The 72,089-nt window shown below is 42.7% G+C and overlaps 1 protein-coding gene across 1 annotated transcript; it reads left to right on the plus strand.

The window, feature by feature from the left end:
• Nucleotides 1–3,261: 3,261 nt before the first annotated feature.
• Nucleotides 3,262–28,174, plus strand: gad3 (glutamate decarboxylase 3; the record flags this gene model as incomplete). Its single annotated transcript, XM_080034910.1, has 15 exons — nucleotides 3,262–3,361; nucleotides 4,821–4,927; nucleotides 5,559–5,694; nucleotides 8,184–8,274; nucleotides 9,559–9,671; nucleotides 14,290–14,405; nucleotides 15,180–15,259; nucleotides 16,482–16,536; nucleotides 16,921–17,037; nucleotides 17,981–18,045; nucleotides 18,799–18,877; nucleotides 19,231–19,380; nucleotides 20,848–20,955; nucleotides 21,420–21,509; nucleotides 28,001–28,174. The coding sequence occupies 15 exons, from the start codon at nucleotides 3,262–3,264 to the stop codon at nucleotides 28,172–28,174; spliced, it is 1,581 nt and encodes a 526-aa protein (XP_079891036.1).
• Nucleotides 28,175–72,089: the final 43,915 nt, after the last annotated feature.

Below are 72,089 nucleotides of genomic sequence, written 5' to 3' on the forward strand. Positions count from 1 at the left end.
TGCCGAGTACTTCCGGTTCATCTCGATAGGAAAGGAAATTTCCTATGCAAAAAAGACTATTCGGATTGGTCCCAGTCTCAGTCTTCTCTACCCACCACCTGAGTGGTGCTGCTTAGTCTTCTCTTCAAGAGCCATTCGAGGTGTTGGCCTTCTCTCCAAACTTCCACACTGGAAGGGGAACTCTCCACTGCGAAGGCCCTGCTGCTCACGCTCTCTGCTCAGCCTTGCTAACCACCCCAGACCGGGGGTAGCTCTCCAGGCCAACCGCCTCTCTGCTTCTTCAAGCAACCAAAGGAACCAGGATTCAACCTGCTGCTCTAAGCAACCCAGGAGGAACCAGAAGAACCAGGGAACGAACCAAGCTCCCACCAAGGCCAGACCCTTAAGACGAAGAAGCTAAGAATCAACCGTAGCCCAGAGGCAACAACGCCAGGTAGCACGCCGCTACTGAAGAACCAAAGGACCAGTTCATCCGAACTGCAACAGGACTGGACAAAGCAAAAACCCTGTCCCAGGCCATAACGATCAGTCTCCAACACGGCAACGAACGCTGTGTACCAACATTGGGTATCGTATGAACTACTGGGCAGTTAGCTTAGCTTAGCAAGAACACATGGCTTAAAAGACTGTTAACTTGGAAATGTATATTTACATTGTTACTTTGTAATTGGGTTTACAATACTGTGATATTACATTGAACTTATTGGTTAGATACCCAAACATTTATGTTGATTTGAATTACCTTTAAAGGAACCTTTGGCCAAAGGCTCCTTTTGTTTCTCTTCCCTCTCTTCCCCCACCACAGGGAGGAAGGTGTGAAGGACCGGTTAATTTGCATCTACACAAACCATTGATAAAATGAGACAAACTTGCAATTATTTTTCCATTCTTAAGTGAATGGTGGCGTCCCTGCACAACTTTAGTAAATTATTAATGTATTGTTATTTTCAGATTAATTCCTAATAGCAGATTTAATCTGAATGAGCCCATAACCACTACATTAGCGTCACTGTCGCATAAGTGTTTAACTATACATTAACTCTATAACAGTGAAAATAGCGTAACTTGCGATCTTTAACACTAAAGTGGACAGGTTTGAGGAGTTGGTGATGTCTGTGGAAAGGTTTAAAGAGATCCTATTATACTACTTTTCTGGTCTTAATTTCTTGTTAAAAACTGCTATACAGCAACCTGACATAAATCACATCACAAAAAACTATGTAGATTTTCGGGACACTCTTCCTCTTACCCTAGGGAGCACAGCAGTCTCTCTCTACACACTGCTTTGAGCTTCTCCGCCCCTCCCCCCCCCTGCTGCAAACCCCACTCCGTTGTGATTGGTTACCTTCCTTCCAGCGGCGGGAAATTTTCCAGGAAGGTGGGGGCATGCAGCCGGAGCTTGCCTGAGCGGCAGCATTACCAAACATTGGAAACATGACAGAAACGACCCGAGCGTGACAGAGAAAACCCGGAAATTTGAACAAGTTCGGCTCGACCGGCTGCCATAGCTCTGCATAGCCACCCCAGACGGTCAGCAGGGAATACGTCGAAATGCATGTACGTAATTATTTGATACTCTAGTATGGTTAAACATGACTATAAATCATTATAACAACGTTTATAGGTCATAAAAGTCGAAAAGTATCATAGGTCCTCTTTAAGAACGTTATGTTTGGAAAGTTGGGTGCATTGAATGAGTCTGCTGTGTGTGTCCCGCTCGTAAATTCATGCTTTGGTCGCAGTGGCCAATCAAATCAGAGGGAGGCGGGGTTTAGCCGGAAACTACTTCATGCCCGTCGTTACTGTGGCCTTCAGTGCGCGCATGTATTCGCCGCCAGCATGATATTAATATGATAACTTCTACATATTTGGTCCAAAAAACTTTACAATCAATCAAGGATGCACACTTTCGTGCCGTATGCAAGCCATATCCGGAAGCTAAGGCCGATCTGACTAACAGTCCGAGAGATATTCGAGCCACAGAAACACAGAGACACAGACGTTTCTTGCTTTATAGATAGATAGATGTGCTGCTCCTGGCATCTCCCTCCTAGATAGAGAGGTGAAGTCTCTGTGTTATGCTGATGACCTTGTTCTACTGTCTCCTATTGAACAAGGACTACAGCAACAGCTGGACGTAGTAGAACAGTACTGTCAGAACTGGGCCCTGGCAGTAAACATGAAGAACACCAATGTCATCTTTCAAAAATGCCCCAGGTGTCATGAGAACAAACACCAATTTACCATTAATAACCATGTCATTGAACACAGCATGAGTTATACCTACTTTGGTATAACCATAACAGCATCAGGGAGTTTCAACATGGCAGTGAATGCACTGAAAGAACATTCAAAAGAGAAAGCTCAACTTTTTTAACCATGTGAAATCCAGCCCCAGAGACACCCTCCACTCCAAAGCCCTCCAAACCTAAGAGCTGAGCCCAGAAAAGAGTCCCCTATGTCAGAAAGTGAGCATGTCTTTAAAAACCTTGTTGAGCTGCTTACCCTTTCACACCGCCGCAAAATCGGAGCTAGTTCGGAGCTAGAGCCAAGTCAGAGCCAGTTTTTTGGTTTCACACCGCCAGAGAGCCGGCTCCGGGCTGTAAAAACCGGTTCGATCCCAGCTCCAGGATAGAGCTGGGCTAGAAAATGTAAACCGCCTACGTCAAGGGCCGGGGGAGGGATTATCCTGACCAACCAGAGCAACTCAAACCTCATGCCCGCCATATTTAAAAACACGAGATGTAAACACAACATAATAGAGCAGCACTGTCGGGCGATGTACACAGACGTTTACAGTGACGTCATGATGACATTGCTCTCTTGTCGGCTCTGGATGGTGTGAAACCAATCGGTTCATAAATGGTATAAGGCTGCAACCAGTTTTGAACGGGCCCCAGCACCAGCCTGGAGCTGGCTCTTGGTTCCTGTTGGTGTGAAAGGGGTATTTTAGGACTGTTTTTAAATGAATTCTGTTTAAGATCATTTAATTATTTATTGTAAAATGTTATCATACAAGTTTATCAATATTCAGAATATTCTTTATGTTGTTAAAAAAAAGATTGTCTTCAGGCGGGAAAATAATTGTTGTTTTTTTACCCAGACATTTCTAAATAACACAGTTTGGAGCTTTAATCTCAATACGGTGATACTTAAACCATGGTATTATGCTTAAGGTTATCATACCGTCAGAGTATCCTACTAGATGAAAGAGATAGATATTCAGCCTGTACTGAAGCATCAGATCACATGACATCATGTATGTTGGTCCTATCAGACAGAGTCCTGGGGAGAGACAAACAGCAGGAGGACACAGACAGGAGACACACACCTACTGACTTCACCAGCATCTACAGCAAAGGTGAGTTAAGATCATACACTCTGTGGCATGGTGGCAACAAAACCTGTACCCTGAAAAGGAAAAATTAATAAATACACAGGCCACATGTCATCCACATTCAGGGCTCCCTCTATTCATCTAATGCCAGCAATAGGGTTCCTGCCAACGTTCCAAGTAGCAATTCCTTCAAGGAAATAGTGGAATAAGTCCTGATATTGCAACAATAAACTAAAGCAGCTGGTATCAAATGTGAAAGTTAAGGTATTTAAAAGTGTTGTTTGAAATAGGTATTTAGAAAGACTGAGCAATGCACATGCAACTCCCCAAACTCATCCTCAAAACTCTGATTGAACACTTTCTCTTAACACTGTCACCTGTGAAAAACAGCCCATAATAACACTCACACAAGGTGTACTAAACACTCAGAGCTGACAAACTCAACATATAGTTTGGCATTTGATTCAGATAGTGAAGAAAACACTTGTTTATTTAGATTTGGACTGATGAGACAGAAGTTAGAGAGGAATAGAGAGTTAAAGGTGAAGTAAGCGATTTATTTATGTTAATATAAGTGTTAAATCGCTCTATATTCATACAGTGATCACTTATATAGTGTGTGCGTTTCATAAAGCCGATCTCTCAGTCAGCTGCTCTGCACGTAATCGGCAAATACATTTTTCAGGGATCCCACTACTGATAATCAGAAAAGATAACGCTACAAACCGGCACCCGTCTCACTGCCGGTGCACGTGCAGAGCGAAGGATGGGTGAATGTGTATGCGCCTACAATGGTGGAGCAGGTAAAAATCCTTCCCACTGTCTTTTTTGATGGTTTTTATCATGTTTTATCACACTTATGGATCTAAGATGATGCTAGATAACTCGCTGCTTAAAGACCGCAGTGCATTAATGTGGTGACGAGGGAGGGGACTGCTAACTGCAGTCACTTACAGGAAGTTAGCTTAACTGACCATTCCGCTTACTGAACCTTTAAAGGGTCAGCACCCTGGTTGGGACGGGCTGTACATCACTCTGTGTCTAGAAGAGAACGCTGAAACAACCATCACCCTGCCTCACCGGCCCCCTTTCCTCACCTCACACAAGTCTTTCATAAAGGCATCAACAGTTGCCCACTGTCCCCATATCAACTTTATGTTTTTCTTTTTTTTTTAAGATATTTTTTTTGGCAATTTCAATAATGTATTTATAGTGAAGATAGACAAAGATGAAATGGGGCACAGAGGGGAATGACATGCAAAGAAGGACCATGGGTTGGATTTTAACCTGGTCTGCTGCAATGAAGACTGTGCCTCATGGGGGTGGGTCGCTCTAACCACAACACTATAGCGCCCCCATGTTTGTTTGCTTTTTAAATATTTTTGAATTTCTTTTTAGTACGAATGTCAATTTAAAAGTTAGAGTTTTGGTGGTGTTTTATGAGGGGGGGAAGTAACACAAATGTGTGTGTGTGTGTGCACAGACCTACTGCCAGCTGCAGGAGGTGAGGAGATGACCAGACGGTTCCTGCAGGAGATGGTTGACATCTTGTTGGGTTATATCTGCAAGTCCAGTCAGAGGAGCTCCAAGGTACGCAGCTCCTTCTATCCACACTGAGAGACAGAAGTGCAAACACAGTGCAGATATAAAGTGTGCATAAAATATGAAGTCAATTTAAAATGCATTTAATGGAGACAAAATAGAACACTATGTGGAAATAACAATAATAATGCTAGTGAAATAGGACACATACACATGTAATAGAATAATGTTAAATATCATAAAAACATGTATAAACGATTTGTCGAGAACATAAACGTTAGACGTTAACAGACATGTCGGACAGAAAAGCTTTCAAACTGTCAAGGAAACAGAAATGATCTGTCAATATCTTAACCATCGGATTACTTCATCATTGCGGTGAGCAACATCACAGCCTTGCAGGTTTGAGTGGGTACATGTATGACTGTGTGAATGAATAGAACCTGGATCCCTGTAAAGTTGAACAGTTTAATATGTTGCTGAAGACTCACTTTTGTTGGCCTTTAACACAAGTTGAGACTTTGACACTCCTAACTTTTTTTTCATGTATCTTATATGTTATTTTGTATTGTATCTTGTACAGAACTTTGAACTCTGATGTTGTTTTTAAATGTGCTATAGAAATCATTTTGACTTTGTAAATGTGTTATGTACATGTTATTGTATCTGTGTGTTTTAGGTGCTGGACTTCCATCATCCTCACCAGCTGAGAGAGGGTCTGGAGGGCTTCAGTCTGGAGCTGCCAGACCAACCAGAGACCCTGGAGCAGATCCTAGTGGACTGCAGAGACACACTCAAGTATGGGGTCAACACAGGTGTGTATGGAACCAAACACACTTCATCATTCACAGTATTTTCTTTTATAATTCTAGATTGCTCTATCCAGATGGGGTGACTGGTCTGGGCCCTGTGGGAACTTGTACTGTATATGAGGCCCTTGTGTCTGATGCAAACATCACATAAAACATACATACCATAGTCACTCTAGTTCAAGGTTAATTGTGCGGCACAATAACATTAAAAAAATGCATTTCATCGGCACCCCACTATGCCACGCTCAGCCGGACTGTCAGAAGATTTCTGAGTTTAGTATCACATTTGGGAAATGCTTGTCCAAAGAAAACAATGGGTTTGGAGTGCTGTGGTTGTTTTTTAAAATGATATTTAGGAGTATCTTGAAACACTTGGAACATGTCCAGTCAATACTCAGTGCATCTCTCAGATTACTATCTTCTATTTCACACACTTCAGATAGAATCAAACCCTGCGTTCCAATTCACATACTTTTTCTTTTTACTACACTACATACTAAATTACAGAAGAGTTTTAGGGCCAAGGGAGAGAAAAAAAGATCAGATACGGAAGATTTATTTTCTATTATGTAGAGAAATGTCAAGAATAAAGACGAATACTCCAAAATGCTATTGGAGTTAGTGGGGCATTTACATGTGTTTTCAGCATACTACAATTGATGTGCATGTGCATGTATTGGGACATCCTAAATCTTTTTCTGGCATACTAAATAGTAGGGAAGTATGGGGATTGGAACGCAGGGAAAGTGTTCCACAGGAGGAGCTTGATCAGCTATGAGGTTAACACATAGATAGTATATAAAAGGTTTAAAGGCCAGGACACATCGGTCCGACTACCGACCCTCGCCCGAAAATGGAGTCTGCTGATTCAGGCAGCTCCAGTCTGCCCGTCGCTGCCAAAAAAGTGCTAAGAACACACAGAGCCGACTGCTGACTTTCCGTACGCTCTGCGCTTGCACGGGACGTAATGTTTCCATAACAGCAGGCGGCGCTAATCTGTATTGTGGCCCAAAAAAATACGGAAGCCGTAAATGATGGGACAGCTCTCTAGACCATAAACATAGATAGAAATACGTATTTATATTTATGGACCATAAAGAGCACCATTTTTAGTAGAGAGTGTTGAGCATGGTGTCAACAAGGGTTGATGCATGTGAGAACTCGCTAGGGCTGGGTGATATGACGGTATTATACCGTGGACGATATGAAAGTGTCTACCGGGAGAGATTTGGCCATACCGTTTATACCGCGGAGAAAAACAGTTCATGTTGCGGGAGGAAACTGTCCCTCCGAGTCCCTACAGTTACACTGCAGTTACACCGCCACGCCACACGAGGGCTCTGCAGCAGAGTTCTGGGCTGTAATACAGCTTCTCTACCCTCAACAGAAGAAGCCGCATCTGTTGCTGTAGCTGTTTAGCCGATTATGTCTATGGTTTAGCCGGTGTGCCGTCACTACAGTTAACAAACCAACTCCGTGTCACGGTGGCAGAGCAGCTGGTATTAATGGTCAAAAATGTCATCGGGCAAAGGAAACTTGCTGCTGTGTGCGGCGCTTCAGCGTGCTGTTGCCGTGACGCAGAGTTGGCTTGTTTTAAGCCGCAAACTACATGGGTTTGCTCTCGTGAGCTAGCTGGCTAATAATGACATCTTTAGCATGTACTCGGGGCTTCACCCCGTGCTGTTATTGTTGGAGACAGCCAGCAAGGCTGGTTTTATGTAACTTTAAAACATGTCAAACTTGAAAATATTATTTGTGTTGAAGTTGGAGTTAAAGTATTACCAGACATTTGCTCACTAGTTAATTTTGACAGCTTTTTTAAATGAAGATGAGCAAATACTGCAGTAAAATTCAAGTCTTTCATTATTTTGATATAGGCTACTATCAATTGGAAAATGTAGGCTATTTGGTTGATGCTGTCATTTTTATTTTGCACTGACTGACTATAGCCAGACTGGTGTGGTATTTTGCACCAGTTTCTCTTTTTTATGGAAATTTAAATTCCAAGCAAAAAATTAAAATAATCTAATGTGATTAAAGTTCAGTACGGTTATTGTAATCCATTGAATTTAAAGGAAAAATACTATACCGTGATATATATCTATATCGTGATATAAGATTACCTATATCGTGATATAAGATTTGGTCCATATCGCCCAGCCCTAGTACTCGCTGAACGAAACAAACAAACACATTAAAACAATGGCTAGCGATGCGATACTGTTGTCAGCTACCCGCCTCACTTCCGGGCTTCACTGATTCGCTAGCCCTCCACCAATCAAATTGCTCCAACTGAAAGACTGCCCGACGCCATCTACGACGGCCGACGTCACCGAACACACCAAACAGATTCGTGTCCCCACCCCCTCCAGACTCTCCAACCATGTCCGATGGCCGATTATCGGGCCGGTGTGTCCTGGCCTTAACATAGTCAGTTTGATGGGCTTCCTCTGGATTTGGGCCACAACATGATCTTACTCTTGCCTTTCCAGGTCACCCCCGTTTCTTCAACCAGCTGTCTTCAGGATTGGACGTGATTGGTGTAGCTGGCGAGTGGTTGACTTCTACAGCTAACACCAACATGTAAGCTCTAGCTCAGGACATTTACTGAAATGCTTCATGGAGGAACCTTTTCTTTTCTTGAGTATTTACATTGTTTTATACTTGCACTCCCACACATTTCAATAACAACTACAACTAGTTCCTTTTCTAACTAAGATGTCAGTTGAAGATTAAAGCTGGGGTATATGATTTGGGAGAATATAGCAGTTGGGATAGAGATTTTAATCCAAATACCTCAACTGCTCCACTTGTGTTCTCTCTGGTCCTTCCCTGACACGCTCTACACCAACAACATCGGTGCCAAAGTGAATGGACAGTCCCAACAGCCAATAAGAACGGAGAATCGGAGCCTCGCTCTGATTGGTCAAAGTGTACATGAGCGGTGGCAATTTTTGGGGGCAGCTCACACAGGCAGGGGAGAGCAAAGTGATGAGTAGATATTCTCAGACCACTTCACCTACATATAGCTGAAAGGCTAATATGACATTTTTGCCAAATATTAAGTGAAAAAGTTACCCACCCCAGCTTTAATAAGCAACATTAGAACATTTGCTTATGAGATACAATACATTGCTTAATATAATAATAATGTCTAGTTTGGGATGCTCAGGAGTTCCACAATACAATTATAATTACCATATACACACAGTATGCTTGTTGTCAAAATCTGAATATCTCCTCATGAGCTAGGCTTTTTAAACGGACAGGTAGCGGAAATGAAGAGATATTAACTAATGTTCTCCAGAATGGTACACTTCACCTTTAGGGCGCACTCGCACTAGGCCATCTGTACCGTGCAGTACATTTGCCCCCTAAAGTCTAGATCATTTGACCGGTGTGAGTGCGCCAACCGTACTGAAGTACTGAAGTACTGAAGCAGGGTACACTTCCTCGGCCACGGCACACCTGGGAGAGGTGTACTCAGACCAAAGGAGAGATGATAATAAGACGACACACACACAAGCACGCACATAGACGACAATCCTGACGTCAATTTATTAGGGATGGATGCACATAGTCGGTTAAACGTGTAAACGTCCGCTGCCTTACTAGTTGTCACCAGAATTGCCCATCACTTGGACTTGAACATAATATGTGTGAGAATGAACGTAGTATGTGAAGGCCTAGGTGTGGGCTAATAGAAGAGGGAGAGAGATAATAAGGTGAGAGCAGCATACGGGGGCAATCGAGCTTGAGTACGGTACAGGGAAACTTTGTGTGAGTGCGCCTTAAACTATGAATTATTGTATGATATATTGTATAATATTATATAATACAATAAAATACCATTTATTTCTTTACTAGGTTTACATATGAAGTGTCTCCTGTTTTCATCCTAATGGAGGATGTTCTGCTAAAGAAGATGCAAAGCATTGTGGGATGGTCTGACCATGAGGGAGACGGACTCTTCTGTCCAGGTAAAACATGCCAGGAGGGCACAGCACACATGGGCCGATTATGGAGGAACTTTTATTTTGCAATCTTTTCTTTAAGTCATTATTTAAGTAGAAAAACCTTAATTTTATTTTTTTTAATTACATTTTTAAAGTCTAACAAACATAGCAAACCCTAACAAGACAGATACACAAAAAATACACACACACACACACACACACACACACACACACACACACACACACACACACACACACACACACACACACACACACACACACATTGATGATCCGGAGCTTGAGTTGTCTGGGGTGGAGAAATAATGACACTGAGAAATAGGTTTGAATTGTTTTGGTTAAAAAATATTACTTTTTTTTTCTCAAAAAAACTTTGATATAGTCTAGGAAGAGCTGCTATATTTGATTAAACTTCTTTGCTTTCCCTGAAATCTCATGTCGATTTTTTTTTAAAGTAGGCTCCTGGAGAACTCTATGAGCCAGATGTCAGAGCATTTATTGGACATTATTATCTGTAAAAGCAAAGCAATGTTGTAAAAGCACAGAATACAATTGACAAATGTGTACCATGATTCACACTATCCACAAACATGTATTAATTGACTTGCAAATATGTTTAACTTAATCAGAATGTTCTTTTCTTTAGACTCCTCACCATCTTAAAGAGTTTTATGCGTTATTTGCCACCATCTAAAGGATTAAAAACTAGCCTTTTTTATTTAAATATAGCGAAGTTGGAGGAGCTGAGTAAAAACACAACCTACTCCATGGCCTGAGGCCTGTTTCAGGTAGCTGGTTTTGAGGCAACCCAGAGTTTGTTCGCTCTGAGTTAGTGGAAACTCTGGGTTTTCCGTTTCAGGTAGCAGGTTCAGCGCAACCGAGAGTCAGTTACTGCGGCAACATACGCCGTGGGTCTAACCTGCTGGATAGGTGGTTAGACCTACCCTGAGTTTGTTTTCACTTTACGCTGCAGCTCTGACTGAAGAAAGAGTGTCACTGTCACACGCGTCCCTGTACAGTTTGAAGCAAAATCACTCCATAGAAATCTCCATCGGGATGTTTTATCATTTCCTGATGATTTTACGTTTGACCGATCATTTATCTGATCAGTAGCCTTGTTCTCAGCCCTCGGTCCGTTCATATAGGCGGCCACCTTACACATCGAGACATGCTCTACATTCAGATTAGTAAACCTATTTGTATTGTATGCTTTTTAACGTCTGTGCCACTGAACAGATTTATGTCAGGTGGATTCATGTAACGCTGCGGCTGCACGAGATCGTTACTGTTCACTTGTGCGATCCTAAAGTCACAGACGAGCCTCGTTAAATAGCCTAATATGAATATAAAAATGATATAATAATTTAAACTGTGATCACTTGAGAAAAATGGATCTGGTAATAAATCAATCAGGCTCTTCAATGGAAACAGTCACCTAATGTGTCTGTTTACTGCACAATATTAGGCCATTGCTTTCCAACATATTATCCAGCGAATATAAAACACTGTCAGCGATGCTGTGCCGCGCCAGCTTTATTACTTTACAGCTGATATGCGTAACTTTTTAAAATAGACTATGGCTTCTCATAAGGAAGCAAAATTATTCTCTTGACAAAAAATGTTTGCTCTGTTTTTTTCTGAATTGCCGAGGTGATTAGATCAGAGTTATGAGACAATATCCCCGTTAATTCTTCTCCATAGGCTACCATAAGCTCATTCGTTAATATTTCTAACTCTAGTGGGAGGAGCGGAGATTTCTTTTTTCTTTTTTGAGAAGTGGAGAAGTGGGAGGATCAATCATTTGTTTCTTCTGTTTCCATGGTGAATCATGTTATCAGCGATCCATTGACGATGGCTTTTACGCACACGCTCCACCCAGAGTGAACACGCTCAGAGTTGATAAACCCAACGCTGATCCACTGTTCTGAAACCCAAAACCCAGAGTTGCTCGTCAACCCTGCGCTCTGAGTTGACCAACTCAGAGTATGTAAAACCAGCTACCTGAAACAGGCCTCTGCTCACTAGCACCCCAAGGAACTTTTATTTTGATGAAAGCAGCAGTTAACAGCAGTTGCAATAACTCCACTGACAATATATTAAGCATTATTCTCACTATGTTTGTCCAAAGCCCAAAGCACAGCTGTACATGTAGTCAAGTATATTGAAGTGTGTTGTTGTAAAACCAACTTGACAGCCATGTTAGAAGAAGAAATATACATATTTTATTAACATAGACACACAAACACAAAGGCCTGAAGTACACACATACACAAATATGACCTATACACATGCACATACACATACATAGTACATACATTATTACACATAGTTACATAATTACAGTCTTGATAACATTGCTAATAATACATGTTGACTTTGAAACCCAAAAACTCAAACTCAAAAATAAATGATGATACCATACTTTGAAACAATGTATTCCATCAAAATACACTTGGTATTTTCATATTTATTTACAGTCTCTGATGCTCACACGGTGTTACTGCTAGCTACTCTATAAACTACATCTGTTTTATAGGTTTTATTATTGTATTGTACATATTACGTATCTCTTATAATCTAGTCATTTTTCAGTACTTACATATTGTGTACATATTGTAGTAGGATGTTCACACCTTTTTACTTCTTATTCTTATTCAATATTTGTATTGTTGGTTAAACCCACAGATAGTGTATAAAAACACAAGGTTAAACCTTGTGGCATTACAGTTTTTTTCGATCGCTAAACCACAGTGGGCACAACTGGAGCGACATGTGCAAAACTCTAACAACGCTATGCACAGCAGCAGTTCATGTGGACCAAACTCTAGCTCGTTTTTCATTGCTTAAACACAGTTTTCAAAACTCTACACACCTACAGTAACTCATGTTACACCCAGTTGTTCTCAATTATTTTCTGTCATGTCCCCCCTTTTTCGCGCCCCCCCCCCCCCCCCCCCTAAATTGAAATACTATTGAGAACCTGTTTTTATTTATTTATTTATCTGTACTAAACCACTGTATGAGTTTCTGGCACGAGCATTCTGCATACAATCACCTTATTATCAAATTAGATAACAAAAATTAGCTGAGATAACTTCTGCAGCAAAAAAAATCAAAGTTCAGTTTATTAGCTCAATTTGTAACATTTAAACAAGACTGCTCAGTCTGTGTGAATCTCAGGACAGAGAAACGAGAGCAAATGATTCACTGAGGTTTGCATTTCATTCAAAACATTTTTAAACTGTAAACATAGTTGGTGTTTTTTTTATTATTATTATAGGCCAATAGGCCTTCTGTGATGCGATAACCAATAATTCATTAATGTTATTATTAGTCTACTTGCTTGATTTCTTTTTAAATAGCCTACAGAGACACATGTGGACATTTATTTACTGCAAATCGCGGCCTTTCGCGCGGTTATGACCATACACAAGAACACATCACGCTTGCTAGCACTTATAAAAAAAGTCAGTTGGAAATCAAGGCAGCCTGCGCAACCCCCCCCCCCCCCCCTGACAAATCACGGCGCCCCCCCCAGGGGGGCGCGCCACACCATTTGAGAAGCACTGGCTTAACCTCAGCCTGCACAACACTGTGGATTTCTAGCACTTTGTTCAAATCCTAACACACTGCTGTCACAACTGTAAACCACATCAGCCTAGTGCATTTCAAACACTGCAGATTACAATTTTAACTGAAACACTTAGATGGTGTCTTGTTTTAGACTTGTTAGTGAACATACAGTATATACAGTATAGGGAAAGCTCAACAAAAACATTTTTTGGGGAAATTGACCAAGGACAGGTTGTTGGAGGGAGAAGAGAAGCAGTGAGACGTGTGTGGAGGAAGACCTAGAAGACATTGAGCTGTAATTTCTGATGAAATACAGTGAGGGCAACACTGACCCTGTTGTGAATCATGGTCTCTCATTGAGAGAGGCAGAGTTGAGGGTGCAACCCAATCTGCAAAGATCTAAAGTTGTTTCTGTAATACGTATTTTCCAGCAAACAAAAACGTAAGAGTTGCATCCTTACAGTAAATGACAACATTACAGGAATTGATTTCTGTATTACAATTATAGAATATTTACACAGATAAATACTACATTTGGAAATGTTATCAATAAAATATAACATAAAAAGATGTATCTATTGAAGCAAACTTCTGATTTTCATTTATTTTTGTTTACCTAAACATAACTGGTATGTTACAAAATAAACTATTTCATGTGAACTAATTTCACTCTTTCCTCAAAGAAAATATTACTTTATTTGTGTGAAGTAACTCAAATTATTCAAAACTGTAAAAAAAAAATTGTAATGTGTGTATTGGGGTTTGATGCTAGTGTTTATACTCTGAGTGTGTTCTGAGTGACAGTGTGTTTTATCTCAATGAGGCTGGTTCATAGTGTTTTCTGCACTGAACCTGTTTTGCAGGTGAAGTGAACTGTTCAGCTCCAGTAACTGTTGGTAGTGCAGACTGTAGTTAGAGTTTTGCACATTGAGCTACAGTTGTGCCCACTGTGGGTTAGCGATCGAAAAAAACTGTATGCACATATTCTTTACACCTGTCTCTCTCTACGTGTGTGTTTCTATCAATAAAGTATTTCTGATTCTTCTTAAAGGAGGCAGCATTTCCAACCTGTACAGCATCCTGGTGGCCAGGTATCACTTCTACCCAGAGGTGAAGGCCAGAGGGATGTGTGCTCTGCCCAGGCTGGCCCTCTTCACCTCACAACATGTAATCACATCTCACACTCACTACCACACCAGGAGTATGTCAATTCAGCCTTAAATGTGTTGTATTAGGCTACTTCTGCATAGTTAGTGTGTTACCTTATGGAGATGGAGGTCAGCACAGTCAGAAGGAGTTTTGGGAGGGGGGGGGGGGGGGGGGGGGGGTTGTCGCTGTGGCAGAAGTCAAGACAGGGCCAGCAGGAAAAAGTATTTTTTTCGCCACGTACTGTACATAAATAATAATAAAAAAATAAAATGAATATGATAGCTTTGTTTTGTGAATAGCTGCGATCAAACTTCTACTGAGATTGAGCAAAGAAATGTAAACAAAGATTTAATTTAGGTTTGAAAATATATATTTTTTTCTGTTAGAGAATTTTCACACCACCAGACAGTAATCTGTTTTTTAAAAGATTATTTTTGGAGCATTTTTGCTTTTATTAGATATATATTTAATATTTTCACAGTTATAGGTTTGTGTTATGCAATCATTTCCTCTTTAAGACTTGTAATATGTACCTTCCTTATTAATCAAGCATGAAAGTTCACTCTTAGGAAATATAAATTTAACCTCACAATCCTGGTGTCCCAACCTGACCACTGTGTAATCTGCTCTGATGCTGTCTGCACACAGTTTAACTTGTATGTGCACCTGGGAACTTCTTTTTACAAGCAAACATTCAAACACTTGTTTCAGCAGAATGCAAAGTGTACCTGTTGGTCAGAGCATTGAAATGACACAAATGTAAAATGAACAGCTGTGGTCTCACCCATTCAGAGTCACTATTCAGTGAAGCAGTCTGCAGCTGTGCTGGGGCTTGGCTGTGAGAATGTGCTGGTGGTGAAATGTGATGAAAGGTGGGTAAGTCAAACACTCCCTGAGTCAATATGTTAGTCAATGTGATGCAGGACAAGAGATAGGATTGCTCACCTGTTGAAGCCTGTTATGTGTATGTAGGTTTTGGGGGGATTTTTCCATGCTTGTGTGCTAGTACCCATACATGTTAAGTGGATAGTCAATTCTTTGAATTCTTCCTATCTATTGTGCATCCAGAATGTTATGTATTTTAGCTTGTAGATAGCTGGGGTCAGGCGTATGTCAAATTGATTTCCTATAGGGTTGCAAAGGGGTGGAAAGTTTCCGGTAAATTACCGGAAACTTTCCGGAAACTTTCCACGGGAACTTTCGCTCGGGAATTTTGGGAATATTCAAAATTGGAAATTATAGGAATTAACTAAATGTCGGTAATTTAAATTATTTTTTTTTCATATGCAAACATAAATCTAAACATTTAAACACTATGTTTGGTCATAGGCAGACATCCATGCAAAATAATACAATTAAAAATCATTACATTTGAACAGATTTATTTGTAAGAACTTTATCATGTTTTGATTATTTTATGAACAATTTAATTTCACTGAACAACAAAAAGATGAATGTTGAGTTAAATATTACTCATCTGTCTGACCCAACCTATTCAATAAATAAAGTCAAATGCCCCCCATGTGATGGAGGAATGCACAGAGCATGTAGAGGGCATGGCCTCAGTACCCCTGCAGTAGGATGTGTGCTATGTGCAACTTGCCAAGGTTACTTGCATAAAATCTGGTTATTTTAGTCAAGATTTTGCTCAAATATATTTTCCCCAACTATATTTATAATCACTGTTTAAGCCTCTGTAAACCTGGTCTAGTAAAAATCAATATATGAAATCAAGTTGGGTGTCTCAATAAACTTAAAAAAAAATCTGATTTGAAATTAAATGTTCATAAATATATAAAAACTTAGTTGAAAAAACTGCTTTTTACTGTCTAGAACGTTTGCCAGGACTGAAATAACATAGTTAGAAGGATTTAGTGCATTTGGTTTGCTTTAAATTGAGTAAATTCCCGTTTATTCCCGTTAATTCCCAAAATTCCCGTTAATTCCCATAAATTCCCGTTAATTCCCATGGAAAGTTTCCAACTTTGAAAATTCCCGGAATTTTGCAACCCTAATTTCCTATAAATGTATGATGTATTGATTAGACAGTCTATTACTGTTTACTAAACATTTCTTTACTCTTGGTCTTTTAAGTGGGAAAATGATTCCTGCAGAACTTGATGCTTCCATTGTTTCAGCTAAACAGAAGGTATGAGCCATACGCAGGAAATAGAAAATGATATGAATGAAAATCACAACAAAGTATCCCAGTATGTAAACTTTTTAAAATGATACCAACATTTTTATCATATCTCCGAGTATAAAAACACAATGCAAATGCTTTGTTAATCGCCTAAGTCTCATTCCTCATTTCATTGAAATGTGTTAAAATACAGTGACGCTTGATCAAGTACAGACATCTGAAACATGTAGTACACTACAAATATATGATAAAGGTGGAGTCAGTGATTCTGGAGACTGGTGTTGTAAAAACACTTTTTAGTCAAAACCAGTGAATATCTCCTAACGATCTGCTACCTGTCTGTACTGTGTGTGCATTGAGAAAAGGCCAACGTCAGTTCTCTCTTTCCAGGGTTTGGTTCCATTCTATGTGAATGCGACAGCCGGCACCACTGTGTACGGAGCCTTCGATCCGCTCAATGCCATCGCAGACATCTGCCACAGACACACACTGTGGATGCATGTTGATGTAAGCCTTCCCATGCATTTCTCTCTATCTCTCAGGAATAAAAATAAAGGACAACTTTACGTTTAGAGATAAAAGTAAATAAAAGAAGATGAAACAAAATAGGGGAGAGTGGGGTGAGATGTGCCACTTTTTACTCAAAGTGATTTTAAAGTGAGGCCTTGACAGTTATGTCTCCAACTCAAATATGTACACTACATATATTGCAGGATGTTGTGCATCCCTGGCAATAAACACTTTGGATCTGGAATAAACTGTTTAAGAAATATAGCTTTCGGAAAAAAAGTCGTCTTGTGGTGTAAGTTGTGCCACAAGAGAGAATACCATTGGGGAAATTGTACCATTGATATATATCTCATAAACTGTAATGCAAGACAAATCTATAAGACAATTACTTATTTAAGGTTTATTTAAAGTAAATATTTTACAAAGATTGAAGGTCAATTTTCTTAAACAAGGCCTAGCAGATCTAGGTGTCTACATGTTACTGATGAACCAACTCATCATTTTATGAATATAAAAAATATACTGTATACGGCAACACTCCAGCCACGGTCCTGTGTTATTACAACCATAGATAGTATATAAAACTTAAAGTTTGAACAAAGACGGCCACTAAAGAGTCTCACTATTAGAGACTCACTAATTCAGTTTTGTGGAAACTACATGAATTTTTCGACCCAGCCAAAATGTGTAGGATTGAAATGATTGTGTATATTTTGTGTGTGTGTATTTCAAGTTATTGCATTTATTTTACTTTTTCTTTCTTGTTATTTTAACGGATGTATTTTAGGTTGCCCACTGACAACTGGCCGGCGGGGACTACAGCTTGAAATGAGCCAAATAGGCTAAAGCTGCTCCTTTTATTGTAAAGTTAATCAAAGGGGACTGTCCACCAAACTATAAACAAATAAACCAAAGTAATTGTGCCTGTATGTGTGTTCAGGCAGCATGGGGTGGAGGCCTGCTGATGTCACACAGACACAGGATCAAACTACAGGGCGTTGAACGGTAACTGCGTCCACACACAACCATACCGCTTCAAACAGCAGCTCTCTGTTTGCTCTCAGAATGTGTGTGGTACACCACTACAGAGACCCTGTGAATTTAACTTCAATAAAAGAGCAAAGCCCGCTGGCATCTGACACTGTTAGCTAACCACTGTTACAATGGGATGGTACAACTAAACAGACATTCCTCTGATAAAAAGCATTTACACCAACTGATATGATTTCCTTTTGTATAGTTCCTTGCCTGGTAATTTTCCACAGCACCAAGTGTGTTGCCGCTCATCACAGATAATGTGTGTATTTGACTGTGTGTAAATGTTTTGCTTAGGCTTCTTCTCATCTAAAAAAATTTAATATCAAGGAAAAGTTCATTTTATTCTGTAATTGAATTCAAAAAGTGGAACTTACATATATTCAAGATCATTAGACGTAATGTGAAATTAATCTTGAATAAACATACTTTTCGGTCGAAATTTCTGTATTGTAAATTATTTTTTTAAATTGGTTTTATGAAATATTTATGATATTTTGATACTGGACTTTTGATTTTGAAAATAAATATTGCAAAAAGCCCTGACATGTTTCACTTTGTGTAATGAGTCTAGAATATGTGAATGTTTCCTTTTTTGAATGGACTTTTCCATGAAATTTTTTGGATGCATCTGTATTATATGAGAGACAAACATGGCTCCTTTTTTCAGCCGGCTCCACTGTCAGGGACTTGTTGTTACATTACAAATGATTCTTTTCCCAGAGCCTGGTCTGTAACATGGAATCCTCACAAGATGATGGGAGTCCCTCTGCAGTGCTCGGTCATACTCGTCAAGAAGAGAGTAAGACATTTTCCTCTACTCTTCAGTTTAAATGTACATAGAAATTACATCACTACCTGTGTAAGCTATTCTTACACAGGTAGTAAGAATTATTTTTAGCCATGCTAGCATGCTTGCTAGCTTCAGGGATGGGAATGTCTGTGTCTATCAGTACACTACCTGAAATGTATTAAGAGGAGGTGATGGTCTGACTTCTCCTTTAGTGTTTTTCAAATACAAAAAGGGCTTTATTGGCATGAACGTTTTAAAAAACAATATTGCCAAAGCAAAGCATCAATATATATTTCAATATTCTCTCTCTGTGTTTGTCTGTCTGTCTGTCTGTCTGTCTGTCTGTCTGTCTCTCTCTCCAGGGTCTGTTACAGGAGTGTAATCAGTCAGGGGCTGAGTACCTCTTCCAGACAGACAAACCCTACGATGTGAGCTATGATACTGGGGATAAGAGCATCCAGTGTGGCCGACATGTGGATGTCTTTAAACTGTGGCTCATGTGGAAGGCAAAGGTATTCCTGTATTCATAGTATCATTGTAAGGAACGTGACAAGGTTCAAGATGTTTTCACATAATGTTCTGTGAATGTATTCCTGAAAGAAGGAACCTTTCTGTTAATGTTGGAGACTTCCCTTCCCAGGGTTCTTCACTAGATCAACTTATTTCTTTCTTCAGAATGACTCCTGTAGTGGCTTTACCTGTGGCACTACCAGGGGTAATGGCTAGATTGAAATTTGGCTCCAACAACTCCTTTACTGTCTGTACATTGGTGATTTAAGGATTGACAGGTCAAAGACGAACAGTTTATCAGCTCTGAACGGTTGAAAAAAGAAATCACTGCTGAAAGCAAAGCATTTACTGTATATTACCACTCATTCTATCAGTCTGTAGCCTAGCTAACGTTACACTGTAAAGAAATTCAACTACACATTTTATTTAAACAATTTACCCAGGAATGTCATTTAGGTCTGGCACTGTCCCTCAATAAAGGACACATGGGCATTATTTTACTTTTTGGCCACATCAAAGTGAAAGTGATTTGTATTGATTTATTATGATCTGTGATACATTCAATAGACTACAATATTCTAAAGTTTGTACTGTTTGTGCATATTTCTGACACATGTGAAGTCTACTGTGCAGCAGCTTCAGTGAACCTGCAGCGACATTATTATGTTACACCTGTCACCTGATCAAATGTGATTGTATGTCTGATCTACCGCATGTTAAAAAAGAATCTGAAGGATTGTATAACCTACCACATTTCATATCCAAGTAAATTTCATACTGATAAATTATAGCCAATAATTTTGCAACCTTTGATTTAATACAGAAGGCTCTACATTCAGATGAATTTGGCATCATTATTATTTTTTTATTAACAGGAATTTTCTAACATCTGTGACGCTGAGCAGATTTACTGTGTGTCATCATGCTGCAATGTGACGCTGTAGGCTACGCCATCATTATGTTCCCAATGTCTCAGACGAGCCTCGTTAAATAGCCTAATCTCAATATAGAAATGATATAATAATTTAAACTGTGATCACTAGCTGAGGAACATGGATTTGGTTATAAATCAATCATGCTCTTTAATTAAAACGTTGTCCTAATTGGTCTGCCGTTAAAGTCTTTCACTCCCCATTTAAAGAAGCAACAGTCTGTTTACTGAGCGCAAACTCTCAGAGGATTGTCGTGCACCATCAGTTACCATGGTGATCTAGACAGGTTCAAAAAGAGCCAATGTTTGTTACTCAGAAAACTCTGGCTTTAAGCTCAGGATTTCATTCTGGATTATTTATTATTGTTTATATTGTGCTAATACAGCCCCCCACTCATTTCCTGTCTGTCTGTCTGTCTGTCTGTCTGTCTGTCTGTCTGTCTGTCTGTCTGTCTGTCTGTCTGTCTGTCTGTCTGTCTGTCATTGACTATTAATGATCCTGCCTATTTAACTTTGTGTGTGTCCCTATCTCTCTGAGGGCTCTGAGGGCTTTGGGTCACAGGTCAACAGATGCTTAGAGAACGCAGAGTATCTGTATGAACAGCTGCAGAGGAGGACACACTTTGAATTGGTCTTCAAAAGCAAAGTAAGGGCGTACAGAAAGATTTATCATTTTAAGTTTATCACAAATGTATAACATCTTAAATGATTGAGGTTAATTACTCTGCCTAACAATGCAACTTGACTGTCACTCTTAACACCCGGTAACCATCTTAACCCTGGTCCCTCTGGGATTTTTGCTGTATTTTATCTGAACAGTAAATCCCCCATTTTGGCACATCAGTGTCTGACTTGTGTCAGGGCTCTTGTATGGGTCACCAAGGTGCGTGATCATTTGGTGACCTTTGACAACCCCTCATTTAAAACCTGGACCAATTGCTTGTGTATAGGTTGCATAATGTCAACAGCATTTGATTTTATTCATTGTAATTATTTTAACATATGTTATATGTTTGACCCAATTCTAGTCTGTTTTATGTTTTATGTACCTCTTTATGTTCTACTTATCTAAATCACCAATCAATTTATACGGGCCATTTCATCCCACAGCCGGAACACAGTAACGTGTGTTTCTGGTACATCCCTCCCAGTGTGAGACGCCTGCCACACGGACCGGACCAAGACCAAAGACTCCATCAGGTCAGCTCACAACATCAGTGGATCCTGTGGACTCAGGGCGCATTCACACCTGGTAGTGGGCTTATAGTCCTCTTAAATGATTCACACCAGATGCAGGAATGATAATTGTTTTGGTTCGCTTCTATTTCACAGCCGTTGTTTTGCTCTGGTTGCAAGCGAACCAAAATGCAGCGGCATAAACCACGTGAGAACGTTCATTTAACTCATTGGTCCGATGTGTCGGGGGCATGAGCAATAACGTAGTTCCTGAACTGCCTTTCAATTGGTCTAGTTACAGAAAAAAAACTACAGGAAGTAGATATTGTTATACTACAGCCCAGCATTCAAGCTCCAGTATACTGCAATACAATGAAAAGAAAATGCAGCAAGAGCTGAAGAGACAGAGGCCAAGTATGCTCACCTAGTCCGCTGGTGAGAAGAGCCCCGTCTCCAGCTCCCATGAGCCACCAGTCCAGTCGTATGATATTACGTTCAGCAGTGTGGTAGGGAAGAGACACTTCAGTGTAGTTGTGAAAGCTTAAACCAAATAACTGTTCACTGACGCCAGCTATTCTTGAGCCAAATGCCGATCCTTCTCGTGTCAAATCTCCTCCAGCTGCCCGGCTGCTGTCAATCATCTTACTGTCCGTGTGCACCTGTATGACATCATATCCTGGCGCTAAGGTGCTGGGAAGTGTAGTCACTAACGTAACACACATACAGTGGAGGAAATAAGTATTTGATCCCTCACCGATTTTTTAGTTTGCCCACTTACAAAGAAATGAGCGGTCTATCATTTTAAAGCTAGGTTTATTTTAACAGTGAGACACAGAATATCAAAAAGAAAATCCAGAAAATCACATTAAAAAATATATAAATTATTTTGCATTTCATTGAGTGAAATAAGTATTTGATCCCCTACCAACCATAAAGAATTCTGGCTCCCACAGATTAGTCCTCGTGCTTTAAAAAAGTATTCCTAATCTCAACTAGTTTCCTGTATAAAACACACCTGTCTCAACTTGTTACCTGTATAAAAGACACCTGTCCACAGAGTCAATAAATCAAACTCCAACATCTCCATCATGGGCAAGACCAAAGAGCTCTCTAAGGACATCAGGGACAAGATTGTAAACCTGCTCAAGGCCGGAATAGACAAGACCATTGGCGAGAAGCTGGGTGAGAAGGAAACAACTGTTGGTGCAATTATTTGAAAATGGAAGAAACACAAAATGACCCTCAATCTCCCTTGGTCTGGGGCTCCATGCAAGATCTCACCTTGTGGGGTATCAATGATCATGAGAAAGGTGAGGGATCAGCCCAGGTCTACACGGGAGGAGCTTGTTTATGATCCCAAGGCAGCTGGGACCACAGTCACCAAGAAAACCATTGGTAACACACTATGCCGAACTGAATTGAAATCCTGTAGTGCTCGTATGGTCCCCCTGCTCAAGAAGGGACATGTACAGAAACGTCTGAAGTTTGCCAATGAACACCTGAACAACTCAGGGAATGCTTGGGAGAAGGTGATGTGGTCAGATTAGAACAAAATCAAGTTATTTGGTATCATAGTGACTCGCCATGCTTAGAGGAAGAGGAGTTCTGACTATTACCCCAAGAACACCATCCCCACAGTCACACATGGAGGTTGAAGCATTATGCTTTGGGGGTGTTTCTCTTCTAAGGGGACAGGTGGACTTCACTGCATCAAAGGAAATATGGATGGGGCCATGTACCATGAAATACTAGGTGACAACCTCTTTCTCTCAGCCAGGTCCGTAAAAATGGGTCGTAGATGGGTCTTCCAGCACGTCAATGACCCTGAAAATACAGCAAAGGCAACAAAGGAGTGGCTCAAGAAGAAGCACATTAAGGTCATGGAGTGGCCTTGCCATTCTCCGGACCTTCATCCAATAGATCTGTGGAGGGAGCTGAAGCTCAAGCGACAGCCTCGAAACCTTAACGATTAGGAGAGGATCTGCAAAGAGGAGCGGTCCAAATATCCTCCTGAGATGTGCGCAATCAAGTACAACACACGTCTGACCTCTGTACTTGCCAACAAGGGTTTCTCCACCAAGTACTAAGCAATGTTTTGATAGGGGATCAAATACTTATTTCACTCAATGAAAATGCATTTTTATGTGATTTTCCGGATTTTCTGTTTGATATTCTGTCTATCACTGTTAAAATAAACCTAGCATTAAAATTATTGACCGCTCATTTCATTTTAAGTGGGCAAACTTACAAAATCAGTGAGGGATCAAATACTTATTTCCTCCACTGTAGCTACAGCATGTCAACAATCAGCTCTAGTGAACAAAAGAAATACAAACAGGAAAGGAGCCTAACTCCTTGTTCACACTATCGGCGTGGCGTGAGCCTGTTGGAGGTATGCCTCTTTTCAATCAGGTTCCCATGGTAACAAGTGAGAGCGTTCACACCTCTGTCCTGGCAGCGCAGACCTGAAGTCAGCCCTGCTCACGTCTGACAGGAAGAAGATCCTGAAAAACCTTTGACATCATACAAGACACAAAAGACACCCTTTGAAAACATGTGTGTTTTTTAACATATTTAGACATATGGATATTTAATATACATTTAAAAAAACTGAGAAATTTAAGTAATACACATAACTAAGTAAAACCTAAGAAAATACTGTTTAAAACTTTCTGTAAAATGTAATAAAATAAACATGCGCATTCTGTTGAGGAATAAATTAGGACACCCCAACATTTGTTCCACTTAAAATGGCTGAAATCACACACAAATGTTTCAGATCAGGTACACATGATAAGAACATTGTTACTCAGCATTTTGAAGGAGGTTTGGCTTATTTAAACCTCAGACATTCATTTTGGTGTGCTCCTGACTGTTGATGTGAGAGTGAACAACATGGTGAGAACAAAAGACCTGTGTGAGGCCTTCAGAAAGAAGATTCTTGGAGCTTATGAGTCTGGTAAGGATTTAAAATGATCTCAAAATATTTTGAAATCAGCCATTTCCATTGTCTGGAAAATAGTGTTCAAGTGGAGGACATTCAAAATAACTTGCCCAGGTCTGGTCGTCCAAGCAAGTTCACCCCGAGAGCAGAGCGCAAGATGCCAAAAGAAGTCTCCAAAACCCCTAAAATGTAATCACGGGACCTACAGCAGGCTCTGGCCACTGTTGATGTGAAGGTGCATGCCTCTACAATCAGAAAGAGACTGCACAGGTTGAACTTTCACAGGAGGTGTGCAAGGAGGAAACCTTTACTCTCCAAGAGAAACATTAAGGCCAGACTGAAGTTTGCCAGAGAGAACGTAGACAAAGAACAGGACTTCTGGAGTAATGTTCTTTGGACAGATGAGTCTAAAATTGAATTATTTGGACACCAGAACAGAGGACATGTTTGGCGCAAACCAAATACAGAGTTCCAGGAAAAGAACCTCATACCAACTGTGAAGCATGGAGGTGAGAGTTCATGGTTTGGGGATGATTCTCTGCAGCAGGACCTGGCCAGCTCACCATCATAGAATCCATCATGAATTCTACAGTGTATCAGAGGGATACATGTGAGACCATCTGTAAGAAAAGTAAATCTGAAGCAGAACTGGACCCTGCGTCATGACAATGACCCTAAACATACCAGTAAATCCACCAAGGACTGGCTGAAAACTAAGAAATGGTGAGTCCAGGGGCCTGTTGCATCAAACTAAGATAAGGGATTAACCTAGGATATTTCGGCTATCCTGGCTTGCGTTAGCCATGATCCGGTTGCATAAAAGCGGAGGGACATAAGTTACCATGTTAACCCTCAAACATCACACAGGTGGGGGCGGCCTTAGCTCAGTTGGTAGGGCGTCCCCCCCATGGGCCTCGGCCAGCAGCGGACCCGGGTTCGATTCCAGGCCACGGTCGTTCTCTGCATGTCACTCCCCTCTCTGCCCCATTTCAACTCTGTCTCTACACTATCAATAAAGCATAAAATGCCCAAAAAATATAAAAAAAAAAAAAAACATCACATAGGTTTAAGCATTCTGCATTGAGGAGTGGGGCAAACTTTCCTCAGACCGATGTCAGAGACTGGTAGAGGGTTACAAGAAACGTCTTACTGAAGTTATTTCAGCCAAAGGGGCTAGGTATTAGGGGGTAGGGTGTCCTAACTTTTTCCTCAGTGAGAATATGCATTTATGTTGATATCTTTTGTTTAATCAGTAAAACAATGTTATTTTTTTGCTGTTAAATGCAATTAGATCACTTTCTTTTCCAGAGATTAATGAAAACAAGATTGGACATCGATATGGGAACATTTCTTAATGAATAACTGAATATTTAATGGTGTCCTAATTTTTTCACATAACTGTATACAGTGGATTGAAAAAGTATTCATACTCCCTGAACTTTTCCACATTTTGTCACGTTATAACCACACACGTACATTTATTTTATTAGGATTTCATGTGATAAACCAGCACAAAGTGGAGCATAATTGTGAAGTGGAAGGAAAATGAAACAAGCTTTTACATTTGTTTTATAAATAAAAAACTGAAATATTACACTAATATATACATTCCATTGTATATCTAGCTGTATGTAGGGTAGTTGTCCTGCTGGTTGTTCTGCCCCATGCAGTGTTAGTTTTCTGCCACACATTGCATTTTGCATTATGGCCCAAAACGTAAATTCTGTTCTCATCTGACTAGAGCACCTTCCTGCAACCCTTCCCACAAGCCATTCGGGGGACACAGGATATTCAGATTTGACCAAACTTGAAGTGTTTGGCCTAAATGCAAAATGCAATGTGTGGCAGAAAACATACCTTGCACATCACCCTGAACACACCATCCCTACCATGAAACATGGTGGTGGCAGCATCATGCTATGGGGATGCTTTTCTTCAGCAGGTACAGGGAAGCTGGTTAGAGTTGATGGGAAGATAGATGGAGCCAAATACAGGGCAGAAAACCTGTTAGAGTCCGCAAAAGACTTGAGACTGCGTGGAGGTTCATCTTCAAGGAGGACAACTACCCTAAACATACAGCCATATCTACAATGGAATGGTTTAGATCAAAGCATAGTCATGTGTTAGAATGGCCCAGTCAAAGTCCAGACCTAAATACAATTGAGAATATCTGGAAAGACTTGAAAATTGGTGCTCACAGACACTTTCCATCCAATCTGACACTGAATCTGAATCTTGAGCTATTTTGCAAAGAAGAATGGGCAAAAAATGTCAGTCTGTAGATGTGCAAAGCTGGTGGAGACATACCCCAATAGACTTGGAGCTGTAATTGCAGCGATAGGTGGTTCTACAACGTATTGACTCAGGGGGGCTGAATACTTTTGCACGCCACACTTTTCAGCTTTTTATTGATACAAATAATTTAAATCATATTTAATTTTTCATTCCACTTCACAATTATGCACCACTTTGTGTTGGTTTATCACATGAAATCCCAATAAAATAAATGTAAGTGTGTGGTTGTAATGTGACTATGTGGAAAAGTTCAAGAGGTATGAATACTTTTTCAATCCACTGTAAATGTAACCCTAGGAATCCCCAATAATTGGATTCTCAGGAAGAACCACCTCACACAGGAACCGATTGTGCCCTTCTACCGCTGCTCCATAGAGAGCATACTAACACACTGCATCTTTGTGTGGTTTGTCAGCTGTACAGCAGCACCTCAGCATAGGTGGAAACACACCCTGAGTTTGTTTCAATTGAACCAAACGAGGCAGGTGTGAAAGCACTCTGTACTCATTGGGTTAACAATGTTCCGGCACCACTGCTTCAGATTCAGGCCCTGTTCTCACGGTGAAAACGTGACAGTTTTCCCGTTTTTTTTTTTTTTTTAAACCCTGTTCAGACACAATTTATCTGACATCTTCACCCGTACACATGTTTTCAGAGGAAACGGGACAAAATCGATGTAGTAAGCATGCCAGGCCAGCAGTTGGCGGTACAAGGTAGTAGTAAATAGCATTTCCGGTGCATCCGGTGTCGGCTGTAAGAATTGAATAAAAAGGCGCGCCTGCGCAAGAACGATTCTTTTTCTCAGCTCTGTGAAAAACAACAACAAACATGGCGTGTCCGCTGTTCACAGCATTGGTGCAGCAATTCCATATTTTGTTGTAGGAGCGATTGTCGGCACGATAACAAACTCATCAGCAACAGCACAGCGAATACAGCTCGGTGATCCGCCATTGTTGTTGTTGTTTTCCAACTGGCGCACATGGACCTACAAAGACGGCGCATGCCCATTTATCTCCAAACGCAATGCGCATGTGTGAGGGTGGAGCCGTGACGTCAGCGTTACCAGGGGAAATGGTTTCGGTGTTTACAAGAAACCAAAACCGTTTTCCAAAAAATCCTCCCTGGGAGGTGATCTCAAAAACTTGCGGTTTCATGCCTGCGTTTGCTGTTTTCATGTACATGATATAGTGCAACCGCATTTGCACCGTTTCGTGTTGCCGTGAGAACAGGGCCTCATTTCATATATTGGATAGTGATCTTTTGTCTGTCTCTGTAGGTGGCCCCTCTGATCAAAGGCAGGATGATGGAGAAAGGCTCTGTTCTGATTGGCTACCAGCCTCTAGGGGACAAAGTCAACTTCTTCAGGTGTGTCTTGTCCAACCCTGCCACACAGCCAGAGGACATCCACTTCCTTCTGGATGAGATCGTGCGGCTGGGTCATGACTTATGACTTCAAGACATTCTGAAGGAAAATCACTGAGACCACATTGTTTTACTGGGAAATTTACTCCACATCATATCCAGCTTGTGTAACATTTTTGCACATGCTTTTGACCATTACTTAGTTTTGCGTTAGTCCCTCTATTTCCCTCTATTATTATCCCTCTATACCATTTAAACTTGATCATTTTACAGCATTAAACATTACCCTTTTTTTAAAGACACAATGTGTAGTTTTAACTGTCATTTACATTCTGACCATTTGCTGTGTTACATTTGTACTTAAAGATGAAGTAAGCAATATATTTATGTTAATATACGTGTTAAATTGCTCTATATTCATACAGCAATCACTTACATAGCAGATTGCAAACAACTTAGTGCATACCGCCACTTACTGTACAAGAATGTGAAGCACAGAAAATAAACAGGGCTGTAGCTGAATCTTTTACTGTTGCTGTAGCTGAATCTTTTACTTGCTGAACACACATGCTTTGAAATTGCAAAGAAAATTCAGGGCAGTGACGCCACCTAAATAGTCATACACTTTGTGGACAGGTGTAGCTAAATTGTTTTGACGTGTAGTCGTTTGTTTTTACTACGTTTGTACAGTAAGCTATATTAAAGAAAAAACCTGTTATGTTTTGATAATTAATTAATCTGATGCAACACTGTCTTCTGAACAAAAGCATTCCCATGCGAGCAGGGCCGTTGCTAGGAATTCTGGGCCCCCTGAAAGAATATCGGTGTGGGCCCCTCTACCCCATTCATTGCCACCTTCAATTTTCAAGTTTTTTCAGTGTTCTTGACGGTGCCTGGTACACCCAATTTATTTCTTTTTTTACAATTAACGATTTAACAAGTCAGAGTGTTATTATGTAAATTATGTATTATTATTTGTCTTATTCTAGGAGTGATGGTAAGTGATTTGCAACTGTTTAAACAGCCACTATGCGGGCACTCCAACGGGTATCAGACATGTGGTGAAGGGAGCAGCAGTGTTTTCCGCTATAGTGCCTCCAATGTGCAGCTGAGTAAAAATAGTAGCCAGCAGAGATCGTGACCCCCCCGGGAGATTTTTTTTTACCTTTTTAAAGTGAAATGCATGAATCTGGTGCACTTTGAGAGGAAAATGATGAGGCAAAATCTGAGAAATTGTGTGAACAACTTTTTTCTGTGTACTAGGCCTACTTATTTTTGGAATAATTTGGAGACACTCGTTTCCATGGCACAACTAGATTAGATGATCACATATATCGAACAAGACACTCGAACGGACCGTGTCACTTGTCTGAGTATACATGGCCTTTAAGATATCGGATAAATGTCCAATGCATGGCTGTCTCCACTATGCTAGGTGGCGCTGTAGCCCTTTCAACCATGCTTTCAACAAGTGTTGAAAGAGCCACGTCCGGTTCTCTTCCGGCAACAACCCATGGTGTAGCCTATTACGGGCAGGCACACAAGCACAGAACGAGAAGTCCGATATGAGATGTCCGATCCCTGTTTACATGCAGAGAGAATGCCGACAACGAACGACTTATCTAGGTGTTCTTATCCGACATCTCTTGTCCGTTATCGTGCCGATTTGTGTGCGAAGTAGATCGGATAAAGGTGTTTACATGCAGTTTAAAAGTCCTGTTGAAGTCTTATTCGTTTAGTTACCCGATTATGAGTCTGCATGGAAACGCACTGACTGAGTCAGATGAATGAAATGAAGCTATTGAAGAAAGACATATGTATTTACCATAACAAATATTAATATAAAATAGAATATTATGCAAATAAACATCCACAAAGTTGTCATCTTTCTATATTATTTTCTTTTCTTTAAAGAAACCACTTAACTTTACATGAAGAACTCTGTTGTCCAGCTATCTTTTTTTCACAGATGAGGGTGAAATAGGCTATAGCATACACACAGTGCATGGGCAACTGAGGGCATGTTTTTTCCCAAAGGTTTTTAATTAAACTCAATAATGTCCAAATAGATTAAATCATAGTCTGCTTCTGACATCAGAATACTGAGGAAAGTTTAAAAAAAAATAAAAACATGGTTCAGTGACAGTAGGCCTATTTCTCCTCTCGGTCTGTATGTCACTGCTATAGGGAGGAGGGTCTGCTACACTAGTCTCAGTCAGCAGCGCTATTAGCAGGCTTTGCATTATTTTATGATTTGTGGCAAACTAAGCTGAACGATTAGAAGACAGACAGCTTAATTTGTTTAGCTATTTAACTGCTGAGCTAGCGTGCTGTGCTTCTCTGGACTGACAGAACAGATTCAAATATCGCGTGTTCACGTTGAATGCAGGTGGACAGGTGAAGCCTACTCATTGGACAACGTTGGGCTTTATAACTTATGTTTTATTTCACTTACTTAGTAACAACCAGCGTAATTCACGTCTATTCTGGTCCGAACGTTATTAGCGTATTTCAAAGAAACGCTCGTCCGCCGTGAGTGATGCACTGCGAGTGCATGCTTGTGTTTGTGCACTGGCGCTGAGACGCAGACAGGTCACGATCTCTGCTGGCTACTATTTTTACCCAGCTGCACATTGGAGGCACTAGCGGAAGACACTGCTGCTCCCTTCACCACATGTCTGATACCCGTTGGAGTGCCCACATAGTGGCTGTTTAAACAGTTGCAAATCACTTACCATCACTCCTAGAATAAGACAAATAATACATAATAACACTCTGACTTGTTAAGTTGTTAATTGTAAAAATAAATAAATAGGGTGTACCAGGCACCGTCAAGAACACTGAAAAAAACAAGAAAATTGAAGGTGGCAATGAATGGGGTAGAGGGGCCCACACCGATATTCTTTCAGGGGGCCCAGAATTCCTAGCAACGGCCCTGCCTGGACTAGGCCTGTTCCAAGAAGCACATTTAGGTCCTTCAGTCAACAACTGCTGAACAGTCAAAGAGCTTCCAACTTTTTTTTACCGTCTTAGCTCGTCTTGTTTGAGATCGTCGTAGTAACAGGTAGCAAGCCCACTGTGTATACAATTATACCTATTGTCTTATTCTATAGGCATACCTTACTCTAGAATAAAACAAGCACGGAACCTTGAAGCCCAAACATTTTATTCAGTTCACTAGGTGAAGGTTTTTTTTTTTTTATTATTAAAAAGGGACATTAAAGAAGAATAAAAAAGGAAACCGAATCTTTCAAATATAAAAAGGTTTATTGAAAAATAGTATTTAATTTTAAATTCATTTGAATATTAAGTTGATCATTTAAAACCAGGCGTCGTCAGTGCTCATACCGTGGGTTCCTTCCATTTCCACCTGGGAGAAAAAGCAATGAACTATTAAAAAAGGTGAACATGTTAGTGGCTGAGTAGAACAGTAGAAACCTGTGTACAATGTAATGCAGTCTGATAGAACTTTCCTCAATTATAGCCACACTGTATGAACCGAAGAATTTTGGAGTAGCCGTTTAAGACAGCAATATGCACATTTACTTTAAAAAAAAAGAGAAAAAAGGAAGTGTCACTAGACTGCTTATTTGTTTAATGTATTGGGATATGACCAGCAGCCCGGACTACAAACTATGCAATACACAGGTACTACTCGTTTACTTTTTTTTTTAGTATGATAACTGATGTAGCCTCTAGTGCAATTTGGTTGCATTTTCTGGTCAAAGAGATGGTCAATATTAAATATCTATTAGCAATTTGAGTTATGACTAACCCATGATACTAAAAAATATCTTACTCTATCCTTTGGATGAAATGAAAGCCTAGAGCAACCCGCACCAGACAAACAACAATACTGACACAATGGATGATAAGATTTATTAATGTTTACCTCTTGATTTCCCAGGTTTGCCATAGTAGCCATTGAATTCCTGCCCGCTGTTCTGCTTTCCTGTAGACAAAGATGATTTGACAGATGTTTAGACCCCACTGTATGTGTACTACTACTACTTTGTCGACGCTCCCTGAGATTTAAAAAAAATAAAATAATCCCGATAAAGGGTTTTTTACTTGGAGTTTTTCCTCAGCCGAGCTAAGGGTGTAAGGGCAGGGTGTCATATTGTATGGAATGTAAAGCCCACTGAGGCAAATGTCTATTTGTGATAGACATTGGGGGGAAGCAGTATTGTATCCACCAGTCAAAAGTTAGTGTGAACATTTGTCCCCATCATTCAAAGTGCATCAAACCACACAGTCCTGAAACTGATTAAATGCATTCTACGTTAACAGCATGTTCTGGCTTTGGGTCGTCTTTTGCATTCTCATGCGTCTTCTGGAACAGAACATTTTGTTAAGTTATTTTAAGCACTGTTGTGTTCAAAACACACTTTTAGGAAGCATTCAGGTATGCAAGTGCTGACACCTTTTAGGAAGCATTCAGGTATGCAAGTGCTGACACCTTTTAGGAAGCATTCAGGTATGCAAGTGCTGACACCTTTGGTTTGGATTGAATATTAAAAAAGTATCACATTTTACTTGTTTAATGTTAAAGGCATGACTAACTTTTCAGAAAATGTCCAGTTTAAACTTTAAACTCATTTGAGGTTGTATGACTGGGCATCAAATTCTCAGTCCTATTCCTGAAATGTGACTTCACTTTAAACTATTTCTTCATATCTGTGTTTTGCATACAAGCCTATTATGGGACGCAATTGGAATAATTATTATAGAAATCTTTTAAAACGGGATTGTCAAACTGTATCTGGTCATAATAAAACCTATTGAATTTGACCTGATTACAGCACACTATTGTCTACATCCATTGTACATTACCTTGACCCCTTTTCTTCCAATAACCAGGCCTCTTGTTGTTCTGTGGTCCCTGCATGTGCCCATTTGGGCAGAATCCTTCAGCTGTGCCATCGTTTGATTTCTTCATATCTATAAATATATTTAATAGTTAAAGCAAAACACATTTTTTCCTCCAGAGGCAAAGGGGCTCCTTACATATCACTGTTAAACTAAGTAGATCACCTGAATATTTAAAAGGAGGTCTTCTGTTCACTGGTCCCATGCTGCCGTTTGGTTCATTACATGATGGGCACTTCACTTCTTGGATTTCAGTACACTGGACACCACAGTCCACTAGATGGGCCTTTGACGGAGACACTTCAGCTATCTTCTGGTCAGCTGATGGGACACACAGATTCTGGTTTCCATTGACTTGTCCATTCCCACATGGCCCATCCTCTACTTCTATGTCCATTCCATTCTTTACAATCAGATGGCCTGTAGGAGAGGTCTTCTCTGAAGAACGGTTCAAGAGGAGAGTTTTTTCCTGTTCAGGAGTGTGGGTGCTTTGCTCCTGTTGCTCATCTATAATGATGAGAGATTCCTGGTTTGAGCCTTCAAAAGGCTCTGGTTCAGTAGACCCGTCCATGTCCTCTTCAGTGGCGGTGGATAAAATCAGTTTACTTAGCATATGACAAGGTGGGGAAGTTAAGGGATCCTTTTGTGAAGGAGCCATGCTCTGGCCAGGCCTCGGTTCCCTCCTTTCAGAGGCATCCATTTCGATCTCCGTTTCTGGCTTCTTTGCAGGCGTTGGTTTCTCAGCTGGGGTGCTGTAGATCAGCCAGCTGTCTGACATTGAAACATAGTCAGAAGGGGAAATCCTGCGACTCCGTCTCAGTCCCTCAATAGGTCTAATATTTTGGTTTGTCGGAGTAACATTTTCAGCTTCCTCCGTCATCTCTACGATTACCTCAGGATCAAACACGCCATTCTGCTGCAGCCAATCCCTAGTGGGGAAGAAGGGGGATAGGTCCTCCACAGACCAAACAGACTCATTCATTCTTCTCTTCATCTGACTGTGATTTAAATACATTTCATAGGGAATGATCTCTGTAGTCTCATTTTCTTGCTCATTGTCAGGGAGCTTCTGGGAATCATTCAGGGAAAGCAGCAGTTCATCCCTGGTGGGTGGACAGTGCCTTGGAGAGCCAACCGAAGCCTCTCTTCTGGACTCTGAGAGATATTCTTCAACAGCGTAAGGCAGTTTAAGAATCTTGAAAAGGGTTTCAGTATTCTTAGAACTGAAGTTACCCTCAGAATCGTCATTAGCGTATTCACCGTCCGCAACCACGTGACCATTCTCTGGACTCTGGTAAACAGACTTTTCATTCTCCACTTCAGTTTCATAAGATAGCAGCTTGTGGTCATTGTGAGGCAGCCCTGCGTCGGCCATCTTCAGCCTCATTGCCTGTGGTGTGCCCCCACCCCAACTCATCAGGATGTCAGGAACAGAGACACGCCTCTCTTTGACAACCTCATCCTCTTGTTGAGAAGAACTACACACAGGAACCATGCCATCTGGAGAATCCACTGACCACTTATTGCAGTGAACGTTTCTACAAGGGGGAACATTCTCCTGACCAACACCGTGTTTGTCGCTCGTCTGCGTTCCTTCGGTACATGATTGGACGGCCTTTTCCCTTGTAGGATGTAGAATGATAAAGTCATGTTTGCTAATTGCATTAGCGTCGGGTGAGGTGTAGTGCCCAACTTCAGCAGAGCCTTGTTTTTGGGAGCCAGGGCTTGAGGAGGATGGAGAGTTTGCGGCGGTTCCATGCCCAGAATCTGCACCGACGAGTGGGCTTCCCTCAGCGTAACCTCCTATGCCCCTCTGTGTGGGTTCAGTTTGGACCTCACAGTTCACAGTCTCTCGAACAGGGCCAGTATGAGCCGGTCGAATTCTGTGGGCCTGGTTTGGGTGGTGGTAGGCCGGGACCTGGGGGTGAACAAAGCGCCTGTAATCCACTGGTTGCATATGAGGGTGGGGCAAAATGTAGGCTGGATGCTCCATGTAGGGGGGAGGAGGGAATGGAGGCATGACCATACCGTAGCCTGGGAGAAAGAACAAATAAACCAAGTTTAAAGATACTTTCAGTGATAAACTCCAATAACTACTAGCTTATTAACAGCACCCATGTATATATCATTTGTAGATCAAGTGCACAAACAAGACTTAGTTGTTTTCAGAGGGTTGTACTGGAAAAGCAAGATGTCATGTAGATGGCAAATGCTTGTTGTCAATCAGTGATCATCACAATCCAAACATACCGTGTGAAAAAAGAATCCGTGTTAATGGTAAATGGACTTGACTTATATAGCGCCTTCTAGCCGATTTTCTCAGCCCCAAAGCGCTTTACATATCTTACCACATTCACCCATTGACACACACACTCATACACCGATGGCAGTAGCTGCCATGCAAGGCGCTCTCTGAACCATCGGGAGCAATTTGGGGTTCAGTGTCTTGCTCAGGGACACTTCGACATGTGGCGGGGAGACGGGGGATCGATCCTCCGACCCTGCACTCCAGAGGAGATCTCCCTACCCACTTCGCCACTGCCGCCCACATACACAGCCTAGGCTCCGTTACCAGGGGCCTGTTGCATAAAAGTGGAATAAAGATATCCAGGATGATTGATAAAGCCAGCCTTGACAAAGTCTAGCCTGGGCACTTTGGATTAGTCAGTTGCATAAATGATGAAAAGGGGCCGCTTTGTCAAGCCAGGTGTAAATTATTCTGTTAAATGCCAGCCCACAGCTTTCAGAAGTAGACCCAGAGATCGAACACAGATTTACTGATGTAAAAATGGAAAAGATGGCCCATTTTCCCACAATGCCTTGCTAGTTTAAACCATAAGTGAGGGGGCCGTTCATTTCATAGAGGACCTGTATTCTCTGCCAAATGATCTTGATGAATGCTAAAATAGTTTCCAGTGAGCAGTCTGCAGGTGCATCTCAAAAAAAGAATATCGGGGGCGCCCTTAGCTCAGTTGGTAGGGCGTCCCCCCCATGGGCCTCGGCCAGCAGCAGACCCGGATTCGATTCCAGCCCGCGGTCGTTCTCTGCATGTCACTCCCCTCTCTGCCCCATTCCAACTCTGTCTCTACACTATCAATAAAGCATAAAAATGCCAAAAAAAAAAAAAAAAAACTCGATCATGGAAAGTCCATACAAAAAGTGTAACTCATTCATTACAAAGTGAAATATGTCATGCCTTTTTTTTGGATGATTGATTGATCATTGAATAAAAAAAATCCAGTATCTCAATATTAGAACATTACATAAAACAATTATTTATAATACAGTAATGTCGACCTTCTGAAAAGTATGTTTATTCTGGATTAATTTCACTTCATGTGTAATGAATCTAGAATATATTTAAGTTTCACTTTTTGAATTAAATTACCGAAAAAAGGAACTTTGAATTGATATTCAATTTTGTTTTAGACACACCTGTATATGGTTATAAGTACAAAGTTAATTTATTTGACCCACATTTGCAACGTCATCTGCCATCGATAATCAATTGTATAAATATAGCCTGCAATATGAACAGACTATCACATAAATATTATAATTTCATCTTAATCTAATTATAATTAAGTTAATTATAAATAGTTTAGGTTAAATAAATAAGAAAGAAGAACTATTTCACTAAATGACAATGTAGTCTTTTATGTGGTACTTTAAAAACAGGCTAATGAAAATAAAGCAGTACACAGAAGATCATGGAATTACTGTTAAACACCTTGATTTCAGATCGGAGTGACAGCTGACTGAACCAATCAGGCAACAGAATAAGTTTATTCTTTACGTTTAGCCTGGTCCCGAGTCAGGCTAAACGTAAAGTATAAATCTCCATGGTAACTTAGGTCTCTCTGCTTTTATGCAACCAGATCATGGCTAACGCAAGCCAGGATAACCAAAATATCCTAGGTTAATCCCTTATCTTAGTTTTATGCAACAGGCCACAGGCGTGTTGCTAGCTATGTTCGTCCCTGTTTACATACCAGTTTGCAGAGCCTAGGCTGTGTATTAACATTGAATAAATTCAGCAGACACAATACGTCCAGGTAACGGATCGTGACAAGCGTTGCCGATATCTGCAAACCTATAAAATCACAGGTTGCAACATTAGGAGCCTCAGGGGAAAGTAAACTGGAACTCATTCCCGTCGTCAGGTGACATGTGTCAGAAATATCAGCACAGACTATTAAATAGTCTATTGGTATTTACCACAGGTAATATTAATATGTAATCGATACAATTCATTTCACATTGATGTGGCCCAAAACTAAAGTGATTCCCACATATGTCATTACGGGACAGTGCCTGACCAAAAGGAAATTCTTGAGCGAAGTGTTCAAATCTGCTGAGTCAAGTTTAATTGCTTTTTGCAGCAACAGTTTTGAGTCAGCTGTTCTTTCAGTTTTGATTCTGACAACCTGTTCTTCTTGAGTCAAGTATGCAGCACACAATCTCTACAAGCTGAATTTAGAAAAATATATTTTTACATTATACAAAAGGGAAGACTACAAGACTCACCCATGCCTGGGAATCCAGCAAAGGGATTATAGGAGAAGGGCATAGGCCACTGGTAGTGGAGGAAAGGGGGTGGAGGTGGAGCAGGGACATAAAACATAGGCCGGGCAGGTGCGTGGTGTTGGGGATGGGATGATGAAGCGCTTGGATCCTGGCTGGGGTTGTACGGGCCTGGATCCTGCTGTCCAGAGTGTGGCACACCGCTGTGGGGCCGAGCATGTGGGTCCCCTGCATTCAGTCCTGGGTGAGCTGCTGGCGGTCGGTCAACAGCCGATAGTGTTGCCATATTCAACCTACAAGAATGGTTACAGCAAGGACATAAGTTCCTCAACATCGTGTTGATTGGAGCAATTTAAAACCTTAAAAAGTGTAACAGGAAACTTTTGTTGTTGAAGTGTTCAACTTTATATTAAACAAAGTTCCAGCTTCCAGTTGTCTCTACACATGGAGATATCTACTTATTGCTCAATAAAATGTTTAAAAGATGAGCTAAAGGAAGGGACAGGGAAATGTTATAGGTGTTACCAGCGATACCAAATGAAAAGGTCCAAAACCATGTCAAAATAACATAGCTATAATTTTTTCTGCTAAAATCAGTTGAAATTTCTACACCAAGCATGAGTGTATTCTCTTAAAGTGAATTGATAAGTGCTTCGTCACCATTTAGACAGTACAAAATGTCAGACCCTCTAATATCCTGGTTTTTTTCTTGAAAACACATCTTTGCTTTTGTGAAGTGATTCAGACTTCAGAAACATTTCAATTGATATAATGTAATGAATAGGAGTGAGATAAGAGAGAATGAACAACAGTCCTCAACTAAATAACTACATGCATTATTCATTTTTAAATGGTCCAAAATCTCATTTAGCTTCTGAAATCACTCTTCCAAACCGTTCATAAGCCACATCCATGCTGTCTGTTGACACAGAAGGGAGTCACTTTACCTTGCTGAGAGCTTCGATACGAAGAACGCAGAGCAACACACAAAATGATTATGAAGTGGGCAGCAAGACACACCTGAGTTTAAATAGCGGTTGATCAGACAAGTGTGTGCACAATCAGTGAAATGATGTTCTTTTTGAACCAACAGGCTTCCTGCAGGGCTGACGGTCAGTGAATCACTAGGACACTAGATGGAGCCAAACTCCTGTCAGACAATGAGGATGTCAGCTTGCTTTTCTGAAAACTACCATCAATGTCAATCATTTATCAGACATTTGTTTGAAATATATACACAGTATTGAGCCATCGCTTCTCTATCTTTTCAGTAAACCCACTTCATTATGTTAAACCTGTCTAAGTTTCAACATGCAAAGAGATTTCAATAATTATAGCATAACTTACAGAATATTATAGGATTCTCATTAATTAACACCCTTAACATACCAACTGAAATCCATTATTAAACCCCAGAATCAGATTCACTTGTCAATGCCAAATGTACAATGGAATTTAACCTGGTAAAACCAGAAAAAACTTTTACAAAAAGTTAAAGGTGAGTTAAAGAAATGAATGAAGTTAAATACTAGTGATTATTAGTAGTTATTGTATCAGGCCTAGTTATGTCATCCAGACTAGATCAACTCAGGAACACAGAAAAACATAGACATTTTCACTTTGCCTTTCAGGCCCTTCATATCTACTGGAGACATCTTTTTTTGTTTGTGTTTGATTCATTATCTAAGTGTCAATGTTTGCACTGTAAACATATTCATAAGGATAAAGGTTATACTTTTGGTTTGACCTTTTAATGTGCATGAAACCAAACCAAATCATTTTACACATTGTTTAAGTTCAAAAACATATGACATTTTTAGCATAAAGTTATTTGGAACCCTTTATTAACAATTAGTAATATAGGCCCAATGACATTTCACCACAGATTTCTTCATCCCTCCCTTTAATGGTTTTTATGTTTCTTTTCACACCTACCAAGTTTGGCCCAGACTTTTCAGTTTGATCCTAACTTAAATGGACTGAAACCTACGGTGGACCCCGATCTGACCTAAAGTTGTGTTCTCGGTCCGGATTACTGAACCGTGGTTGGGTCAGTGTCCAGAGCGAGGGAAGGTTTTGGATGGTTCAGACTTTCGGACCAATTACAGGAAGTCCTGACGGTTATCATCAGTCACAAGGAGGAGAAATGAGCTGCCGACGGGGGAGCTGTAGGAGCAGGGGCGGGGGGGTTGCATGGTTCTGAGCGTTAAAGAAATTATTCGTCAAGAAATGTTCTTATGTTGTTCAGAGCATGTAGCACTAAAAAATGAACATTAATGTTATATATCACTCACATTTTCACAGTTTTCAACCAAACGTGAAAAAGCTCATATGGTGTGACTGTCCCAAACCCATTTCACACATTTCAAACTTCAATAAAACTAAGGATAAAAAAAGCAAATCTTCTCAAAAAAGTACAGAATGATCTTACAGATGTCTATTTGGGAGTAAGTTCTTTTCAAAGTCTAGGTACACTATTATGCATGAGCTATGATTATATAGATTTAGTCCCAGAAATCAATGTAATATGGTGTGACACCAAATTGTGATATTTAAATGTGTAATTGTTTGGACACCTTTTGGTGGAGAGTTTAATTTAATAGAGGTTAACTTCCGTTCCTTATTTATCATATATTAGGATTGTGGCAGAGGCCACACGTGTCATTTTAATGTTTGGAAAATTATCTCTTAACCCTTATGCCCTGTTGGTGGAGATTTGAGTATCTGGGGTTGTATTTTTGAGATCATTTTGGCTGTGATTGTCCCATTGCCATAAAATTTGGTAAGGAGGTGTGTTTTACAATGAAGTTTGGATATTCTGAGTTTCAACCATATCCACTTCATTTTGACTGTGTGAGATGTTTTTGTTACACTGGGTCTGTTCGCTACACGATGTGTACCAATGACTTCCATTATAACGACATTTGACCCCCACCTTAAAATTAAAATTAAAAAATATTTTGACTGTAATTTCCCATTTCTCTGTAGCAAACTTAATAAAGTTATGTAAAAATAAGTGTAATGGCTGGACAGGGAGGACACAGGCGCAGAGACAGTACCAGTTTAAGAGGGTTTATTTAGAAGGAATCTGGGGTTTTGGGCCGGGCTCTGGAGTGGCTGACAGGCATGGGGGTCCAGTGGGAAGTGCCATGGGGAGAATCCGGGGAGACGAGCAGAGGCAGGCAAGAGCAGGCAGGCAGAGGGGTCCAGGGAGGGAGAGCTGGCTGACGAGGGCTGGAGCTGGTGGCTGGAGTCAGGCTGGGAGACTGTGGCAAAAAAGAACAAATCAAATCAAATCAAATTTATTTATATAGCCCAATATCACAAATAGCAATTTTCCTCAGTGGGCTTTACAATCAAACACAATAAAAACACACAGTGTACACAGTGAAACAATCCATAAAAGATAAAAATGTCCATTTGTGAAAATGTAGGTAGATTTCGATAAGATGTCCACTTCAGAAGCTGCCAGACAAAGGGCCACAACGTCACTCATCCTTCAAGTCACCATCACTCTTCATGATGTAACCTGAAGAATAACGAGGAGACAACCAAGGAGTCACACATGCAGACATAGTGCGAGGGAATTGTGAGCTGGGAGGAAGAGGAGGGATATCATCCGCTAGAGTCTGGCAGATGAGATCCCGAATGAATAGAATAACTTATCTAGCGAATAGATGGTCAACTGTTGATGACGAACGAGACCCACAGTAGGAGGGAGCAGGATCCAGGGTGTCCAATCAGCACACAGGACCTGCATGCGAAGAGAGGACGGAGGGAGGAGCTATGGCTCGGAAGTTTGTGAGATAAGAAAATTAAATAAATAAATAAGAAGAAAAAAAAAAGAAAAAGTAGGGCCCGCAGCACGGCGCCTCACCCCGCCCCGCGGTGGAGCCCGAGAGGCCCCCCCCCACCACGCCGATGGGAGATCCACCACCAATGGGACCACGCCAGCCAAGCAATCCCAATGCCCCCCCCACATTCATACCGCCCTCACCCTTGATCTAAGTTAAAAACACCCCTAGGTCTAAGTTAAAAACACCCCTAGATCTAAGTTAAAAACACCCCTAGATCTAAGTTAAAAACACCCCCAACCCCACGCTGCAGGCCACCCCATGAGAGGGCACGGAGAGCAGTCATACAGGATCCTGCACGGCCACAGAGGCGGAGGAACCCCCCCGGCGCAGAAGGCCGCGGACCACGGCGGAGACAAGGCCCCCGGCACCCCAAGCGCGGAGCAGGCCGCGAGACAACTGGCCACGGACAGCCGGCGCCAGCACCGAAAAACACACAGAGGCCCCACAGGCGCGGCCGCCACCAACACCAGCACCCAGCGGTGTAAACAATACCTAGACTGAGACCCTCCCTCTGCAGAAAAGGACTATAATTTATATAAAAGTTTGGCTGTATAGGTATGTTTTAAGTTTGGATTTAAACTCCTCAACAGAGTTAGATTGTCTTATGGCTGCTGGGAGATTGTTCCATAAAAAAGGAGCCCGATATGAGAAGGCCCTGCTGCCCGCAGTCTTATTCAATCTGGGGACACACAGGAACCCTGTATTCATAGAGCGAAGTGCCCTGGGAGGGACATAGGTTGCTATGAGACTAGACAGGTAAGAAGGTGCAAGCCCATTTACAGCTTTGTAAGTCAGAAGCAGCACTTTGAAGTCCGATCTGACTTGCACCAGGAGCCAATGAAGGGAGGCCAATATTGGTGTGATATGGTCAAATTTTCTGGTTTTCGTTAAAATCCTGGCTGCAGAATTTTGAACCTTTTGTAAGCTTTTAGTAGCTGTTTTAGGTAATCCAGAAAATAATACATTACAGTAATCCAGTCTAGAGGACACAAATGCATGTATTAAGATTTCCGCATCAGACATGGACAGACTAGATCTAATTTTAGCTATATTTCTAAGGTGAAAAAAGGCTGTTTTAGTGGTTTCTTTAATGTGTTTATGAAATGAAAGGTGAGAATCGAAGATAACACCCAGATTTTTGGCAGAAGAACTCTGAGAGATAACGCAATTATCTAGATTTATTGATGTTTGATTTAATTGATTTACATATTGAGGGGAGCTAATTACTAGCAGTTCAGTTTTATCAGAGTTCAGGAGGAGGAAGTTTTTAGTCATCCAGCTTTGAACAGCAAGTAGACATGATTCTAGATTACTAATTTGAGTAGTGTCATCGACGTTTACGGGGACATAAAGCTGAGTATCGTCAGCATAGCAGTGGAAATTAATTCCATAACTGCGTATAATTTGGCCTAAGGGTGCTAGGTATAATGAAAATAACAAAGGTCCTAATACTGATCCCTGTGGTACACCATATTTAATTTTTGAGAATATAGAATTACAGTTATTATAAAAAAATAATAAAACAGAATTTAGCAACAAGCTAAATGCAGGCGGAACTACAAAAGGTCTAGGTGGCTGGAGAGTTACTGACTGGGTAACAGAGTTTACAATCTGGCAGTGTCTGGAAGGTAGGGCCGGGTATATGAAGAGCAGTTGATTGTTGATTGATGGCAGCTGTGAATGCTGGTAACTGACTCCAGCACACCTGACTCCAACCCTAACATAACAAACAGTGGGGGGCAGCAATACGCCATAGCTGCTTCAAGTCTGCCTAAAATCAAAGAAGAAGAAGACTCCAACCCTGCTATTACACCAGAACACAGACAAGGGTAAAGGGGAAAAAACAAGGGCCTGAGGCCCAAGCAGGATCATGACAATAAGCTAAAAAACATTTTTTACCCATTTTAGCCCTCCCCCCCCCCCCCCCCCCCCACACACACACACTGACCTCTATGGTGACCCTTTACAACAAATAGGCATCCTTGTGTAATTCATGGCTGTAAACCAATAATAATAAAAAAAAATCACTAAAATGGTTTTGATGTGTAGTTAGTGAACACCTCTTTTAGTCAGAATGGTTGGAGTGAAAAAATATTTTCCAGGAGTTAGTCTGTGTGTACTCAAATCACATACACTGAAATCCTTGTGTAAAAAGATGCCATTTCGTAAACTCATAGAAAGCCATAACACCAGTTTTTTTTATTCCTTTGCCATGGCAAGATAAAATCTGAATTTATATAATGTTTTCCATTCATTTTGAAGGCAAGGCATCACATATTAAGTTTTAACTCATATTTAGTTGAATTATGTATTTCATATGGTCTCCAACTGAGGAACAAACATGCCTAATGACACAAACGAGAAAAAAATAGGAATTTTCATATTTCTGTAAAACCTCAGGATTACTGGCCACTGAGACAAAAATTCTAAATAAAAATGTCAAAGGTGTTCTAAAATGCATAGTAGGGACTGCTATCTGCATGTCCATGACAAAATAAGATTGTGTGTACGTGTGTGTGTGTGCTGGTGGGTGTGTGTGTTTGCATGTGTCATAGGCTATTAGGGCTGCAAATCTGTACCCCTTGTATTTCCCTCTTCTCATACACACACAAAAGCACACTTACACACACATGCACTTACACGCACACTTTCCCTCTCTCTCTCTCTCTCTCTCTCTCTCTCTCACACACACACACACACACACACACACACACACACACACACTGGACATTTTAGAACAAGTGACTGCCTTTCTGACTCTTGTCTTTGAAGTCAATAGATCAAACACTTGTACACTCCCTCTACTTGTCAGAAGATATCAACATCATGTTGATATCTTCAGCGACTCGTGGTTCTGGATAATTCCTGGAGCGATTGCCAGGTGTGGCGCGTGTGCCAGGAAAGTGCATACAAGACGAAGCGAAGAAAACATTGCGACAGATTTTTTTTAAATTCACAGAATATAAAAATTAGTTGAATTACGACACTGATCAATAATAATGGGCGGCAGTGGCGAAGTCGGTAGGGAGATCGCCTCTGGAGTGCAGGGTCGGAGGTTCGATCCCCGTCTCCCCACCACATGTCGAAGTGTCCCTGAGCAAGACACTGAACCCCACATTGCTCCCGATGGTTCAGAGAGCGCCTTGCATGGCAGCTTCTACCATCGGTGTATGAGTGTGTGTGTGAATGGGTGAATGTGGTAAGATATGTAAAGCGCTTTGGGGCTGAGAAAATCGGCTAGAAAAGCGCTATATAAGTCAAGTCCATTTACCAATAAAGAGAAAATCCAGCATTTTCCAGCACAGTGTTCAGATTTCAAGCACATTTCAAACCTTGAAAACACTAGATTGAAAATCAAGCATTTTCCAGACTTTCAAGCATCTGTACGAACCCTGAACATGACCCCAGTGCCCAACAACAGTTTTGGTGCAGCGAATTGCATTGTGCGAAAATGTAAACAAGGTGAGAAGGCAGGAGTTTTGTTTATGCAGGTGGGCTGCCCTAAGCTTATACTGTACATACATCCAGCACCAGAAAAGTACATTTGTAATCCAGCAGCCATAGACAAGAATATATGTTATGGCAAATCCTGCACCCAGCTCAGTGCTGACAACATCTCTGGCCGTCGGCCCGACCCAAAGGGGTCAGTGGCTGATTCCCTTGGGGACTAGTTTGCAGGGAGCACTGGTCTCCTGTTTGCACACCGTGCACTGACTGGCATAAGACACACACACACACACACACACACACACACACACACACACACACACACACACACACACACACACACACACACACACACACACACACACACACACACACACACACACACACACACACACACACACACACACACATACCCATACACACATGATTTCCCCTCATTCTTGTCACTGGGGTTGAGGTGATGTCTGTGTTTTGCTGAAAGTTGTTAAAAATGCTGTTATTTCGCTCAATGTAGTGGTTAGAGCGTCCCCTATAGGCTCAGTCCTCACAGCAGACCCGGGTTCAAATCCAACACGTGGTCAGCTCTCTGCATGTCATTCCCCTTCTGCCCAATTTCATCTCCTCCCTCTGCACTGTCAATAAGGCCTTGAAAAGCCAAAAAAAATAAATAAATAGATGTTATTTTGTAGTTTTAGTGATTGGTTTTTATCATAAAAACTCATATTTTCGAATAAAGACAGAGGTGATAAAATGGGTACATTTTACTATTATCTTTCATTTTACCAAATTGCATTGTGTTTTCTGCAGTATAATGGGAAATCAGAGGCAAAAAACTTAAAAAGTCAATGAAATCTAACTTTTTGATTCAATCTGACATTATACAAAAAATATAAATGCACCAAAGTCAATGTTTTCACCCATCATTCAGATGGGTAAGCCGGTGATACTAATAATAATCAAAGTTAAAAAAAAATATATTATTGAATTTTAGTGTATTTTTCAAAAAGCGGTTGGTGGTATATGATCAAAAATGGCATCTAAAGGGTTCATTTTTAATTGTGATTAATTCAATCACAGCATACATTGAACAATAACCCCTTCATGAAAAAAATGAAAAATAAAATTGGGAAAAAATATTGATCTTTCAACAGATTCCAGAGAGACACGCTCAAGCCAACGCAGATGTGAAGGGAGTCCAGGTGCCTCTACTGATAGCCGGAGACCCAGCCTATCCGTTACTGCCATGGCTCATGGAAGGATTCTCTGGTCCAAACCTTTCAGAAGAGCAAGAGGCTTTCAACTTCCAGGTCAGTGCTATCCGTGTGAAGGTTGAGCACACATTTGGGCACCTAAAGGGGAGGTGGCCTATTCTTGCCAAGCGGTCAGATGTGCACCACTCCTTCAGGCCGACAGTTGGGGTTGCATGTTGTGTGTTACACAATATGTGTGAGAAAGAGAAGCAGCAGCGCCCACCTGCAGCCCCCTGTGAATCCCCAGCCTGAACCACCTCATCAGCACGAACCACTCAACGGAGAGGCCCAGGCTATCAGGGCTGCCCATGTCCATCACGTGGTCAACAACCAACAGGCCGCTCTCTAATTGTATCACAGGGTACTGAAGAATCAAAAATAAATAATCATAATAAGCTGAAGAGGAATGCAGACAAATCTTATTATATAATTTTAAGAATAAAGTGTGTTTTGGTTGTATTTACAAAAAGTTTGAATGCAATGCAAAAAACACATACAAGATAGTCTGGTTAGTCATGGACAGTACCAATCAAATTTGTATTAAAATAACAATGTACTAGAACAACATCAACAACGGCATCTTCACAAAAATAAAAGTATCAGGCCTAAAAATATTCAATATCAAAAAATTACTTTTTGGCTGTAAATACACTTGTATCAAATGTAAGTAATATAAACTGTAATTTATTATAATATATATAACACATAAAACCTGCACAAATATTAATAAACTGTTCATTGTGCATTCATACAATCTGTCTCTTACAAGGCACAAGTAGCGTGTGTTAACTAATCTAAATTAATGTAAGATGTGAATGACATGGTATTATGTGTGTCAGTACCGTACTTTCCGTACTATATGCCGCACTGGACAATAAGCCGCAGGTGTTATAATGTTTAATTACCATATGTAAGAGTTCGTGCACAGAGGGGATTGTCGGGAAAGAGATGGCTGCTTGAGGAAGCTCCCACATTTCAACAAACAAGTTGCATATTTGCATAACGTACGTAAGTGTTACCATTTTGTGCAATAGTAGCTATTAGGGATGGGCACGAGTGTTTTCGCTACTCGTGTGATCGCTTGCATTCCTCGAGGATCAATCGATTCCTCGTTAAACTTTTTTCTATTTTTAGGACGCAACGCATCTGTCTACAGAACAACGGTTGACCGCAATAAAGCGCTCAATGCTTATGTCAAACAGTCACAGTTGCCATATGATATTAAGGATTTATTTTCCACAAGTTTAAAACACATTTTCCTAACTGAAAGTAATTAAATAAGCGGGCCACAATTTAAACCGATCGAGTAGGTCTGCGGTGGAGAAAGAAAAAAGAGAGAAAAAAAGCATGGGCTGTAGTTGGCTAACATTCAAAATAGACATTTAAAATAAGAAGGGCAGCAAATACAATAAAATTATTGTCCTACAATTTAAACACATAGATAGGCTAAATAACTCACCAAAGCAGTAGAAGTAGTAGGCTAATATATCCAACCGCGTAATGCTCACTCCTGTCCGTGACTAATTACCGCGACTAATTCCTCGTTAACGGAACGTTACACCGTCGGCTTTTGAATCTCAATCCTATATTCCATAATAAAGGCTTCTTAAATGTCGTTTGCTCGAATGTGCCCGAAGTCAGCCTGGCTTCTTTACGTGATTTTTTCCAGCACCGCATTCAGCTCCGCGGTGCTGTGGAGACCACACACTGGCTGCGCTGCACGGAGGTGGCAGTTATTTGCGGTTTCTGTTAGACACAACGCTTAGTTTATTTAACTTGGATCAAAATATTTAATTTTGTTAAACTTTATATCCGTTTTGTGCCGTTTTGTACACGTATATAACATTTTAAAATAGGGGCGGCCCGCCGGCCGGCCTAAAGGCTACAAACACTAAAAAAAACTAAAAACGATTTTCCTCATCCACCAATCGAGATCATTTGAAACGAGGAGTACTCGATTACTAACGCCCATCCCCAGTAGCTACAGAATATATACTGTGCTGTGTAATAACAGGGTCGAAAAACGGGGAAAAAGTCGCGGCTTGTAGGCCGAAAAGTACGGTAGATGTATTTGGATGTTGGCTGTAGGATGTTGATGGTCGGTGGTTGTGTGAATAATGCTCATTGTGTGAGGCAAAATGTGGTGTTTGGAACTGGCCTTGCCTTGATGTATTGGCCATAACCTCACATGCACGGGCTTGTTTCTCTGCTGCTTGTGCACAGCGTCCGAAACACTCCACTGCAGTGGAAATTGACTTAAAGCTACTACGAGTAAGTCGGCACGTTGGCGACACCTTTGAACAAAAGCGGTAGTATTATTACGACGCCAGCTGTCGTGAAGCTGTTTTGTAGCTCGTGCAGGCGTGCAAGATTCAAACAATCAGGAAGCAATATGGTGCGTGTCCGTGTGTTGAAAGTGTGAGGGCACTGGACTCTTTTCGGCTCCGTGACACAGCATCAACTAATGCCAGTAAGTGCTAAACACACCTGATTGCAATGAGTTGATGCATTGTCACCACTCACGGAGCTGAACGAGTCCCCGTGTCCTCACACAAAGCGAATGAACGAGAGATGGCAGTTAGTTAGTATGGATCATGATGAGGTAATGTGTTTATGTTGTAAATAATGACTATTTCCGATGAATAATGGTCATCTGATGATGCTGGTGAGGCAAAGTAAACTTTGTTTTAGTAGGCTACCGCTCATTCATTTAGGAGTAAACACTGCAGTCTAGTTTCGCTGCGTGAAATTGTGTATACGTTGCTTGGCAACGCCCTCCCGCCCGGCTATCACTCTCCCTTTTAGCTTTTCTTCATTGCATTTTCTTTTTTTTTCTTTTATGGTTCAGCCCCGTTATCGGTCATTATGACGAAAAACAACTGTCTCAAACAAGGCTCCCGCTCCCCTTCCCTCACCTGGAGGGTTAGGCTTCTCAAATCGCGTTCCTGCGCCTCACTGAAATCTGTGACCAATACGGATATGTGACCATAGAGCATGCACGCGTGAACCGAAAATCGGACTGGGTGTACGACCAGATCAAATGCAGTAATAAAAACGTCTTTCTTTGCACTGATGGTCTCGTTTGCTGTTAAAGGTAATTTATGATTATGAGAGGAAACATGAGGCTGTTTAAAAGATATTTAAAAGTTACTTGTTGCCGCTTTAATGAATTCCCGATCTTTTTCGGCTTCCTCCCTCTGTTGCCTCAGGAGGGCTTCAAAGAAGGGTGTCATCCCCCCTGAGGTAGGCCTTGCAGAGGACCGGGACCAGAATCCTTGGCGTCTTGATGGTGTTGTTGATCCCGCGAGCTGTGTTTCAATTTGCGATCTGTCACCATCTGGTCCTGAGGCCACAGAGTCAGGCGTTGCCGGCTCTGTTCAATTTAAAAGGAGAATGTTAGTGTTATCATTAGCCTACATGTCTAAACAATTCTCCTCCCTTCTCAATAGTAGTTAGGTGTATGACTGATGTGATACCAGGGTACGGTTATTAAAAAATTTATACGGCCCAACCCTTCATGGTGTGTCAACTTATACCAGCAAATCATATACAGGTCCTTCTCATATAATTAGCATATTGTGATAAAGTTGATTATTTTCCATAATGTAATGATAATAATTGAACTTTCATATATTTTAGATTCATTGCACACCAACTGAAATATTTCAGGTCTTTTGTTGTTTTAACTGATGATTTTGGCATACAGCTCATGAAAACCCCAAATTCCTATCTTAAAAAATTAGCATATCATGAAAAGGTACTCTAAAGGAGCTCTTAACCTAATCATCTGAATCAACTAATTAACTCTAAACACCTGCAAAAGATTCCTGAGGCTTTTAAAAACTCCTAGCCTGGTTCATTACTCAAAAATTACATGGGTAAGACTGCCGACCTGACTGCTGTCCAGAAGGCCATCATTGACACCCTCAAGCAAGAGGGTAAGACACAGAAAGAAATTTCTGAGCGAGTAGGCTGTTCCCAGAGTGCTGTATCAAGGCACCTCAGTGGGAAGTCTGTGGGAAGGAAAAAGTGTGGCAGAAAACGCTGCACAACCAGAAGAGGTGACCAGACCCTGAGGAGGATTGTGGAGAAGGGCCAATTCCAGACCTTGGGGGACCTGGAAGCAGTGGACTGAGTCTGGAGTAGAAACATCCAGAGCCACCGTGCACAGGCGTGTGCAGGAAATGGGCTACAGGTGCCGCATTCCCCAGGTCAAGCCACTTTTGAACCAGAAACAGCGGCAGAAGCGCCTGACCTGGGCTACAGAGAAGCAGCACTGGACTGTTGCTCAGTGGTCCAAAGTACTTTTTTCGGATGAAAGCAAATTTTGCATGTCATTCGGAAATCAAGGTGCCAGAGTCTGGAGGAAGACTGGGGAGAAGGAAATGCCAAAATGCCTGAAGTCCAGTGTCAAGTACCCACAGTCAGTGATGGTCTGGGGTGCCATGTCAGCTGCTGGTGTTGGTCCACTGTGTTTTATCAAAGGCAGGGTCAATGCAGCTAGCTATCAGGAGATTTTGGAGCACTTCATGCTTCCATCTGCTGAAAAGCTTTATGGAGATGAAGATTTCATTTTTCAACACGACCTGGCACCTGCTCACAGTGCCAAAACCACTGGTAAATGGTTTACTGACCATGGTATTACTGTGCTCAATTGGCCTGCCAACTCTCCTGACCTGAACCCCATAGAGAATCTGTGGGATATTGTGAAGAGGAAGTTGAGAGACACCAGACCCAACACTGTGGATGAGCTTAAGGCCGCTATCGAAGCATCCTGGGCCTCCATATCACCTCAGCAGTGCGACAGGCTGATTGCCTCCATGCCACGCCGCATTGAAGCAGTCATTTCTGCGAAAGGATTCCTGACCAAGTATTGAGTGCATAACTGAACATAATTATTTGAAGGTTGACTTTTTTGTATTAAAAACACTTTTCTTTTATTGGTCGGATGAAATATGCTAATTTTTTGAGATAGGGATTTTTGGTTTTTCTTTACTTTTTTGCCAAAATCATCAATATTAAAACAATAAAAGGCTTGAACTACTTCAGTTGTGTTTAATGAATCTAAAATATATGAAAGTCTAATGTTTATCAGTACATTACAGAAAATATTGAACTTTATCACAATATGCTAATTATATGAGAAGGACCTGTATATCAATACATCAATAGTTGTTCCAAAGAGAGCATGGGCTTCAGTAGCTTAAGTTTAAAAAATATTGTACAGTAGGACCTACGTGGATACAGAGAGCACTACAGACAGTTATTAAATCAGCACAGGGGATCATAAACATACAGCTTCCAGACGTTTACAGGCAACTACCTGTTTACTAAGCTGCCCTCTGGGTGGCGCTATTAGTCTATTAAGACCCGCACCTGCAGACTCCTGAACAGTTTTTATCCCCAAGCTATAAAATAACTGAATTGTATTTTACGGTAGCTTACCTTCTGAATCCACGTTACTCATGTTGTCAACTCCGTTGTCGCTGTCCCCATCATTAGTTTCTAGACAAAAACGGGAAATTGGAAATGTTAATCTGTAATTTAATTTAATTTAATAAATTGATACCAACCTGTACTGTTGATTATGGATGCCAGAGATGTGACAATGGGCCTCTGGCCCAGAATATTGTCCATTTCGGTGAAAAAACGGAACTTAGCTTTTCCACCGGCACCGCTTCGGGACATTTCTCTTTTCTCTCACATGTACCTTTGTTGGTGGTATTTCCGAAGTGTTTAAGTTTACTTCTACACAACTTACACACAGTGTATGTCTTGTTGATCTTCCCATCGACCTCATAGAACCCAAAATGTTGCCATACTGTAGCTTTTAACGAAGCCGGTGTCATGGTCTGTCTGTGTCTTGTCTTGTTTTGGTGGTGTCCCTGTGTTTCCTGTTTTAGTTTGGTATGTCTGTCCAGGGCTGCTTTTACCTGCCACTAGGCCCTGGGGCTGAGAGGTTTTGTAGGCCCCCCCGGGCGGCGGTCTTACAATACAGATGCGTTAAAGCCATGTTAGTCTACACCACAATATCTCTATTGATGAAATACAAAATCACTTAAGGTAACATGTACTTAAACCCCCTCCTGGTCTAGTGACTTTTAATAACCAAACACACATGGTTGGTTACTGTGTTTTTCCAAGTTATTGAAGAGACAGCGGTGGGGACCCAGGACCTTCTAGGGGAGTCCGGGGGCATGCCCCCCCGGAAGAAAAATTTGAACCTTTTAAAGTAAAATGCATCAATCTGGTGCACTTTGAGAAGAAAACTAAGGCTAAATCAACTGTGTCCTATGTGAGCTATTTTCTGAAATCATTTGGAGACACAGAAATACCAAAAAGCAGAAACAAAAATATACAGGTTTAAAAAATCCAGTCAGTCAGCATTCCAATTTTTTTTTATAATCCCTTATACCAAAGCTACTTCTCTCTTTGAATTCTCTGTTTTGTTTTTAATGGCTCATCTCAATATAGGCCCTTGATCTGCGTTGCCCCGAACAATGTTATTTAAACAAAAATAACAAAAATGTACTGGTGAATGATAGGCCCCTTGATCTTCGTAGGCCAAAAATAATGTGATTTTTTTTCCTTTTTCTTTACTGGTTCATGATGGGCCCCTGATCTCTCTACGCCCCCCTAAGATCAGGGGCCTATCATGAGCCAGTCAATAATTTATTTAAATGACAATGTGCGGGGCCTTCTTAGATCAGGGGCCTATATTGAGACAGTAAAAAAAAAAAAAAAAAAAAAAATTTTTTTTTTTTTTAGAGGCCCCTGATCCTTGTAGGCCCTGGGGCTTCAGCCCAGGTAAGCCCGTGCATTAAGGCGGCCCTGTGTCTGTCTTGTTCTCCCCATGTCCTGTCAAGTTTCCCTCCTGTTTGATTACTGGCCCCACCCTGATGTGTTTCAGCTGTTCCTCGTTGTGTCTGGTATATATACCCCTAGTTGTTCCTTTGTTCTTTGTCCTTGCATTGTGGTTTGTCCTGTTACGTGTTGGCGTCTTCTGTGGTACCCGTGTTCCCTGTCTTTTGCCTTTTTGCCGTCCTGAGTTTTTTTTGGTGGAGCTATAAATTACCCTTTTCTTTTAAAACGTCTGCGTTTGGGTCCTAATTGCCTGCCCTGACCATAACAGCCGGTGCAGGTCATATAGGTTTGCTGCTCTCATCCATTTTGTTGCCACTTTTAGTAAACAACTCGCACATGGTTTTGGTGCGCATGCGCAGTGGTGCAGGAAGTACCAGCAAGGTGGCAGGGCCAGGTGCTACAGCAACAACCTTAATAGAAGCATTGTCTGTGACTAAAACTAATTCCTTGTAATTCAGATGCCATTCTTCTGCTACCCTCTTCAAAAAGTCGGCCAAATGTGCCCCGTGTAACTTGGTGCCGAATTTAATTATAATCATAATCACATCATTTTTTTATTATTATAATTATTTTAACTTATTTTTTTATTTTATTTCAATTATTAACTTATCTGAATAGATTCAGAATCTTTCGAGAGAGAATCGCGATGCATCGAAGAATTGATTATTTTTCCCATCCCTAGTACCCGCAGGTTCCACCAATCAGAGACGTCGCTGTGACGCTCTAGGATCATGGGTAAATGGTAAATGGACTCCACTTATATAGCGCTTTTCCCTGGTTTTTCACAGACTCAAAGCGCTTTACATTGTTTTGTACACATTCACCCAATCACACACACATTCATACACCGATAGCAGCAGCTACCACGCAGGGTGCAAGCTAACTATCGGGAGCAATTCGGGGTTCAATGTCTTGCCCAGGGACACTTCGACATGTGGCAGGTAGGCGGGGAATCGAACCTCCGACCCTGCACACCAGAGGCGAACTCCCTTCCCACTTCGCCACTGCCGCCCCAGGGTAGTGTAGTTCTTCTCAGTGAGATCCCTAACAAAACATGTTTTCTATAAACGATGTTGATATCAGACGAACTTGTGTCATCTACCGGAGCATATACCAGGGTTTCATGCTTGGGTAGGCTGTAAGTCTGCCTTGGATGGTTATGACATTGTGGCTAATAATCAAATCCCCTATGGAGAAAATGAAAGGGACTTTTTTTTTAACTTCCGGCTGCACTGTTGAGCCCTATGAAAAGCTGTTTCTAAAGCCACCCACTCCTTTTTCTATATTTAATTCAATTAACGAGCAGTTACCATGGTTACTGTTGTCACTCAGCCGTAGAGAAAGTGGCATTGTATCTTTAACTGGGGGATGGGGTGGTGGAAGGAAGGTGGTGAGGGAATCTTTTCATTACGTAATATTTTGACTCAACACAGAGGATTAGTCATGCATCTTTCCATCAAAGCAGAAACTACTTTTTTTTATAGCATCAGATCAACAAACATCATGTTTATAATCACAACACAACCTTCAGATTCACAACATTCCAAGCCATCGGAAGGGATAAAAATGAGATTCTCTCTCCTGTCTTTGTTGGCGTCTTTTTTTCTCTCTCTCTAAAACAAAAGGCCTAATCTGTGAAGCAGAGCACATTTAGATTCATCAAAGCCCCTTTCATATCCTGACCTTGAGACACACACACACACACACACACACACACACACACACACACACACTAAACCTCTCCAGTCCTTTGGTGTGCGTCTGTCACAGTGAATAATAATAATAATAATAAATATTATTTATGATGCACTTTATATTCAAGAATCTCAAAGTGCTTAAAAAGGGGGAACCTCAAAGAAAGTTTAGCTAAATGCTCTTTTAAAGAGATGTGTTTTGAGGTTCCGTTTAAAAGAGCTGTAGTCTGTGGGGCCCTCAGGTGGTCAGGGAGGGCGTTCCATAGTCTAGGGGCAGCAGCAGAAAAGGCCCGATCACCCATGGTGCACAGCTTTGTATGTCGGGTTTGGAGGGTGTGAGTGGATCCTGAACGGAGTGTACGTGAGGTTGTCGGGGGGGTGAGGAGTTCCTGAAGGTAAAGGGGGGCATGTCCGTGAAGGCACTGGTGGGTGAGGAGGGAGACCTTGTACTCAATTCTGAGTGAGACAGGGAGCCAGTGCAGTGATTTCAGGATGGGGGTGATGTGGTCGTGCTTGCGCACCCTCATCAGGATCCTGGCAGCACTGTTTTGAATGTACTGGAGCCTCTGGATGCTCTTGCCAGGGATCCCGATGAGGAGTGCACTGCAGTAGTCCAACCTGGAGGAGACAAAGGCATGGACGAGCTTCTCTGCATCTGCCAGGGTGAGTGTTTGACGGAGTTTGGCGATGTTCCTGAGGTGGTAGAATGCTGTCTTACAGAGGTGTTTGATGTGGGTGTCAAAATTTAGTTGAGGGTCCATTTTAACACCGAGGTTGGTGACAGATGTGGAAAGGGGGATGTTTTGGCCAGAGAAGGTGATATTGGTGATGGTGGGGGAGCGGAGCTGATGTGGCGTGCCAACAAGGATGGCTTCTGTTTTGGAGCCGTTTAGTTGTAGGAAGTTGAGCTTCATCCACACCTCTATCTCCTCCAGGCAGGTGGATGTTGGCAGAGGGGCAGAAGAAGTGGGGGTTGTCCTGATGTAGAGCTGTGTGTCATCGGCATAGCAGTGGTATGATAACCCATGCCTGCTAATGACACAGCCCAGGGGGAGCATCTAAAGTGAGAAAAGGGTGGGGCCCAACACTGAGCCCTGGGGGACACCGCAGGTGACGTTGTTGGTGTGAGATTTTGCTTTGCCCAGGTCGACGTGCTCAGTTCTGTCAGTGAGGTACGAGGTGAACCAGTTTTGTACGTTTCCTGATAGTCCAATGGTGTATTGCAGGCGGTGGAGGAGAATATTGTGGTCAACCGTATCAAAAGCAGCTGTTAAGTCCAGGAGGATGAGGAGAGATAGGGAGCCGGTGTCTGCTGCCATCAGGAGGTCGTTTGTGACCCTGACCAAGGCTGTTTCTGTACTGTGGCCATGGCGGAAACCAGACTGGAATTTTTCAAACAGGTGATGTTGTATGAGGTGATGCTGAAGTTGTGCTGCAACTGTTTTTTCCAGAACTTTTGACAGAAGTGGGAGATTTGAGATGGGCCTGTAGTTGGAGAGGACTTCTGGATCAAGGGTAGGTTTTTTCAATGTTGGTCTGATAACAGCAGTTTTTAACGCAGATGGGATATGGCCGGCCAGGAGGGAGTGGTTTATAATGTTGGTGATGAGCGGAGAGACGGCAGAGATGTTGGCCTTCAGCAGAGCTGTAGGGAAGGGGTCTAGTGCACAGGTGGATGGCTTCATTTTCCTGATGACGTCTTCCACCTCTTCCTGTGTGATGCTGGAGAAGGAGCAGAGGGTCTGGACAGAGTCAATCAGTGGGTCAGCAGTTGGAAGGGGCAGGATAGCAGTGGTGGAGAGGTGTGAGCGGATGTTATTCACTTTTTGTTTAAAAAAGTTGATGTGCATGTTGCACCTCTCCTCAGTGGCCTCATATTGGGATGGTGAAGGGGGTTTAAGAAGGTGATTGATTGTTGAAAAGAGTTGTTTGGAGTTACCCGGGCTATTGTTGATGATTGTGGAATAGAACCTGGACCGTGCATTCTTGAGGGCATCAGCATATGCCCTCCTGTGTTCCCTGTATGCCTGTTTGTAGACAGTCAGACCAGAGGCCTTGAGGCGCCGCTCAAGGACACGCCCAGCCGCCTTCATTGTACGTAGCTCACTGGTGTACCAGGGTGCGGAGCGCGAGAAGGAGACTGACCTCGATGTTAAGGGGGCGTGGAGATCCAGGAGACTGCTCAGGGACTGGTTGTATAAGTCCACTGAGTCAGCAACAGAGAGGGAGTCAGTTGAGCCAGAGGAGAGATGTTGAAGGTCCAAGGCCAGTGCGTCCATGTTGATATTTTTCACATTCCTGAAGTGGATCTGCCGCTTTGGTTTGGTGTGGGGGGAAGGAAAATGGAGCTCCATAGACACGACTCTGTGATCCGAGACGCCGAGATCATAAACCTGTAGGTTGCTGATGGGGGCGGAGTTAGAGATGACCAAGTCAAGTGTGTGTCCTCTGGAGTGTGTGGGGACAACAACATGTCGTTGTAGGTTGAGGGAGTCTAGCAGCTGAAGAAAATCAGCAGCGGGCTGGCATGAGTGTCAACATGAATATTTCAATCACCCAGAATGATGGTATTGGCAGAGGTAGTACAGTGTTGTGAGGAGACATTTCCGGGATGAAAGCAGAGTTGGGTTTTGGGGGCCTATACATGAGGAGAACAGTCATGGGATGGGGGGGGGGGGGGGGGCTTACATGTGAATGCAAGACACTCACAGGAGGAAGTTGTAGGCAGCGGCATGGGGGACAACTCCAGGTCCTGTTTGTGGATGACAGCTAGGCCACCACCGCGACCAGTTCTGCGGGCTGCCTCCAAGTAGCAGTAGCCTGGGGGACAGGCTTCATTTAGGGCAGAGTAAACCTCTGGCTGGTGCCAGGTTTCTGTTAGGCACATGAAGTCAAGTCCTTTTTCCCTTATATGTTCTTCAATCAAGCTGGATTTATTATTAATGGATTGAGTGTTGAAAAGTTCAAATTTGACCAGTGACTGTGGGGTTATTCTCTGTACAGGTCGCAGAGCCTTAAAATCCACTCCGCGCAGGTTATAATCCACTCCATGTAATCTATCCAGCCGGGAGTGCGGGGATCTCGCAATGTTGTGTCCTTTGCCCTCAGCCGTCTCAGCGAACCAGACGGATGGAATGAAGCCGGCAGGCTGACCATAAATAAATTTCTCCCTGAGCCTCTGTGGATATATCGAGGTCTACGCAATAGTCCTAGCTGCTTTATGGTGGAAATACAGGGTGGGATGGAGCGGTTGTTGTACTTCAGCAGCTGTGAGGCGGAGTACTTCAACATCGAACCAGCCATAGTGATGTTAGCCTGTTAGCAGCTAGGTACGGACCCGAAGCAGCTGGAGAAGAGCCGGGAGGCAGTGCAGAAAAATCCACGAGACAGTAGAGACAGCTTTGCAGGTTGACCGGGGCATATTCCTCCCCAGGATCACCGGAAAAAACGCCAGCAGTAACCAGGAAAATGTCACATGGGCTACTTGTTTTTAGCCGTTGCTAGGGACGCCAAAATAGCAAGTGAGCTACACGGCTCCTCCACAACAAAACCGGAGCAACCAAAGACAGTCCACAAGCTTGCTCCTCGTTAATGATGCAGTTCGTAGGGAACCAAGAAGAGATCAAAGGCCCACAAAAAATCACTTTTTAAAATAAAATTGGCCAAAATTAGCCCAAAAATTGCTTGGAGAAGCGGCGCCAGCGTCCTCTCCAGCTGATGTTTTTTTTCGAACTCAGTGTTGGTGCTCTTATTAATATCCTTTCCAGATTCATCAGGCAGGAGTCCATGGATGAGGACATGAAGGAATGGAGAGAGGATGGACCACTACAACAACCAAAAAACAACAGTATCACAAGCTTAAAAATAACTCTAGTCTAGTTCAAAATATTTTTTTTATAGTGTAAGCCATCACCTTTATCATAGATTCTGAGAAGACAATAGGAAATGTACTAGAAATAGTTGTACTACTTTGGGAAAAGGTGATAAATTCATGTATGTAGAGGCATAATATTCTCAGAATAAACTTGGGAACCTTCTGTTAAATATGTTGTATGTCTTAAAGTGGCAACGAGTAACATTTAAATATCTTTTAACAGACTCATGTTTCCTCTGATAATCATAAATTACCTTTAACAGCAAATGTATTGAGGGCCTGTAATTATTACTCTCCACCATACTTATTCTTCTTACTTCTGCCGCAAATTTCGAGCTGCTACTCCTCCCACACCGTTTCACTTAGAAACGCAAAAATTTCACAGAACGTCCGTCCCTACCCCGAATGGTGTGCTATTATACAGTTTTTTGAATTTCCGCTAGGGGGCGCTGTTATTAAGCCCCGACTGAAGAAAGTTTGAGAGGCCACGCCCCTCACACCGTAACTCCGATTGACTTGAAATTTCTCACACAGGTGTATGTTAGGGTGCTCTACAAAAAAGCCTCTGGGAGCATATAAGTCCGCTAGGGAATATTTCCCGCTAATTAGCATAAACTGAAAAACAGGGTGTTATCCCCTTTACCACGTTAGACTCCTCCCCTTTACAACATTAGGCTCCTCCCATTTACCACAATAGGCTCCTCCCCTTTACCATATTAGGCTCCTCCCCTTTACCACATTAGGCTCCTCCCATTTACCACAATAGGCTCCTCCCATTTACAACATTAGGCTCCTCCCCTTTACCACGTTAGGCTCCTCCCCTTTACATCATTAGACTCCTCCTCTTTACCACGTTAGGCTCCTCCCCTTTACATCATTAGACTCCTCCTCTTTACCACGTTAGGCTCCTCCCCTTCACCCTGTTAGGCTCCTCCCATTTACCACGTTAGACTCCTCCCCTTTACATCATTAGGCTCCTCCCATTTACCCCGTTAGACTCCTCCCCTTCACCCCGTTAGACTCCTCCCCTTACACCATTAGGCTCCTCCCCTTTACAACATGTGGCTCCTCCCATTTACCACATTAGGCTCCTCCCCTTTACCGCATTAGGCTCCTCCCATTTACCACAATAGGCTCCTCCCATTTACAACATTAGGCTCCTCCCCTTTACCACGTTAGGCTCCTCCCCTTTACATCCTTAGACTCCTCCCCTTTACATCCTTAGACTCCTCCTCTTTACCACGTTAGGCTCCTCCCCTTTACCCCGTTAGGCTCCTCCCATTTACCACGTTAGACTCCTCCCCTTTACATCATTAGGCTCCTCCCATTTACCCCGTTAGACTCCTCCCCTTCACCCCGTTAGACTCCTCCCCTTACACCATTAGGCTCCTCCCCTTTACAACATTTGGCTCCTCCCATTTACCACATTAGGCTCCCCCCCTTTACCACGTTAGGCTCCTCCCCTTTATATCGTTAGGCTCCTCCCCTTTACCACGTTAGGCTCCTCCCATTTACATAATTTGACTCCTCCCCTTTACATCATTAGGCTCCTCCCATTTACCCTGTTAGACCCCTCCCCTTACCACATTAGGCTCCCCCCATTTACCACGTTAGGCTCCTCCCCTTTACATCATTAGGCTCCTCCCATTTACCCTGTTAGACCCCTCCCCTTATCCCGTTAGGCTCCTCCCCTTTACCACATTAGGCCCCTCCCCGTTACAGCATTAGGCTCCTCCCCTTTACAGCATTAGGCTCCTCCCCTTTACCACGTTAGGGGGACCAACATACACGTGTGTATAACGTTTTAGCCAGATAGCTCAAAAACACGGCCGCCCTTAACGAAAACGTCTACGCTAAGAGCGGCCATTTTCCTGACGTTTTGCCACGATTGCGACCTTCGATCGGCCACAACTCGGGACTGCAGTTCGGAAAGCCCGCGGCGGAGGTTCGTAGAAGCTTTCGGGCCCGGCCGACGGGTGGGGCGCCGCCGACGCGGGGATTGGCGGCCTGCGCAGGGCTGCCCGTACTTTCAAAATCTCCGCGGGATTTTCTAGTTCTTCTGCTTCTTCTTCTTCTTACTTCTGCCGCAAATTTCGAGCTGCTACTCCTCCCACACCGTTTCACTTAGAAACGCAAAAATTTCACAGAACGTCCGTCCCTACCCCGAATGGTGTGCTATTATACAGTTTTTTGAATTTCTCACACATGTGTATTTTAGGGTGCTCTACAAAAAAGCCTCTGGGACCATAAAAATCCTTCAGGGAATATTTCCCACTAATTAGCATAAACTGAAAAACAGGGTGTTATCCACAACTTTCTGGAATTTTACTGTATCAACACCAAATTTCTCGTGAAGCCCCGGGGGACTACAATAAACTAGGGGTGTGCACGTGTACACGTGTAACCGTTTAGTAAATCATAACCGTTTAGGAAAAATCAATAAACGAAAACCACTGAGTCAGCAACAGAGAGGGAGTCAGTTGAGCCAGAGGAGAGATGTTGAAGGTCCAAGGCCAGTGCGTCCATGTTGATATTTTTCACATTCCTGAAGTGGATCTGCCGCTTTGGTTTGGTGTGGGGGGAAGGAAAATGGAGCTCCATAGACACGACTCTGTGATCCGAGACGCCGAGATCATAAACCTGTAGGTTGCTGATAGGGGCGGAGTTAGAGATGACCAAGTCAAGTGTGTGTCCTCTGGAGTGTGTGGGGACAACAACATGTCGTTGTAGGTTGAGGGAGTCTAGCAGCTGAAGAAAATCAGCAGCGGGCTGGCATGAGTGTCAACATGAATATTTCAATCACCCAGAATGATGGTATTGGCAGAGGTAGTACAGTGTTGTGAGGAGACATTTCCGGGATGAAAGCAGAGTTGGGTTTTGGGGGCCTATATATGAGGAGAACAGTCATGGGATGGGGGGGGGGGGGCTTACATGTGAATGCAAGACACTCACAGGAGGAAGTTGTAGGCAGCGGCATGGGGGACAACTCCAGGTCCTGTTTGTGGATGACAGCTAGGCCACCACCGCGACCAGTTCTGCGGGCTGCCTCCAAGTAGCAGTAGCCTGGGGGACAGGCTTCATTTAGGGCAGAGTAAACCTCTGGCTGGTGCCAGGTTTCTGTTAGGCACATGAAGTCAAGTCCTTTTTCCCTTATATGTTCTTCAATCAAGCTGGATTTATTATTAATGGATTGAGTGTTGAAAAGTTCAAATTTGACCAGTGACTGTGGGGTTATTCTCTGTACAGGTCGCAGAGCCTTAAAATCCACTCCGCGCAGGTTATAATCCACTCCATGTAATCTATCCAGCCGGGAGTGCGGGGATCTCGCAATGTTGTGTCCTTTGCCCTCAGCCGTCTCAGCGGACCAGACGGATGGAATGAAGCCGGCAGGCTGACCATAAATAAATTTCTCCCTGAGCCTCTGTGGATATATCGAGGTCTACGCAATAGTCCTAGCTGCTTTATGGTGGAAATACAGGGTGGGATGGAGCGGTTGTTGTACTTCAGCAGCTGTGAGGCGGAGTACTTCAACATCGAACCAGCCATAGTGATGTTAGCCTGTTAGCAGCTAGGTACGGACCCGAAGCAGCTGGAGAAGAGCCGGGAGGCAGTGCAGAAAAATCCACGAGACAGTAGAGACAGCTTTGCAGGTTGACCGGGGCATATTCCTCCCCAGGATCACCGGAAAAAACGCCAGCAGTAACCAGGAAAATGTCACATGGGCTACTTGTTTTTAGCCGTTGCTAGGGACGCCAAAATAGCAAGTGAGCTACACGGCTCCTCCACAACAAAACCGGAGCAACCAAAGACAGTCCACAAGCTTGCTCCTCGTTACTGATGCAGTTCGTAGGGAACCAAGAAGAGATCAAAGGCCCACAAAAAATCACTTTTTAAAATAAAATTGGCCAAAATTAGCCCAAAAATTGCTTGGAGAAGCGGCGCCAGCGTCCTCTCCAGCTGATGTTTTTTTTCGAACTCAGTGTTGGTGCTCTTATTAATATCCTTTCCAGATTCATCAGGCAGGAGTCCATGGATGAGGACATGAAGGAATGGAGAGAGGATGGACCACTACAACAACCAAAAAACAACAGTATCACAAGCTTAAAAATAACTCTAGTCTAGTTCAAAATATTTTTTTTATAGTGTAAGCCATCACCTTTATCATAGATTCTGAGAAGACAATAGGAAATGTACTAGAAATAGTTGTACTACTTTGGGAAAAGGTGATAAATTCATGTATGTAGAGGCATAATATTCTCAGAATAAACTTGGGAACCTTCTGTTAAATATGTTGTATGTCTTAAAGTGGCAACGAGTAACATTTAAATATCTTTTAACAGACTCATGTTTCCTCTGATAATCATAAATTACCTTTAACAGCAAATGTATTGAGGGCCTGTAATTATTACTCTCCACCATACTTATTCTTCTTACTTCTGCCGCAAATTTCGAGCTGCTACTCCTCCCACACCGTTTCACTTAGAAACGCAAAAATTTCACAGAACGTCCGTCCCTACCCCGAATGGTGTGCTATTATACAGTTTTTTGAATTTCCGCTAGGGGGCGCTGTTATTAAGCCCCGACTGAAGAAAGTTTGAGAGGCCACGCCCCTCACACCGTAACTCCGATTGACTTGAAATTTCTCACACAGGTGTATGTTAGGGTGCTCTACAAAAAAGCCTCTGGGAGCATATAAGTCCGCTAGGGAATATTTCCCGCTAATTAGCATAAACTGAAAAACAGGGTGTTATCCCCTTTACCACGTTAGACTCCTCCCCTTTACAACATTAGGCTCCTCCCATTTACCACAATAGGCTCCTCCCCTTTACCATATTAGGCTCCTCCCCTTTACCACATTAGGCTCCTCCCATTTACCACAATAGGCTCCTCCCATTTACAACATTAGGCTCCTCCCCTTTACCACGTTAGGCTCCTCCCCTTTACATCATTAGACTCCTCCTCTTTACCACGTTAGGCTCCTCCCCTTTACATCATTAGACTCCTCCTCTTTACCACGTTAGGCTCCTCCCCTTCACCCTGTTAGGCTCCTCCCATTTACCACGTTAGACTCCTCCCCTTTACATCATTAGGCTCCTCCCATTTACCCCGTTAGACTCCTCCCCTTCACCCCGTTAGACTCCTCCCCTTACACCATTAGGCTCCTCCCCTTTACAACATGTGGCTCCTCCCATTTACCACATTAGGCTCCTCCCCTTTACCGCATTAGGCTCCTCCCATTTACCACAATAGGCTCCTCCCATTTACAACATTAGGCTCCTCCCCTTTACCACGTCAGGCTCCTCCCCTTTACATCCTTAGACTCCTCCCCTTTACATCCTTAGACTCCTCCTCTTTACCACGTTAGGCTCCTCCCCTTTACCCCGTTAGGCTCCTCCCATTTACCACGTTAGACTCCTCCCCTTTACATCATTAGGCTCCTCACATTTACCCCGTTAGACTCCTCCCCTTACACCATTAGGCTCCTCCCCTTTACAACATTTGGCTCCTCCCATTTACCACATTAGGCTCCTCCCCTTTACCACGTTAGGCTCCTCCCCTTTATATCGTTAGGCTCCTCCCCTTTACCACGTTAGGCTCCTCCCATTTACATAATTTGACTCCTCCCCTTTACATCATTAGGCTCCTCCCATTTACCCTGTTAGACCCCTCCCCTTACCACATTAGGCTCCTCCCATTTACCACGTTAGGCTCCTCCCCTTTACATCATTAGGCTCCTCCCATTTACCCTGTTAGACCCCTCCCCTTATCCCGTTAGGCTCCTCCCCTTTACCACATTAGGCCCCTCCCCGTTACAGCATTAGGCTCCTCCCCTTTACAGCATTAGGCTCCTCCCCTTTACCACGTTAGGGGGACCAACATACACGTGTGTATAACGTTTTAGCCAGATAGCTCAAAAACACGGCCGCCCTTAACGAAAACGTCTACGCTAAGAGCGGCCATTTTCCTGACGTTTTGCCACGATTGCGACCTTCGATCGGCCACAACTCGGGACTGCAGTTCGGAAAGTCCGCGGCGGAGGTTCGTAGAAGCTTTCGGGCCCGGCCGACGGGTGGGGCGCCGCCGACGCGGGGATTGGCGGCCTGCGCAGGGCTGCCCGTACTTTCAAAATCTCCGCGGGATTTTCTAGTTCTTCTGCTTCTTCTTCTTCTTACTTCTGCCGCAAATTTCGAGCTGCTACTCCTCCCACACCGTTTCACTTAGAAACGCAAAAATTTCACAGAACGTCCGTCCCTACCCCGAATGGTGTGCTATTATACAGTTTTTTGAATTTCTCACACATGTGTATTTTAGGGTGCTCTACAAAAAAGCCTCTGGGACCATAAAAATCCTTCAGGGAATATTTCCCACTAATTAGCATAAACTGAAAAACAGGGTGTTATCCACAACTTTCTTGAATTTTACTGTATCAACACCAAATTTCTCGTGAAGCCCCGGGGGACTACAATAAACTAGGGGTGTGCACGTGTACACGTGTAACCGTTTAGTAAATCATAACCGTTTAGGAAAAATCAATAAACGAAAACCACTGAGTCAGCAACAGAGAGGGAGTCAGTTGAGCCAGAGGAGAGATGTTGAAGGTCCAAGGCCAGTGCGTCCATGTTGATATTTTTCACATTCCTGAAGTGGATCTGCCGCTTTGGTTTGGTGTGGGGGGAAGGAAAATGGAGCTCCATAGACACGACTCTGTGATCCGAGACGCCGAGATCATAAACCTGTAGGTTGCTGATAGGGGCGGAGTTAGAGATGACCAAGTCAAGTGTGTGTCCTCTGGAGTGTGTGGGGACAACAACATGTCGTTGTAGGTTGAGGGAGTCTAGCAGCTGAAGAAAATCAGCAGCGGGCTGGCATGAGTGTCAACATGAATATTTCAATCACCCAGAATGATGGTATTGGCAGAGGTAGTACAGTGTTGTGAGGAGACATTTCCGGGATGAAAGCAGAGTTGGGTTTTGGGGGCCTATATATGAGGAGAACAGTCATGGGATGGGGGGGGGGGGGCTTACATGTGAATGCAAGACACTCACAGGAGGAAGTTGTAGGCAGCGGCATGGGGGACAACTCCAGGTCCTGTTTGTGGATGACAGCTAGGCCACCACCGCGACCAGTTCTGCGGGCTGCCTCCAAGTAGCAGTAGCCTGGGGGACAGGCTTCATTTAGGGCAGAGTAAACCTCTGGCTGGTGCCAGGTTTCTGTTAGGCACATGAAGTCAAGTCCTTTTTCCCTTATATGTTCTTCAATCAAGCTGGATTTATTATTAATGGATTGAGTGTTGAAAAGTTCAAATTTGACCAGTGACTGTGGGGTTATTCTCTGTACAGGTCGCAGAGCCTTAAAATCCACTCCGCGCAGGTTATAATCCACTCCATGTAATCTATCCAGCCGGGAGTGCGGGGATCTCGCAATGTTGTGTCCTTTGCCCTCAGCCGTCTCAGCGAACCAGACGGATGGAATGAAGCCGGCAGGCTGACCATAAATAAATTTCTCCCTGAGCCTCTGTGGATATATCGAGGTCTACGCAATAGTCCTAGCTGCTTTATGGTGGAAATACAGGGTGGGATGGAGCGGTTGTTGTACTTCACGAGACAGTAGAGACAGCTTTGCAGGTTGACCGGGGCATATTCCTCCCCAGGATCACCGGAAAAAACGCCAGCAGTAACCAGGAAAATGTCACATGGGCTACTTGTTTTTAGCCGTTGCTAGGGACGCCAAAATAGCAAGTGAGCTACACGGCTCCTCCACAACAAAACCGGAGCAACCAAAGACAGTCCACAAGCTTGCTCCTCGTTACTGATGCAGTTCGTAGGGAACCAAGAAGAGATCAAAGGCCCACAAAAAATGACTTTTTAAAATAAAATTGGCCAAAATTAGCCCAAAAATTGCTTGGAGAAGCGGCGCCAGCGTCCTCTCCAGCTGATGTTTTTTTTCGAACTCAGTGTTGGTGCTCTTATTAATATCCTTTCCAGATTAATCAGGCAGGAGTCCATGGATGAGGACATGAAGGAATAGAGAGAGGATGGACCACTACAACAACCAAAAAACAACAGTATCACAAGCTTAAAAATAACTCTAGTCTAGTTCAAAATATTTTTTTTATAGTGTAAGCCATCACCTTTATCATAGATTCTGAGAAGACAATAGGAAATGTACTAGAAATAGTTGTACTACTTTGGGAAAAGGTGATAAATTCATGTATGTAGAGGCATAATATTCTCAGAATAAACTTGGGAACCTTCTGTTAAATATGTTGTATGTCTTAAAGTGGCAACGAGTAACATTTAAATATCTTTTAACAGACTCATGTTTCCTCTGATAATCATAAATTACCTTTAACAGCAAATGTATTGAGGGCCTGTAATTATTACTCTCCACCATACTTATTCTTCTTACTTCTGCCGCAAATTTCGAGCTGCTACTCCTCCCACACCGTTTCACTTAGAAACGCAAAAATTTCACAGAACGTCCGTCCCTACCCCGAATGGTGTGCTATTATACAGTTTTTTGAATTTCCGCTAGGGGGCGCTGTTATTAAGCCCCGACTGAAGAAAGTTTGAGAGGCCACGCCCCTCACACCGTAACTCCGATTGACTTGAAATTTCTCACACAGGTGTATGTTAGGGTGCTCTACAAAAAAGCCTCTGGGTGCATATAAATCCGCTAGGGAATATTTCCCGCTAATTAGCACAAACTGAAAAACAGGGTGTTATCCCCTTTACCACGTTAGACTCCTCCCCTTTACAACATTAGGCTCCTCCCATTTACCACAATAGGCTCCTCCCCTTTACCATATTAGGCTCCTCCCCTTTACCACATTAGGCTCCTCCCATTTACCACAATAGGCTCCTCCCATTTACAACATTAGGCTCCTCCCCTTTACCACGTTAGGCTCCTCCCCTTTACATCATTAGACTCCTCCTCTTTACCACGTTAGGCTCCTCCCCTTTACATCATTAGACTCCTCCTCTTTACCACGTTAGGCTCCTCCCATTTACCCCGTTAGACTCCTCCCCTTACACCATTAGGCTCCTCCCCTTTACAACATGTGGCTCCTCCCATTTACCACATTAGGCTCCTCCCCTTTACCGCATTAGGCTCCTCCCATTTACCACAATAGGCTCCTCCCATTTACAACATTAGGCTCCTCCCCTTTACCACGTTAGGCTCCTCCCCTTTACATCCTTAGACTCCTCCCCTTTACATCCTTAGACTCCTCCTCTTTACCACGTTAGGCTCCTCCCCTTTACCCCGTTAGGCTCCTCCCATTTACCACGTTAGACTCCTCCCCTTTACATCATTAGGCTCCTCCCATTTACCCCGTTAGACTCCTCCCCTTCACCCCGTTAGACTCCTCCCCTTACACCATTAGGCTCCTCCCCTTTACAACATTTGGCTCCTCCCATTTACCACATTAGGCTCCTCCCCTTTACCACGTTAGGCTCCTCCCCTTTATATCGTTAGGCTCCTCCCCTTTACCACGTTAGGCTCCTCCCATTTACATAATTTGACTCCTCCCCTTTACATCATTAGGCTCCTCCCATTTACCCTGTTAGACCCCTCCCCTTACCACATTAGGCTCCTCCCATTTACCACGTTAGGCTCCTCCCCTTTACATCATTAGGCTCCTCCCATTTACCCTGTTAGACCCCTCCCCTTATCCCGTTAGGCTCCTCCCCTTTACCACATTAGGCCCCTCCCCGTTACAGCATTAGGCTCCTCCCCTTTACAGCATTAGGCTCCTCCCCTTTACAGCATTAGGCTCCTCCCCTTTACCACGTTAGGGGGACCAACATACACGTGTGTATAACGTTTTAGCCAGATAGCTCAAAAACACGGCCGCCCTTAACGAAAACGTCTACGCTAAGAGCGGCCATTTTCCTGACGTTTTGCCACGATTGCGACCTTCGATCGGCCACAACTCGGGACTGCAGTTCGGAAAGCCCGCGGCGGAGGTTCGTAGAAGCTTTCGGGCCCGGCCGACGGGTGGGGCGCCGCCGACGCGGGGATTGGCGGCCTGCGCAGGGCTGCCCGTACTTTCAAAATCTCCGCGGGATTTTCTAGTTCTTCTGCTTCTTCTTCTTCTTACTTCTGCCGCAAATTTCGAGCTGCTACTCCTCCCACACCGTTTCACTTAGAAACGCAAAAATTTCACAGAACGTCCGTCCCTACCCCGAATGGTGTGCTATTATACAGTTTTTTGAATTTCTCACACATGTGTATTTTAGGGTGCTCTACAAAAAAGCCTCTGGGACCATAAAAATCCTTCAGGGAATATTTCCCACTAATTAGCATAAACTGAAAAACAGGGTGTTATCCACAACTTTCTGGAATTTTACTGTATCAACACCAAATTTCTCGTGAAGCCCCGGGGGACTACAATAAACTAGGGGTGTGCACGTGTACACGTGTAACCGTTTAGTAAATCATAACCGTTTAGGAAAAATCAATAAACGAAAACCACTGAGTCAGCAACAGAGAGGGAGTCAGTTGAGCCAGAGGAGAGATGTTGAAGGTCCAAGGCCAGTGCGTCCATGTTGATATTTTTCACATTCCTGAAGTGGATCTGCCGCTTTGGTTTGGTGTGGGGGGAAGGAAAATGGAGCTCCATAGACACGACTCTGTGATCCGAGACGCCGAGATCATAAACCTGTAGGTTGCTGATAGGGGCGGAGTTAGAGATGACCAAGTCAAGTGTGTGTCCTCTGGAGTGTGTGGGGACAACAACATGTCGTTGTAGGTTGAGGGAGTCTAGCAGCTGAAGAAAATCAGCAGCGGGCTGGCATGAGTGTCAACATGAATATTTCAATCACCCAGAATGATGGTATTGGCAGAGGTAGTACAGTGTTGTGAGGAGACATTTCCGGGATGAAAGCAGAGTTGGGTTTTGGGGGCCTATATATGAGGAGAACAGTCATGGGATGGGGGGGGGGGGGCTTACATGTGAATGCAAGACACTCACAGGAGGAAGTTGTAGGCAGCGGCATGGGGGACAACTCCAGGTCCTGTTTGTGGATGACAGCTAGGCCACCACCGCGACCAGTTCTGCGGGCTGCCTCCAAGTAGCAGTAGCCTGGGGGACAGGCTTCATTTAGGGCAGAGTAAACCTCTGGCTGGTGCCAGGTTTCTGTTAGGCACATGAAGTCAAGTCCTTTTTCCCTTATATGTTCTTCAATCAAGCTGGATTTATTATTAATGGATTGAGTGTTGAAAAGTTCAAATTTGACCAGTGACTGTGGGGTTATTCTCTGTACAGGTCGCAGAGCCTTAAAATCCACTCCGCGCAGGTTATAATCCACTCCATGTAATCTATCCAGCCGGGAGTGCGGGGATCTCGCAATGTTGTGTCCTTTGCCCTCAGCCGTCTCAGCGAACCAGACGGATGGAATGAAGCCGGCAGGCTGACCATAAATAAATTTCTCCCTGAGCCTCTGTGGATATATCGAGGTCTACGCAATAGTCCTAGCTGCTTTATGGTGGAAATACAGGGTGGGATGGAGCGGTTGTTGTACTTCAGTAGAGACAGCTTTGCAGGTTGACCGGGGCATATTCCTCCCCAGGATCACCGGAAAAAACGCCAGCAGTAACCAGGAAAATGTCACATGGGCTACTTGTTTTTAGCCGTTGCTAGGGACGCCAAAATAGCAAGTGAGCTACACGGCTCCTCCACAACAAAACCGGAGCAACCAAAGACAGTCCACAAGCTTGCTCCTCGTTACTGATGCAGTTCGTAGGGAACCAAGAAGAGATCAAAGGCCCACAAAAAATCACTTTTTAAAATAAAATTGGCCAAAATTAGCCCAAAAATTGCTTGGAGAAGCGGCGCCAGCGTCCTCTCCAGCTGATGTTTTTTTTCGAACTCAGTGTTGGTGCTCTTATTAATATCCTTTCCAGATTAATCAGGCAGGAGTCCATGGATGAGGACATGAAGGAATAGAGAGAGGATGGACCACTACAACAACCAAAAAACAACAGTATCACAAGCTTAAAAATAACTCTAGTCTAGTTCAAAATATTTTTTTTATAGTGTAAGCCATCACCTTTATCATAGATTCTGAGAAGACAATAGGAAATGTACTAGAAATAGTTGTACTACTTTGGGAAAAGGTGATAAATTCATGTATGTAGAGGCATAATATTCTCAGAATAAACTTGGGAACCTTCTGTTAAATATGTTGTATGTCTTAAAGTGGCAACGAGTAACATTTAAATATCTTTTAACAGACTCATGTTTCCTCTGATAATCATAAATTACCTTTAACAGCAAATGTATTGAGGGCCTGTAATTATTACTCTCCACCATACTTATTCTTCTTACTTCTGCCGCAAATTTCGAGCTGCTACTCCTCCCACACCGTTTCACTTAGAAACGCAAAAATTTCACAGAACGTCCGTCCCTACCCCGAATGGTGTGCTATTATACAGTTTTTTGAATTTCCGCTAGGGGGCGCTGTTATTAAGCCCCGACTGAAGAAAGTTTGAGAGGCCACGCCCCTCACACCGTAACTCCGATTGACTTGAAATTTCTCACACAGGTGTATGTTAGGGTGCTCTACAAAAAAGCCTCTGGGAGCATATAAGTCCGCTAGGGAATATTTCCCGCTAATTAGCATAAACTGAAAAACAGGGTGTTATCCCCTTTAGCACGTTAGACTCCTCCCCTTTACAACATTAGGCTCCTCCCATTTACCACAATAGGCTCCTCCCCTTTACCATATTAGGCTCCTCCCCTTTACCACATTAGGCTCCTCCCATTTACCACAATAGGCTCCTCCCATTTACAACATTAGGCTCCTCCCCTTTACCACGTTAGGCTCCTCCCCTTTACATCATTAGACTCCTCCTCTTTACCACGTTAGGCTCCTCCCCTTTACATCATTAGACTCCTCCTCTTTACCACGTTAGGCTCCTCCCCTTCACCCTGTTAGGCTCCTCCCATTTACCACGTTAGACTCCTCCCCTTTACATCATTAGGCTCCTCCCATTTACCCCGTTAGACTCCTCCCCTTACACCATTAGGCTCCTCCCCTTTACAACATGTGGCTCCTCCCATTTACCACATTAGGCTCCTCCCCTTTACCGCATTAGGCTCCTCCCATTTACCACAATAGGCTCCTCCCATTTACAACATTAGGCTCCTCCCCTTTACATCCTTAGACTCCTCCTCTTTACCACGTTAGGCTCCTCCCCTTTACATCATTAGACTCCTCCTCTTTACCACGTTAGGCTCCTCCCCTTTACCCCGTTAGGCTCCTCCCATTTACCACGTTAGACTCCTCCCCTTTACATCATTAGGCTCCTCCCATTTACCCCGTTAGACTCCTCCCCTTCACCCCGTTAGACTCCTCCCCTTTACATCATTAGGCTCCTCCCATTTACCCTGTTAGACTCCTCCCCTTCACCCCGTTAGACTCCTCCCCTTACACCATTAGGCTCCTCCCCTTTACAACATTTGGCTCCTCCAATTTACCACATTAGGCTCCTCCCCTTTACCGCATTAGGCTCCTCCCCTTTACATCATTATGCTCCTCCCCTTTACCACGTTAGGCTCCTCCCCTTTACAGCATTAGGCTCCTCCCCTTTACCACGTTAGGGGGACCAACATACACGT

This window comes from Ammodytes marinus (assembly GCF_949987685.1).
Source record: "Ammodytes marinus genome assembly, chromosome: 9".
In the NCBI taxonomy this organism is placed as follows: Eukaryota; Metazoa; Chordata; class Actinopteri; order Uranoscopiformes; family Ammodytidae; genus Ammodytes; species Ammodytes marinus.